General features: G+C 44.4%; 2 protein-coding genes across 9 annotated transcripts in view; one reads left to right on the top strand and one right to left on the bottom strand.

The window, feature by feature from the left end:
* Nucleotides 1–519: 519 nt before the first annotated feature.
* On the top strand, nucleotides 520–34,469 carry LOC110501450 (neurabin-1). Of its 6 annotated transcripts, none has more exons than XM_036958813.2 (20): nucleotides 520–775; nucleotides 1,345–3,315; nucleotides 23,141–23,273; nucleotides 23,454–23,574; nucleotides 24,007–24,111; nucleotides 24,636–24,768; nucleotides 25,449–25,607; nucleotides 25,717–25,770; nucleotides 25,996–26,225; nucleotides 26,842–26,938; nucleotides 27,296–27,413; nucleotides 28,108–28,253; nucleotides 28,452–28,782; nucleotides 28,966–29,017; nucleotides 29,093–29,164; nucleotides 29,302–29,503; nucleotides 30,536–30,580; nucleotides 31,060–31,176; nucleotides 32,411–32,599; nucleotides 33,024–34,469. In XM_036958813.2, exons 2-20 carry the CDS (start codon nucleotides 1,501–1,503, stop codon nucleotides 33,180–33,182), a joined length of 4,278 nt encoding a protein of 1,425 aa, XP_036814708.2. In that variant the 5' UTR covers nucleotides 520–775; nucleotides 1,345–1,500; the 3' UTR covers nucleotides 33,183–34,469. The 6 variants fall into 6 exon arrangements, with proteins under 6 accessions (XP_036814708.2, XP_036814709.2, XP_036814710.2 ...); XM_090215607.1 differs by having other exon boundaries at nucleotides 576–783; XM_036958814.2 differs by lacking the exon at nucleotides 30,536–30,580.
* An 18,564-nt stretch (nucleotides 34,470–53,033) lies between these two features.
* LOC110501452 (integrin alpha-6) overlaps nucleotides 53,034–71,194 on the bottom strand; it is a 29,779-nt gene continuing 11,618 nt past the window's right edge. The window contains exons 2-26 of one of the 3 annotated variants that reach the window (XM_036958818.2): nucleotides 67,718–67,845; nucleotides 67,502–67,581; nucleotides 67,086–67,347; nucleotides 66,192–66,323; nucleotides 65,474–65,687; nucleotides 63,599–63,792; nucleotides 63,419–63,513; nucleotides 63,185–63,312; nucleotides 62,986–63,075; nucleotides 62,803–62,864; nucleotides 62,509–62,678; nucleotides 62,272–62,415; nucleotides 62,019–62,134; nucleotides 61,741–61,900; nucleotides 61,568–61,654; nucleotides 61,383–61,462; nucleotides 57,161–57,238; nucleotides 56,334–56,436; nucleotides 56,066–56,242; nucleotides 55,842–55,934; nucleotides 55,644–55,760; nucleotides 55,438–55,536; nucleotides 55,176–55,301; nucleotides 54,881–55,015; nucleotides 53,034–54,343 (exon numbers count right to left, since the gene is read on the bottom strand). In XM_036958818.2, coding sequence (XP_036814713.1) covers nucleotides 54,908–55,015; nucleotides 55,176–55,301; nucleotides 55,438–55,536; nucleotides 55,644–55,760; nucleotides 55,842–55,934; nucleotides 56,066–56,242; nucleotides 56,334–56,436; nucleotides 57,161–57,238; nucleotides 61,383–61,462; nucleotides 61,568–61,654; nucleotides 61,741–61,900; nucleotides 62,019–62,134; nucleotides 62,272–62,415; nucleotides 62,509–62,678; nucleotides 62,803–62,864; nucleotides 62,986–63,075; nucleotides 63,185–63,312; nucleotides 63,419–63,513; nucleotides 63,599–63,792; nucleotides 65,474–65,687; nucleotides 66,192–66,323; nucleotides 67,086–67,347; nucleotides 67,502–67,581; nucleotides 67,718–67,845 — 3,043 coding nt within the window. In that variant the 3' untranslated portion in view covers nucleotides 53,034–54,343; nucleotides 54,881–54,907. Of the gene's footprint in view, nucleotides 54,344–54,880; nucleotides 55,016–55,175; nucleotides 55,302–55,437; nucleotides 55,537–55,643; nucleotides 55,761–55,841; nucleotides 55,935–56,065; nucleotides 56,243–56,333; nucleotides 56,437–57,160; nucleotides 57,239–59,709; nucleotides 60,113–61,382; nucleotides 61,463–61,567; nucleotides 61,655–61,740; nucleotides 61,901–62,018; nucleotides 62,135–62,271; nucleotides 62,416–62,508; nucleotides 62,679–62,802; nucleotides 62,865–62,985; nucleotides 63,076–63,184; nucleotides 63,313–63,418; nucleotides 63,514–63,598; nucleotides 63,793–65,473; nucleotides 65,688–66,191; nucleotides 66,324–67,085; nucleotides 67,348–67,501; nucleotides 67,582–67,717; nucleotides 67,846–71,194 lie in introns of those variants that run through there. The other 2 variants (XM_036958816.2, XM_090215611.1) reach the window with 2 other exon arrangements.

Below are 71,194 nucleotides of genomic sequence, written 5' to 3' on the forward strand. Positions count from 1 at the left end.
TGCAGCCAATGAAATATCAAATATACATATTGCTCTTGAGAGACATTTACCCTCCAAACAATACTATCACTCCCTAAACAATACTACCACTATCAGATAGAGTAGTTGAAGACACATAGCCACCTATAATAATAATAATTTTGGGGTAGGCTTATTTTTGCCTTGTTACACACAAGTGTGTGATTGAAATGTGTTTCTTACATATCCCAACTCCCCCTAAAACACCTGCTGGGAGTGGGGTCACAATTGTCCAGCACCACTGGAGCAATTGGGGTTAAGTGCCTTTGTCAGCTCCAGGATTCGAACCAGCAACCTTTCTGTTACTGGCCCAATGCTCTAACCATATATCGGTCAGATGTTGGTTTGAGGAATTTTTGTAATTGTTTTTCCAGAACCAAGTTCTTCTTTCATATGCACCAGTGCGGTAGGTGAGTTTCTCCATGAAGAATACCGTACTTCTCTTTCCACGACATTCCCCAAAGCTCTCATGTGTCTGCGCAACCTGCATGCACTCAAGAAGAGGGTGGGGGTTTCTAGTCCTGGAATGTGTCCGTGTGCGCGCCCCCGATCTTGTCTGATCGTGTGGCGCGCTCGAGGGCGAGGGTTTGCGCGGTAGCGCGACAGGTCTGTGTCTGGAGTACAAGGAGGGAGGGAAACTATGGAACGGGGAACGATGGCGGTGAAGAAATGACAAGTTTGGGAGTATACATTTCACAAGAGTTGTCTACCGAGGAGTCTTCCGCGCATAGGACGATGAAACAAGTGGCCATCGGAGGTAAAAATGTAAAGTTAGTTCATCTGTGTGCGGGAAAGCTCCGATGTTTTGCTCTCGATTTACTTTGAATTGTTACAATGAAACTGATCACCGCTAGAGACACTTTGTATCGAACGTGTTCCTCACAGGCGCAGTGGAAACTCTTCAACTGACTTTATTATACATTTGACCGGTTAAGAATTGGATACTTGAAAGCCCATTCAGTTTAAAGAATAAAATCGACTGTAGCCTGTTGTAATTTATAGCATATCTTTACGCAATAGCCTACAATAAGCTAGTAAACTCATAACGTTGCAGCATGGTGTGTTTTAAATGGTTACTAGTGTTAGATAAAAAGAGAAATGTTTTTAAATTCAGTGTGGCTAAATTGATTGATATCCTTTTATTAAATTAAAGAAGTTGGTCTACAACGATGTACAGTAGTGGTGGGGGGGGGATCCTTTACTATGAAGTTGCCCGAAGTATACGAGGGCTACATAAAGTTAATATGACACTGGTCCTGGCTGGATAGGCTCGGATTATTCTAACCGCTTGGTTTTGAACGTGTTTTTTTGCTATTTTCTTTGTAGATGGCCACCACATTACGCATGATTTGAGGTAAGGGCGCCGGAGAATCTCAGCGGGGCCCTTGGCACTGGTCGAGAGAGAACAACAATAGTGGAACAAGAAACAAGGAAATACTTAGTTATATCTCTTCCCAAGACACTCCCTGTAAATCTTTGAAAATGATAAAAGCCGAGAGCAAAGGAGAAAGGACTCTGAGGAGTGCGTCGCCGCATAGAAATGCATACAAGTCGGACTTCCATGCTATCAAGTGCTCATTTGATGGGACGAAATCCGAAGGCGCTGCAAAGACGTATGCAAATGGCTCTGGTGACACCCGGGAGGACACAAGGGGGAGGCCTTTTGGCAATCGGGTGAACAAGATAAAGAATATTTTCCTGCAAATGGATGGTCAGCAGCAAGAGAGTCAAGAGGTGAAATCTGATGTGTTGCTGGTCTCCCCACCAAAGGTACCATTTGCAGTCATCGCACACAAAACAAGCTTGAGCAGTGCCACTAGCCCAGAATCTCAAAGTTTAGACAAAAACCCCAAGGGAGAAGATGTCGAAATTGACAAAGCAGCTTTGGCAGAGAAGTTTTGCTCGACCAGAAAACTCTTTGAGAGGAGCATCAAAGAACAACCCGCAGCGGAGAAGTCTCCCAACAGAGTTGTAAGCCGGGTGTCCCTGGGCAGTGTGTCTGATGGGGGAAAAAGTACCAGGAGATTGTCAGGATCCACTGAGACGAGCAACATCAAAACAGAGCCTGTTCCTACACCATTGGTGAAAAACCGTCTGGATGAGAGGAGCGATACAGAGGAGACAAAACACGTGTCCAGGTTGTCGCTGAATGCCGGACCCATGTCCAAGCGGCTAGACAACTTCATTGTGGACAGTGACGACGCGGCAAAAGCCACAGAGATGTCATCTAAAGTATGCGGTCCCACTGATCGCTCACTGCCTACGTCTCTGACAAGGGAAGGCTTGTATAAATCCACCACTCCAACTAGTGACGCCACTAACAAACCCACCTCCATCGTTACCGGTGTAATTCTCAAACCAACCTCCCCAGTCACCAACGCCACCCGAAAACATATTTCCCCAACAGCCAATGCCACCCAAAAACCCATCTCCCCAGAGCCCATATCCCCAGGTGGCCAAAGCTCTTACAAGCGCTCCCCCTCAACCAGTGACGGTTTTAGTAGGCCATCTGTGAGTAGCGATGGAGTAAAACTCTCCAGCCCATCCCCCGGGAATCAAAAACAGACTACCATGATTGCCAGTAGTGTTTACAGTAGCAACAGGGCCAAAACCTCAGACAGTGCCAAGAGTGATGGGCATGTGGCACAGAGTCTCACCATGGAAAACTCACCTGCCCAGGCCTCATCTCTGCCTGGTATGGTCCGGGCTGAGCTCGTAGTGGTCCAAAATGAGTCATCCGAGAGCGACGAGAATGAAAATGAGAATGTCGAAGACAATGTTTTTGAGGAGACGAACGTGCACCCCCCAAAAGAGCTCAAAGTTGAGCGAAAAGAATCACCACCCAAGGTGATCTGTCAGAATGACGACCCCCATCGGCAGATCTTAGAGAAAGATGAGGGCAAGGAGACTGCGAGGACACTGGAGAAGGAAGGAGGAAGTCGAGTTGAGGAGTTGCAGCAGTATGAACTGAAAGAGGAGAGGAGGGACGACACAAGTCCTGCAAATCAAACTGGGGGTTGCAATGAGGAAGAGGTGGATGAGGAGGTTGCTGAGGAGGAGAGTGAACAGGTGGAACAAAGAATCAGGGGCAAGGTTCCCCCAGTGGTGTACGGCATAGAGAACGCAGCATTTGTGGACGATAGGGATACTGACCAGATCCTCAAGGAGGAGGACGAGGAGGAGGAGCAGCCCGGAGAGGAGAAGTATGAAGAGGACTTTGAGGATGCCCCTGGACTCTCGGATGAGGAGGAACCAGAACCACGGAGGAAGATCAAGTTCTCAACATCTCCAATACGGGTAAGAATGTATTATTTAATAAAAATAAGTGAAATGTCACCTTGTTAATCTAAACTGAAGTTCATGATAATTGCTTTGATTATTCAACCCTTCCAGAATGCAAAACCTTACAATAGGGTTTCATAGCTGGCTAACTCTTGTCTGACCTTTTTAACGGTCTGAGAGAGGTCGGTTGTATATGTGGTAATATACTGGACAATGTCACCGCTGGTGCCCTTTTGGATCTAACTTATTAAGCATTAACTTCGCTCGGTGTTGAAATATTTGTGGAGGGCATTCTTTGTTGCGTTGACTGACAGATCGCACACAAAATGAGTATCTTTGTCCCACATGCTGATGTTGTTATGGCTGCTGTAGTAGTATAGTATCAGGCAAACCGTGTAATGGATGAAAACCCAAACTATGGCGCGTTTTAAGCTTCTGTAAATACTGAGACATTGCCTAAAGCTGATGTGTCTGAGAGTCACACATTTCTCCTATTAAAACTGCATAAGATCTAGGCTAGTAATGGTGGAGACATATTTGCGGATGTCAGTCCGGAATGCTCCTAGGGGTATTTTTGGAAACATTGTTGACATTACATAAGGGCTATGAATGAGGACAGCCGGGAGGGAACTGGAGTGACGTGTGGCGGAACCTGACTTTTACTGTACAGTGTAAACAACCTCGTCGTGGCTCCTCCAGTGACTTGTAGGGTGGTTGGTTATAGGCCTCCTCCTTGAGAAGGATTCTTTCCATTCATCAGCCATGCATACTTGTGAACATGTTTTTTTTTTTTTTGCCAACGTGTAGATGTTCATTCACTCGTACGATCTGATTTACAGACCGGTGCCAAGTCATTTCATGACAGTGGTATGTATGTATGTATGGAATTATTGGTTTTACTATTTAATCTCTACCTTTTACGAGCAGAACGTAAATCCCTTTTGGGAACAAACGACACACTCCAGAAATCCCACCCATCTATTGTGTTAATGATCCGCCAGGTCTATATGCTCAGTTGGATGCCGGTGAGTGATTTAAAGATGGTAAGCTAGAGGGTATTATTATCTGGGCCTGTGCCTGGCATTACCAAACAAATGATGTCATTTATTTGATTTTTTCCCCCCCATTACCTCTGGCAATCATGTAAACAGCATTAACATGGAGTGGGCTGGGTTGGGTGCTATCTCCTATTATCACCACATCTAATCAACATTTTGGTAGAACAGGGGAAAACAAATCACTTCAGGGCTTTCCACAGCCTGTGATCTGGTCAATGTTTATCCAGAGCCTCAAATGTGTTATCTGAGGGTGTGTATGCCCCCAATTGGCCTGGTAGGGGTTCTGAGGGAGGAGGTCCTGGAAAAGGGGGCCAGTAGCTGACCTGGAGGATGACACGAACAACAGTGCGCTGCATCTGTCCCAGGGATGACATGGCAGAGATTGGCCTAGCTTTATACTTTACAACAATGTGTTGCATTGTCTTCCTCCTGCTCAGTAACAGTTCACATATTGACAGAGCTCAATAACCAGTCCCTCCAGGGTTTTGCAATTCTGCGAGAGCTTGCAATTTTAACCAATCACTGCATAAAATGGTTAAATCAAGCAAAACGTCCCCTCGTCAGTGCATTTTCATGATAAATTTGACAAAATCGTTGCAAAAAGCTAAATCAAACTCTTTTTTTTTTTTTTTTTTAAATGGCAGAAAATCCTGGAAGAACTGAGTTAAAGCTCATTTATGCTTTATCCGGCATACGATCAAGAGGCTCCATACAGAGAGTGTGACACAATTGTGAAGCCTCCGGAGGCTTGCGGATGCCAAACCAAGCTCCGGAGCACATCGCTGTGCACCTCCCAAATGTTATAACAATGTGGAGAGCTCCGTATGGCTCCACATTGACATGATTGGTTGACGGTAGGTGGGGGCGGTACGTCCTGTACTAACTTCTGCAGAGGCTGCATCGCAGTAAATGCTGTACTCCCAATACGGACGCGGAATGACCATAAATCGGCTTTAGTACTGACGGGGGAAAAATATTGGTATAGTAGTATCACAGTATTATTTTGGATTATATATCGATACTTTGACTCCAATATCAATTAGTAAAAATAAATTAAATACAAAATACATGCATGCATACAGTACCAGTCAAATGTTTGGACACATCTACTCATTCAAGGGTTTTTCTTAATGTTTTACTTTTTTTAAATAAGCCTGGAGGTGTGTTGGGTCATTGTCCTGTTGAAAAACAACAAATAGTTCCCACTAAGCGCAAACCAGATGGGATGGCATATCGCTGCAGAATGCTGTGGTAGCCATGCTGGTTAAGTGTTCCTTGGATTCTAAATAAATCACTGACAGTGTCACCAGCGAAGCACCATCACACCTCCTCCATGCTTCACGGTGGGAACCACACCTACTCTACGTCTCACAAAGACACGGCGGTTGGGACCAAAAATCTCAAATTTGGACTCATCAGACCGCCCCTTAAACCGGATTTCCACCGGTTTAAGGGGCGGCAGGGTAGCCTAGTGGTTCGAGCGTTGGACTAGTAACCGGAAGGTTGCAAGTTCAAACCCCCGAGCTGACAAGGTATAAATATGTCGTTCTGCAGATTTCCCAAGCTTTAAACATGCCAAGGAGCACTGTGCAAGCGATAATATTGAAATGGAAGGAGTATCAGACCACTGCAAATCTAACAAGACCTGGCCGTCCCTCTAAACTTTCAGCTCATACAAGGAGAAGACTGATCAGAGATGTAGCCAAGAGGCCCATGATCACTCTGGATGAACTGCAGAGATCTACAGCTGAGGTGGGAGACTCTGTCCATAGGACAACAATCAGTCATATATTGCACAAATCTGTCCTTTATGGAAGAAGAAAGCCATTTCTTAAAGATATCCATAAAAAGTGTTGTTTAAAGTTTGCCACAAGCCACCTGGGAGACACACCAAACATGTGGAAGAAGGTGCTCTGGTCAGATGAAACCAAAATTGAACTTTTTGGCAACAATGCAAAACGTTATGTTTGGCGTAAAAGCAACACAGCTCATCACACTGAACACACCATCCCCACTGTCAAACATGGTGGTGGCAGCATCATGGTTTGGGCCTGCTTTTCTTCAGCAGGGACAGGGAAGATGGTTAAAATTGATGGGAAGATGGATGGAGCCAAATACAGGACCATTCTGGAAGAAAACCTGATGGAGTCTGCAAAAGACCTGAGACTGGGATGGAGATTTGTCTTCCAACAAGACAATGATCCAAAACATAAAGCAAAATCTACAATGGAATGGATCAAAAATAAACATATCCAGGTGTTAGAATGGCCAAGTCAAAGTCCAGACCTGAATCCAATCGAGAATCTGTGGAAAGAACTGAAAACTGCTGTTCACAAATGCTCTCCATCCAACCTCACTGAGCTCGAGCTGTTTTGCAAGGAGGAATGGGAAAAAATGTCAGTCTCGATGTGCAAAACTGATAGAGACATACCCCAAGCAACTTACAGCTGTAATCGCAGCAAAAGGTGGCGCTACAAAGTATTAACTTAAGGGGGCTGAATAATTTTGCACGCCCAATTTTTCAGTTTTTGATTTGTTAAAAAAGTTTGAAATATCCAATAAATGTCGTTCCACTTCATGATTGTGTCCCACTTGCTGTTGATTCTTCACAAAAAAATACAGTTTTATATCTTTATGTTTGAAGCCTGAAATGTGGCAAAAGGACGCAAAGTTCAAGGGGGCCGAATACTGTCGCAAGGCACTGTATGTGTTGACTCCGAAAGGGAACGCACCAAATGGAAAAACACCTTCAACGATTAGATTGCAAGCAGGAATGGGTTTCTCTTACAATACTTACCATTTTGTTTCCAAAGTGTAGCTTTACAAGGTTTGAAAGTCAAGTTATGTGTGCTGTATTCGTTCCCTCTCAAATTGAGTACCACAGCATGAGTCATAATACCCATAAGACCTGGCGGCCAAACAAGGAAATGGTCCCAATCGTTTTTCCACCATTCATTTGTTTCCCCATAGGGGATTTTTTAGAAACACTTAAAATAAAGGGCTGTGTTTCGTGTGAGCATACCCTGTTGTGGTGTTTTGGTAACCATGTAAATCTCTCTAGGACAAGGTGATGGGCAACCCTCCTGTAGGATTGCACATTCAGCAAATCAGCGGGAGTAATTCCCTTTGAGTCCGTTTACCATTCACTGTGTTGGTTGTGCTCATAAAGTGAATCAAAACTGCAGAGAGGCCACTCTGGAAATGTCACGTACTTGTAGACTATATTCCAAACAATCTTGTCTTTTAAAATGGAACAAAATCTAAAAGAATAGTTGAGATATGAAATAATGTATAAAGTCGGTGAAAATGTGTCTTTCTGAATCTAGACATGCTCCCTATGTTAGAGCACACTGTGTGGAGTATAATGACACCAAGATGTTGTCTGCATTATGTACGGTTAATTTAAAAACACATTTATTTCACCTTTATTTAACAAGGTAGGTCAGTTGAGAACAAGTTTTTACAACTGCGACCTGGCAAAGATCAAGCAAAGCAGTGCGACACAAACAACACAGAGTTCTCACACGGGATAAACAAACGTACAGTCAAAAACCCAGTAGAAAAATCTATATACAGTGTGTGCAAATGTAGTAAGATTAGGGAGGTAAGGCAATAAATAGGCCATAGTGGCAAAATAATTACAATTTACTATTAACACTGGAGTGATAGATGTGCAGAAGATGAATGTGCAAGTAGAGATACTGGGGTGCAAAGGAGCAAAAATAATAATAATAACATGTGGATGAGGTAGTTGGGTGAGCTATTTACAGATGGGCTATGTACTGGTGCAATGATTGGTAAGCTGCACTGACAGCTGATGCTTAAAGTTAGTGACGGAGGTATAAGACTCCAGCTTCAGTGATTTTTGCAATTCGTTCCAGTCATTGGCAGCAGAGAACTGGAAGGAAAGGCGGCCAAAGGAGGAGTTGGCTTTGGGGATGACCAGTGAAATATACCTGCTGGAGCATAGGGTCTTACAGGAGGCATGTAGAAGAATAAAGTGGCCACTTTCATCATGAAAAAAAAACTATTGTTTGTGATAGATGTAAAAGGCATGTTAAATATTTTACCTCCCAGTTAAATTCCTAAGTGAGAATTGCCTGAACAATCGGGAGATACCTGTGGAATTGCCCATTTGACAGTTTGATCTTCATCTTTAGCCTAACTGAAGCATCTTTCCTTTGCATCTCCAACACAAGTCTGTCCTCGCCTCCAGCGGCACATTACGAATGACGTCCTAGTTCCCTTTTACTAGTAGTGCTTGACTGGGGGGCTTCCATTGACAATGGCTCTCTCCCCCACCAGTCGTGCCCATCCTTTTCCCTCCAACAGTGTGCAGGTCTGAGCTGGCCCTGTCATGGCGGACCACTCTGGAGCCCTGGCCGGCTATCAGAGGAGAGACAAAGTGCTTTGTGCTCCAGCCTGCAGCAGGATTAGGTCTCTGTGTGTAACCTGAGCCTGTACAGAGAGGTTGTCATCTGAAGAAGAAAGGTCATCTTTGTCAAGCTGCTGCTGCAGGAGACTTCCATTCGGAACATGTCCCCTAACCAAATTCAAAAGGCACTTTGCAGTTACACATGTGGATAGACTGTTTGTTTCCCCCTGTTTTTTTAATAGATTGTAATTCATTCAGGTGAATTGTTTGAGAGATGCATGTATTTATCATCATATTCCATTAACTCTATAGTTCATCTGTTTGTTCTGTTTGATACCGTCTTAGAGGTAGAGGTAGTCGGGTGTTTTTACTTAGGGAATCCCAACTTTACATGACGCTCCTGACCCGCGCTCGTCAGAAGCTGAGTATTCCAAGCAGAAGAGCCATATTGATTTAAAGGTTAGGCTTATCTATCTTACTAGGTGACACTAAGGACCCTTTTTTTAATTTGTATTCTCAGTCTGCTGTACTACCCACTGGCTTGTTGACACGTGCACACTCATTCATATTCCGACAGTATACGCCAGGAAGCGGGGCGGACTGCTGCTCCTCGATTTACTGCAGTCTAAATCGCTGTATTGCTGAAGGTTCCTCAGTCTGTCCGTGCGTTAGTACAGTGGTGGGGAAATATCTTGGTAGTGTTTGTCTAGCGGACCACTTTAATGGGCCGTTGGATATACTGCATTCCCATTGCAGCTGTGTCAGTAGTAATGTACTGCAGCAGCATCCCCATGACCGACGGTACAGGCCTCATGGTAAATATTCATAAAACACGGGGCTTGCGCCTTAACATAGTCTTTCCCGCACAGTTGCTTTCGTTCTGAGATGCCTCTTGCACAATCTATCGTTTTGTGTTACTGTTCAAAAAATATAAACGCAACATGCAACAATTTCAAAGATTTTACTGAGTTACCGTTCATATAAGGAAATCGGTCATTTGAAATAAATTCATTAGGTCCAAATCTATGGATTTCACATGACTGGGAATACAGATATGGGATCTGTTTGTCACAGATACTTAAAAAAAAAAGTAGGGGCGTGGATCAGAAAACCAGTCAATAACTGGTGGGACCACCATTTGCCTCATGTAGTACAACAACTCCTTTGCATAGAGTTGATCGGGCTGCTGATTGTGGAATGTTGTCCCACTCCTTGAATGGCTGTGTGAAGTTGCTGGATAATGGCGGGTACTGCAACATGTTGTTGACCCAGAGCATCCCAAACATGCTCAATGGGTGACATGTCTGAGTATGCAGGCTATGGAAGAACTGGGATATTTGTGTACAGATCCTTGCGACATGGGGCCGTGCATTATGCTGAAACATGAGGTGATGGTGGTGGATGAATGGCACAACAATGGGCCTCAGGATCTCGTCACTGTATCTCTTTGCAATAAATTTGCCATCAATTAAAATGCAATTGTGTTCGTTGTCCGTAGCTTATGCCTGCCCACATAATAACCCCACCGCCACCATTTGGCACACTGTTTACAGCGTTGACATCAGCAAACCGCTCACCCACACGACGCCATACGGTCTGCGGTTGTGAGGCTGGTTGGACTTATTGTCAAATTCTCTAAAATTACATTGGAGGTGGCTTATGATACATACATGAACATTAAATTCTCTGGCAACACTTTGGGTGGACATTCCTGAGGTCAGTAAGCCAATTGCGCACTCTCTCGACTTGAGACATCTGTGGCATTGTGTAGTGACAAAACTGCACATTTTACAGTGGCCTTTTTATTGTCCCCAGCACAAGGTGTACCTGTGTAATGATCTTGCTGTTTAATTAGCTTCTTGATATACCACACCTGTCAGGTGGATGGATTATCTTGGCAAGGGAGAAATGCTCACTAACAGGGATGTAAACAAATGTGTACACAAAATTTGAGAGAAATAAGCTTTTTGTGTTCACGGAAAATGTCCAGGATCTTTTATTTGAGCTATTTTTGCCCAGTGTAATATAGTTTTGCTTTTAGTGGCACTGCCAAGCGCTTTTGAAACATTTGGTTGCACCCGTCAGTAGAGGTAAGGAAAGGGTTAACCCCTCTGCACATTCGGAATAGTTTTTCTAGGTGTGTCCTAATCGGAGGAAAATCATGGAGTGGTGTGACAGAGCTATGTTCAAACTGAACCACAGGGCTTACATACAGCACACCCGGCTATGTGTGTCTGCTGGAATTCAGGTTCACCTTGACACCAATGCTATGACCACAGGTTGGAGAATTATAGTAGAGCGGTAACACTCCCAAGTGCCAGGTGTGTTATTATCCTGTTGTAGATACAGTGTAGTACAGAGGTATTATGTACACTGTAGTTAAGCACTTAATTCACTGTCCAAAGGGGGTAACTATTGTTCTGCACTGCACATTGTGGTTTCAGCCCGGGTGGAGTAGACGTTGGACGATTAAGTTAATCATCAGAGAAAAGTAAATGGTAGCAGGAACCAGGATGTGCACCTGCTGCTCTCACACTCTGCCCCACCCCCACCACGCTGTCACAGGAAGTACCATGCACTGACTCGGTCAAGTAAACACAGACATTGCCCCTTCCCTCACACACAGGGTGTGGTGGATAAGACTTTTGATAGGGCATTGTAAATAAGAATATGTTAGTCGTTTGCTGGCTAACTTTTGTGTGTACTGCGAACTGCACTCAACATGGATTGGTTGCAGAGCATTTTATGTTTTTTTCCTTACTGGTTTAACTATAGTCTCATCTTTCTATACTGTTAGACACTGTACTTTCAGGAGTGTACTGTTCGGTGTATGTAAAGTTGAAGTCGGAAGTTTACATACACCTTAGCCAAATACATTTAAACTCAGTTTTTCATCATTTCTGACATTTAATCCTAGTAACAATTCCCTGTCTTAGGTCAGTTAGGGTCACCACTTTATTTTAAGAATGTGAAATGTCAGAATAATAGTAGAGAAAATGATTTCTTTCAGCTTTTATTTCTTTCATCACATTCCCAGTGGGTCAGAAGTTTACATACACTCAATTCATATTTGGTAGTATTGCCTGTAAATTGTTTAACTTAGGTCAAACATTTCGGGTAGCCTTCCACAAGCTTCCCACAATAAGTTGGGTGAATTTTGGCCCATTCCTCCTGACAGAGCTGGTGTAACTGAGTCAGGTTTGTAGGCCTCCTTGCTGGCACACGCTTTTTCAGTTCTGCCCACACATTTTCTAAGGGATTGAGGTCAGTGCTTTGTGAAGGCCACTCCAACACCTTGACTTTGTTGTCCTGAAGCCATTTTGCCACAACTTTGGAAGTATGCTTGGGATCATTGTCCATTGATCCCATTTGCGACCAAGACATCCTGACTGATGTCTAAAGATGTTGCTTCAATATATCCACATAATTTTCCTCCTCATGATGCCATCTATTTTGTGATGTGCACCAGTCCCTCCTGCAGCAAAGCACCTCCACAACATGATGCTGCTAGCCCCGTGCTTCACGGTTGTGATGGTGTTCTTCGGCTTGCAAGCCTCCCCATTTTTCCTCCAAATATAATGATGGGCATTATGGCCAAAAAGTACCATCTTTGTCCCCATGTGAAGTTGCAAACCGTAGTCTGGCTTTTTTTATGGTGGTTTTGGAGCAGTGGCTTCTTCCTTGCTGAGCCGCCCTGAGTTTGAAGGTAGGCCTTGAAATACATCCACAGGTACACCTACAATTGAATCGAATGATGTCAATTAGCCTATCAGAAGCTTCTAAAGCTATGACATAATTTTCTGGAATTTTCCAAGCTGTTTAAAGGCACAGTCAACTTAATGTATGTAAACTTCTGATCCACTGGAATTGTGATACATTGAATTTTAAGTGAAATAATCTGTCTGAAAACAATTATTGGAAAAATGACTTGTGTCATACACAAAGTAGATGCCAAAACTATAGTTTGTTAACAAGACATTTGTGGAGTGGTTGAAAAACAAGTTTTAATGACTCCAACCTAAGTTTTAATGACTCCAACCTAAGTGTATGTAAACTTCCGACTTCAACTGTATCGGGAAGGCATCAGCCGTCTCTGTCATGTTGTAGGCTGTAACAGCGTTCCTTCGTGCTGACTGTGTAAGGGACAAACGTCTGCCAGTGGTGACGGTATGTTCCCCTCTTTCCCCCTGCTTCTCTCCGTTTGCTTCAACCCACAAGCCCTGAAAAGGAATTCCTCGTACCAGAGGCTGTGTGATTACTCATGTATGTTGTAAAAATCTGAAACGGATCCTTTGTTCACAGCAGTGGGCTGTGCCACTCCTCTCCTTCCCACTTTATTTTCTGTGTGGGAACCCTGGAAAGTGAGTGAGGCTAGATATAGTCCGGGCCCTCCACTGTGGCCAGGGGAACTCCAAGAGGGGCTACTCCATACAGCATGATAGAGGCCTCTAGTGGCCAAAAGGGTATATTAGCATGGGCAGCGCCATTGAGGGTTTCCATAATTTTAATGTAGTCAACTGGGTGGGACTTCCAACTTCATTGCCTGACCCCCTCCTGGTGACCCTGTTAGAGTCATATCCAACCAGGTCATCGGCAGGGATAAGCCGATCTTGAAGAAGAAAGCCTCAATGGCGCTGCCCATGCTGTCACAGATGCTATAATGGCACAGATACAAAGTTGAGTCCTCTTTCGCTATGGGCTACTCCCTTCCGTCCCATCCACAAAGTGTTATGCTTTCCATTTCCTATCTCTGTTTGGTGGCAAAAGGAATGTGTCTGACACACTCCACCTCTCATCTAGCCAGCAGAGAAAGGGAAAGGGGGATACCCAGTCAGTTGTACAACTGAATGCATTCAACTGAAATTTGTCTTCCGCATTTAAGCCAAACCAGCATAGCCTGAGAAGAGAGTGAGGCCCGGCCAGGATCTGGGCTCTCTCCAGCCACCTGGGCTGGAGACTGGAGGGATGGGCCTGAATACCAATACAGCTGCCTCAATGCTGCCTTTTAAGCTCTTTGGCACAGTGAGAGACTGGCTGGTCTGGGGCTGATTGTGATTGCCTCATACTGTGTTTTCATTATGCGATTACAAATAAGTACATCAATAACTTGTGTTTTCAGCGCTGCAGAAGACGAAGTGGTATCAGATACTTTTTAGCCGCACGGCAGGACACAACGAGGTTAATCTGAGTCTGCGGGCCATGTGTAAACAAACCTGCTCAACTCGTCTCTACTCCATGCTCCTTTGATTTTATGTGACCGATCGGCTCCATTCAGTCTTATGTTTAAATTGTGTTTTTTTATATACATGGGATAAAAGTAGGTGATAACTACAGCAATAATAAATAAATATTTAGATAAAGTGCACAAGCGCTTATTCATACACTCACTCGATAGTGGGACAAACAAATACAATCACAAGAAAATGGTATGTCATACACTACAGTTGAGGAACAGTGGGGAAAATAATTCTGCTTTGAACGTTGATGAACTTGTAACCTCACTTTTGAGAAAATGCCCTTTGAATGTTTTGGTACACCTACTGGAGAGCTTGTCTTTTGTCTTCACCCATTCAGCATCGTTTACAGCATGTTAAGCTTTAGCCCCAACCATCTCTTTAACGATTCACATGTGAGGCTACTGCATGTACTAAACAACCAAAGATTTCAAGACTAAAGGCTGATTTATACTACTGGTGTGTTCGTCAATTTAAGTGCGTGTGCCAGAGTGTGCTCTGGGCGTTCATAAACTTAAGTGTGTTGTCAGATTTGCCGTTCGTAAATTCAGAGCGTTCAGCTCTCGGAGCGTTCAGAGCGCACACTGGACGCTCTGGCTGAGGAGTAGGGTTGATCTGAGCGTACTGACCTAACAGTAGTCAAGCACCCAAGCTAACTGACTAACGTTGGCTAGCTTGCTAGCTACTTCCAGACACAAATGAGAGAACAGCTCACTCTGACCATTTTACTTGCCCTAGCAGAGCTGGTTAGGCTGTTTTAATGTTATCCAGAGCGTTGGTGACTGCAACTGTGCTGCTGGCAACAATTGAATGACGCTTTTTTGCCAACATTTACTGACACCGGCCGTATTCAACGGCTGTTGAGTGTTCGTAAATTGGTCAGTTATTCTGCGCTCTGGCACATTCAGACGAAAGTGCTCTGAAATCAGAGTAGATAGCCAGAGCAAATTTACCAGCTACGTCTATCAACTGCTGTTGCAGTGACATCCATAAACATTCTGTTGAAGTAGTTACTTGCATAATGTATTTTTAGACATGTAGCTAGCTTGCTAAACAATTAACAAATAATCCGAACTCATAACGTTACTACCCTGCATGAATCTGCAGGTAGCTAACCAACCAGGTTCAATATTAGCTAGCTAACGTTAGGCTATAACTAGCAAAGCAAATGGCTCTGAGATACAAATAATATTACTACACAGATCATACACGTAATGTTAGTTAGCTGACAGTACACTTTAACTTGAAATGAAAACAACTTTCTGACAAAATTAGAAACGTGAGATATCAGAAAATGTAGCTAGCTAGACTCTCTTACGCCTATGTATGGATGGATATTTCTCCTTCTCCGTCATGGTTGCCCCTTAGCTTGAAGATGTAATCCGTAAACAAGTGTGTGTTCTCTTTTCGACCCTGTCTGCACATTTCTAATCAATCTCCTTAGCCATCATACTCTAATTCCACTGATTTCAAAACTCGGTCCTCCAGAAAGTGGAGACCAGCACTTATGCAGTTCTACGACGTGATATAATTCTAAAAAAGCTGCGTTAAAAATGATTACCTACACATACTGACCAGCTCATGTTATAGACAGACGCGGGCGGGTCAGATGGTAGACCAATCCAAACTCATCTCTCGGCATTATCTCAGCCAATCATGTCTAGCGGGAAGGTTGCTGTCCTTTTTAGCTAGTAATTTTAAAAATGTTATTCTTATTTACAGATGGTGTACAAATTTGTTATTAAGGCACATGAAAGTTCACATGTTCCAGAAGGCATTTCTGACAAAAAAAAAATGCAGTTTGATAAAATAAAATAAAAATGGTGCTCCTGTGAAGTAGTGACGTACGATTCACATATCTGAATCAAAACTGGAATTACTCTGCTTTCTATTTTTCTCAGACTCCACATCACCAAACACAGGGTTAGGGTATGGCCTCTTTGTCCCAATTAAACAGACAGTCAGTATCTTTCTTTTCCAGACTGATTCATTCATTGTTTATTTCTTCAAAGGTCGAGTTCAAAAGTAGGCCTACCCTGACATAGTTTTTGTTATCCAACCAATGTATATGTTTATCTGGTCCTATGGTTTTTTGTAGAGCATGCTAGCAGGAAATATTGGGCCTATTCTGTGTTCGGTTTATTCAGGACTGAATAACTTGGTGGCATGCTTTCTTTCCTAATTACTGTATGATCCGCACCAGACCCCTTTCCCGTTCCCACAGCATGTTTTCATTTGTAGCTGCTTATGTAATGTGCTCCTCCCGATCCAGTGCTCTGTGCTCGCTTTGGTACCCTGGTGGGGTGCTGCATTCTCTGGTTAGTTTCTCTCTCAGCTGCTGACTCATTTCCCACAGTGGTATTTTCTTTTGGGGGGGGGGGGGATAACGGGAGAGGGGAAAGTTTTGTGTGTGTGTGTCTACAGCAGCCCTCTATGTTGGTTGAAGGTGGATGACGTGCATTAATCAAGCCAGGCGTGCTGAGAGACGGGCTTTCACACAACGTGGAGAAAGAGAACATATGAAGCAGATGGCACTATGGCTTACCAAGCCACTTCACAGCTTCTGCCACCCCATTAAAGATTTAGAGGCACAACAACAAAAAACTAATGCTACATTAATTGCCAAGCTTTCAGCCAAGTAGTCAAAGGAAATGCAGTGAGCTTGACCAATTGATTTTGAATCTGCTTGTCCTGGTCGGTGTAGGCTAAGTGATGTTCACTGAAAGTTGGGCCTCCAGAATTGGAACCAATGGTGACCCGTACCTGCCCAACCACCAGGCCTGCACACAGAGATAAAGGTAACTGGGGGTTTCACATGGTAACTGGAGATCGGTGATAACAACAGCAAGCTGTGTGTTTTTCTTTTCGGGGCTAATAAATAGATTTGATTTCTGAGTCTTTTTCTTGTGTCTACCACACAAGACAGTGCTTGAGTGATTAGGTTTCAGCCGCAAGAGAAAGGAACGTTGTTCCGAATAGCTGGAAGTACTCCATGGCAACAGGAAAGTCGGTACAGAAAAAGTGCCAGGGAAGAAGCCAAGCAAAACCACTTCAGTGCTGCAGAGTCCAACTGGAGCCTGGGAATCATCAGTGTGTTCCCTCCGTTCCACAGTTACATTTTCTATTACGTTTTCTCCACCTAATTACTGTAAACCCCCAAAACCAAGCCTTTTTCATCTTTTAATGACATTTTCTGTCTGCTTTCGTTTTTATTGATTTGTTTGGATTTGAACTGGCTATTAAATCCCCAAACTGATCTGCCTGGTTGTTCATGTAAATACGGACGTTTGTAGAGCACATTGTTCTCAACCTTTTTTTAAATGTGTGTGTGTGTGTGTGTGTGTGTGTGTGTGTGTGTGTGTGTGTCAGATAAACCAAGGACTGATGTGCTTTGACTGAACTGTTTTCATTTGAAATACCAGAGAACATTTGTACGCCCTTTATTATTTGGCAGATCCACTCTAATGCGAATCCTTCATGACATGGCCTTGCCTTTGAGGAGGAGAGGATAGTGTTCAGCTAAAACTAAATTATACCCAGAGACACGGTCGAAAGCTAGCTCTACCTCTGATAAGATGACGAGGAGAGTAGAGCTGGGCTTCTAGGAGAGGGATGAGGCTTCCTAAATGGCATTCTTCCATTCACCACAAAATTGCAGTAGTGTGTACACACCCTTTTTGGTTTCCAATCTGTTTACACTAGGAATGTTCATGTGAGAAACCCATAGTAGTCTACACAGAGACGGCGGGTGTCGGAGACGACCGACCGCCTGGCCTGCCTGGATCCTCAAGTCCAGACACGCTCCTGGGATCCAGACCTCGGGGCTGTGGAAATGTGTACTGGATTACACCGTGCAGCCTTCTCACTACGACTCCAGCCAAGCTTCCAAACGAAACCCGGTTCTAATCCTATAGCCTTGCTCTCAGTCCCACTCTGCCAGCCCCGAGCAGACGGCAACCTCCTGTTTCTCTCTGAGGACGGCGTGCTTTAATCTCCCGGACCATACGTCCGCACCGCTCGCGACATCTGGGGAGCACTCGGGAGATCACAACGGCCATGAACCGCCATGGAGAGAGAGAGAGAGAGGATAAGTCTTTCCCAGTTAGACGTCTAACTTCCCAAACCATGGACGGTCAGTTGATGCCAGGCTTTACGTCTTTCCTCTGGAGAATAACTGAGCCCGTTTTTGTTTGTCTCTGGTATTCTCTACTCGATTTAAAGTGCTCTGACTGGAACAGTGGGCCCCTCTTTTCTGAGCCCTTCATTGAGTTGTAATAACATGGTGAGGGCATTGGGTAGGGTCCAGACACTGTGGATGCATGAGGTAACAACTGCTCTGTCCATGTATGGAGAGCACTGTTTCAGTGAGGTCACACTTGAAGCTGACCCCATGCCTTAGAAATGAGGGAGAACAGAATCCACACTAGACTGAGTTCATTCCTTTGGCTTTGACAGTTGTAGACTCGTCAGCATTCCTTTTTCTTTTTAAACCCAAACAAATCTGCAGTTTCCCGGAGTTCTTGACACAGAGGATGTCTGAAAAAAAATCAACGCCCGAAGAGCTCTATCCATGTGATCAGTAGAGCTTACTGTGTTACTGGTGATGTCCCAGAGCAGACCTGTGCTCATCTGTAAAAAGCAGCTTTGAATTCCCATCTGGCTGCACTGCTTGCTCTGGCTCTGTCTCTCTGGCTGGATATCACATTGTGACTGAGGAAGAGACGACATGCCATAAAGGCCTTGGAGCCCACAGCCCAGGCTGCTTTAGATAGGTCGGATACATACACTACATGACCAAATGTATGTGGACACCTGCTAATCAAACATCTCATTACAAAATCATGGGCATTAATATGGAGTTGGTCCCCCCCCCCTTTTTGCTGCTATAACAGCCACCATACGTCTGGGAAGGCTTTTCACTAGATGTTGGAACAATGCTGTGGGGACTTGCTTCCATTCAGCCACGAGCATTAGTGAGGTCACGCACTGATTTTGGGCGATTTTGGCCTGGCTCGCAGTCGGCGTTCCAATTCATCCCAAAGGTGTTTGATGGGGTTGAGGTCAGGACTCTGTGCAGGCCAGTCAAGTTCTTCCACACTGATCTCACAAACCATTTCTGTATGGACCTCGCTTTGTGCACGGGGGCATTGTCATGCTGAAACAGGAAAAGACCTTCCCCAAACTGTTGCCACAATGTTGGAAGTACAGAATCGTCTGAAAGGTAATTGTATGCTGTACCATTAAATATCCCTTCACTGGAACTAAGGGGCCTAGCCCGAACCATGAAAGATCCTCCTCCACCAAACTTTACAGCTGGCACTATGCATTCGGGCAGGTAGGGGTTTCCTGACATCCGCCAAACCCAGATTCCCAAAATACTTACATTTTAATATAGAATATTCCAGTACATACTATATACTATAATTCTGGAGTAAACTGTAGTATACTGTAGAATACTATACTACACACTCTAATATCCATCGATCATGTGTAGTACTTACTATAGAATGTTGTAGTATATTGTAGAATACTATAGCATATACTACAGTATTATCCGGCGGGAAAAAACACTAGCAAATACTACAGGAAGGTCTGCAAAACATGACACTTTTTTAAAACTGTAGTAAATACTAGAGTATTTAATTTGCATATACCCTGCCCATTTCCCTTCCCATATCCCATTTGTGCCATAAGTAAGAAACCTACATGCCAAGAATAGACCATATTTTGTTCAGTACAGGTTATAGAACAGAATCTCTGAACTATCTGTTCAGACCCCAGTCCTACCTACCTACCGACCGACCTACAGTTTATGGAAACTTTGCTATTTTAGTGTTTCTCCGGGAGGTTTCACTTCTATGTCAAAGATAATGCAACAAAAACACTATAGTAAATACTACAGTAATATCTGCAGAAACACTGCAGTATACTACAATCTGCAAAAACACTACACTGATTACTATAGTGTGTATATATACTACATTTTTTATTTTACTACACTATTTATACTATGGTTAACTGTAAATACTAATAGTAAAGTCTACAAAAACTCTACAGTAAATACTTTAGTATTTATACCATAGTATGCAATGTTTGATTTAATCATAGAAATGGCCAACCTGCAATGAAACCTGGCAGAGAGCAGAAGATTGGGGACTGAATACAGGCTTTCTGTCCGCTGTTCATGTTATCTCTTCATTTTAGTACTGAGGATTACCACCTGTTTCCACAGAGCATTGCTCTTTGCCACATCTATTTCTCTTTTCCTCCCAGCTGTGGCCTACTTTCTCGCGGGGCGTTCTTTGCCTGCCATACTGTGTGTGCAACTAAGGTCCTTAACAAGAAATCGGCCACATCGTCGGTGAACTGAGACTGAACCAGCCTGCTATGTTATGTCTGCTCAAATCATAGGTTCTTTAAACCTTAATGAAATCCCTGGAACAGTGCGTCTTTGTGCATACGGGCATTTGTATGCCTCAGCGCGTCTGTTTGCTGTAAACTGGTGAGACACTGAGCTACCTCACTGTCTGAAAAATAACAGAGACAGAGGCTTCTTTCACTGGCAATACAAAGGGTGAACAACTGTTGATGGTACTGGGAGCACTGTTTTGTTTTTATTGATAACTAATGAAGAAGGGTTAGAGTTTCAGACCTCAAGGCCTAGTCTGCTTCATATTTATTGAAACTCATAACCACGGTAGAGACTGATAAATACAATAGTTTTAAGCAGAACAGGCCTATTTTAATAACACTCGTTTTATGAGTACAGACAGACAGAAAATGTGTCTGGCCCTTTATTACAGAGAAACTTTCATGAAGTAAATAAAAAATAATTGAAAACCAAATGTTTTTGGCTTATTTAGAATGAAACGCCAATTCTGGTCTTCATTTTAAGTTTGTTGCAGAAGTCATACACTTTTAGTAGTAAATCTAGCCTATTTTGCCCCTAGCGGTTCAATTCTACCATTGAAATTGTGATGTAGAGGCACCTACGTCATCTCAAGGGAGGGGTTCGACATGAAATACACTCTCTTCTAGATGTGCTGGGTTGGTACCACCTCAAAGCTTACTATAAAAGCTGGTGACAGCACGACTTTCTTGGTAAGTGAAGTGTGCCAATATATTTAGCATGACGCTTCCTTGACTAGACAACTGACGTTACACACAATTCAAAAGGCAGTAGGGCACATTGCCGCATATGACCACATTGAAATGTTTTTGCTTACCGTTTCTTACAGTGCATTCAGGAAAGTATTCAGACCTTTACCCTTTTTCCACATTTTGTTACGTTACAGCCGTATTCTAAAATGGACTAAATGTAACTTTTTTCCCCCTCGTCAATCTACACACAATAGCCCATAATGACAAAGCGAAAATGTATTAAAAATCAAATACAGACGTACCTTATTTACATAAGTATTCAGACCCTTTGCTATGAGAATCGTCACTGAGATCCGGTGCATCCTGTTTCCATTGATCATCCTTGAGATGTTTTTATAACTTGATTGGAGTCCAGCTCTGGTAAATTCAGTTGATTGGACATGATTTGGAAAGGCACACACCTGTCTATATAACATCCCACAGTTGATAGTGCATGTCAGAGCAAAAAAAACAAACAATGAGGTTGAAGGAATTGACCTCCATCATTCTTAAATGGAAGAAGTTTGGAACCACCAAGACTCTTCCTAGAGCTGGCCACCCGGCCAAACTGAGCAATCAGGGAGAAAGGCCTTTGTCAGGGAGGTGACCAAGAACCCGGTGGTCACTCTGACACAGCTCCAGAGTTCCTCTGTGGAAATGGGAGAACCATCCAGAAGGACAACCATCTCTGCAGCACTCCACCAATCAGGACTTATGGTAGAGTGGCCAGATGGAAGCCACTCCACAGTAAAATGACAGCCCGCTTGGAGTTTGCCAAAAGTCACCTAAAGACTCTCTCAGACCATGAGAAACAATATTCTCTGGTCTGATGAAACCAAGATTGAACTATTTTCTGTGGGGATGTTTTTAAGCGACAGGAACTGGGAGACTAGTCAGGATCGAGGCAAAGATGAACGGTGCAAAGTAGAGAGATCCTTGATGAAAACCTTCTCCAGAGTGCTCAGGACCTCCGACTGGGGCGAAGGTTCACCTTCCAGCAGGACAACGACCCTAAGCACACAGCCAAGACAACGCAGGAGTGGGACAAGTCTCTGAATGTCCTTGAGTAGCCTAGCCAGAGCTCGGGCTTGAACCCGATCGAACATCTTCAGAGAGACCTGAAAATTGCTGTGCAGCGACGCTCCCCATCCAACCTGACAGAGCTTGAGAGAGCAGAGATGAATGGGAGGAACTCCCCAAATACAGGTGTGCCAAGCTTGTAGTGTCATGCCCAAGAAGACTCGAGGCTGTAACCTCTGCCAAAGGTGCTTCAACAAAGTACTGAGTAAAGGGTCTGAATACTTATGTAAATGTGATATTTCAGTTAATATATATATATATATGATTTTCTTTGCAAAATAGTTCAATGGTTGTAAGTTCTAATCCCACATGGGGCAGATGTTTTTTTTAATAATTGTTTTTATCCTTTATATACAATATTCATCCCGTGCCCACACACTTCTAATTCTGAAAAGCGAAAGCATACCTGTGAGAGGGGTCGCCCTGGTAGTAGTTCTAGGGTTTTATACAGTACCCAAGACCATTCTGTGCGTGTATTTGACCATTGGGGGAAAAGAGCTACTGCGTAAATACTGCAATGAGGGCTGGATCGAATTGAGCCACTAATCTTAATATTCAAGGTGACGATTGCACTTTTCTTCCCACCACAATACCGCAATAAATATGAGTCCACATTTCAGATTTATTTGGCATCCAATGGAGGATTCAAACTTACACCGCAAGTGGCAATAGATGTCAGGAACTCTGCGCTTTACCGCTGTGAGCTAACTAGCAGTCCAGAGCCGTATTTGCTCGTGATGTGTTGGGATCAGGTACCACTATGTTCACCCACCGCCAAAATTAATATTTAAGACCAATTCTTACCTGAATGCATTTTTTTTTTTTTTTAAAGGGGTCGGGCAAAGGCTGAAATTTGGGTTGAGAGTCAACCTTTTTAAGTCCATTGCTTGTTGTTTGTGGACACTGTGGTGAGCCTAGTTGTAAGACCTCTTGTGCTTGCTTCCACACTGCAGGTGTTCAGCACCTACTCTAACGAGGAATACGACCGGCGCAACGATGAGGTGGACCCCGTGGCGGCGTCGGCTGAGTACGAGCTGGAGAAGAGGGTGGAGAAGATGGACGTGTTCCCCGTGGAAATTGAAAAGGGTCCGTGTTCTCGTCTGCATTTCGTCTTTCCTTTTATTAACCCAAGTGTCTCTGAGTACCATTTGAGGTTTTCTTTTTTACAAGGCCGCCCTGGCAACGAGCAGCATCCTCATCACAGTTGTCCAGAGAATGGATTCCCATCCATCCATTCTAACTCCCCATCCTTGTTTTGTCCCACAGGAGATAACGGCCTGGGCATCAGTATCATAGGGATGGGAGTGGGAGCTGACCAGGGCCTGGAGAAACTGGGAATCTTTGTGAAGACCATAACAGAGCGGGGAGCGGCTGAACGGGATGGCAGGTGATGCCCCACTCTACCGTGCTTAACAGAAGCATTCACATTTGAACCGTGTTTTAACCTTGGCAGTTCAAATGCGTGGTACCGTAGACACCTGGAACTGTCTCTGGATGCATTACAGAGCCATCTCGATAGTCCACAACACTGTGGGGATGTGAAAGGGTACAAATGCTGCATTTCCCCATTGGTCTTCAGACACCATTTCTAAGCAACTGGCTGTATTTATAACCCTGTGAGGCAGCGAAAGAAAATAGCTCCTTCCGCTTCCCAGGGAATCTGGCCTTATGTTGCGCTGCCAGCTGGAAGAATTTGTTCGCTGAAAAAAGGAAAGGAGTTATTACTACGACGTGGTTCCAGGGCGCCCCTTGTCGATTACACGCCCTCTTTCCGACATCTACGCGATGCCTTACGATGACGTGTTGTCCTTTCCCCTAGGATCCAGGTGAATGACCAGATAGTGGAGGTGGACGGGATCAGTCTGGTGGGAGTGACTCAGCTGTTTGCTGCTACAGTCCTGAAGAACACGAAAGGAACGGTCAGGTGAGCTCAGTCCAGCTTCAGTAGTACATTTTGAAATAAGTCCTTATGATCCTAGGTGTGAGCAGCCTCGCCCCCCCCCCCCCCTTGTGTTCTGAGATTAAACATGTGGCCGTCCGGTAGCCTACCAGTAAATGACCTCATAGCTATCGTTTTAAAGTTGTTCGGGTATGACTGGAGGAAAATAAATATCCTTGAGAGATGTTGAAAAAGTAAATGGGTTTGTTTTTATTATTGTATACTGAGTGTGCCTCAAGCCTACACAAAGAGAGCAGGCCCACATAGGGCGCAGGTGAATGATTCACCGCAGGCAAACGACACGCTCACACTCTAGGAAAAGTTCAATAAACAGCTTTAATCCGTTTTGCCTGACATTTACACTGACTCTTATCAGCATGAGTCAGCTATTATGATTGGAACTAAACTGGTATGCCAAGGCTTAGAGCAAAGGGAATGTCATCGACCAGCCAGGCATCTGCTGGTACTACCCCTCTTCACGCTGACCCACCACGCTCTCACACAAACAGCTTTCTGATTGGCCGGGAGAAGCCGGGGACACAGAGCGAGGTGGCGCGTCTGATCAGCGAGACTCTGGAGCAGGAGAAGAGCCAGCAGGAGCAGCAGCACCGGGACGACCCCTACGAACAGTCCACCGAGGAGGTGAGTCACCTGGGCGGCCTCACCCAAACCTGGCCCTTTGGTTAGTCCAGTCGCCACTCCAGCAGGGAAGGTAGCAGTGAATAAGCATGGTGTGTTGTCACCCTGGGGCTGTGTGGGGTGGGGGGGGGGGGGGGGGGGTCTGGAATTGTGCAATGTTTGCTTTTCAAAAGCACAAGCAACCACAAGCCTTTATTTATAGAGGAACTGAGCACAGAGAGGTAGGGCTCCTGGAAAAGCAAGAAAAAGCTTAAGCCTATTGAATCTCTTAAAAGGTGATAAAACATGTCCCGTTGTGGAACATATTTCATACGAGTGCATCTACTTCAATACTGGGCTACTCGTGTACAAGGAGCTGTGTGGTTGGTGGTGGGTGACAAAATGGGCAGATGTTGAATTATTTCTGTGTAGGTATGCAAGTCAATGAGCTGTGTGGGGATTTATGCAGTGTTTTTCCCTGTGTTGCCTCGTGTTCGGGGTTGGTTGTGTGATGGAACATGTTGACGCAGAGATGAGTTTCCTTCTGACACAGGGCTCCCGCTTGGCTCTCCTGCAGGCTGTCACGGTAACACCGGGATATGATGTAGTGATTACCCATACCTCCCCGCTGGGCGCCGAGCCGCAGGGCGCCACGTGGGCGTGGCTAGGTGACTGGCCGTGTGATGTGGTTGGTTATGTTTCAGGAGGAGCACTACGAGGAGGAAGACGGCGAGGAGGAAGATATGCTAAGGTCTAGTTTCCCTGGCGGAAGGACGGTGGAGGTGTTTGACCCGCCGGAGACAGAGGCCATGTTCATGCCCTTCAACATGGACTCCACGCAGATGGGCTTAAAATTCCAGGAGGTATTTCACCTGATAGAATTACCACCACTTTATATTATGGCGGATGTGTAAATGCTTGTGTGAAATGTGCTTGTTTTTGTTACTGAAATGGTTTCTCTCTTTACCCTAGCTCCAACTGAAACACAGCTTAGGAACAGCGGCAATAAACCAACTGAAGGAAAAGGTATGTACATCTGGAGGGCAAGCTACTGTTTCATAAACATGAGTACATATGGGTCAATGCATGGAGCGCAATCTGTCGCCCCGGCCGGTGACCAACCCATAATTGTCGTCTTGTCTGTCTCATCTGACTGACCGTAATGATTTTTGAATACGTTGATTGTACTAGTAGATGAGAAGCCTTTTAGATTTAGGTACTAAAAAAATACATTTCACTCTTCCTCTACAGTTAAGGGCGTCCGAGGAGGACAAAGCATCCAGGGAGACGAGAGTGGCTGAGTTGGAGCAGAAGATTGAGAGCAGCAATGAGAAAATGTTGAATCTGGAAGGGTACTGGCTAGAAGCCCAGGCTCTGTGTAAAACTGTCAACGAGCACCTGTCTGAGAGCCAGAGCCAGTACGAGACGCTGGACAAGAAATACAACAAGGCCAAGAAACTTCTCAAAGACTACCAGCAGAAGTGAGTTGAGTTCACTTGGGGTCAAGTTATTTAGAAGTGCGTTATTTCGAAGTCTCGACTTGTGTTGACCTGTGCTTCCCTCATTCTAAACAAGCTGAAGGCATTCTTCCACTTCCTCTATGCTGAGTCATGTTGTGTAAAAAGTACAGTACAGTGCATTTGGAAAGTATTCAGATCCCTTGACATTTTCCACATTTTATCACGTTACAGCCTTATTCTCAAATGGATTCAATCGTTTTCCCCCCCTCATCAATCTACACGCAATACCCCGTAATGACATTTTTGCAAAAAATTAAATAAGATATCACATGTACATAAATATTCAGACCCTTTACTCAGTACTTTGTTGAAGCACCTTTGGCAGTGATTACAGCCTCGAGTCTTCTTGGGTTTGACGCTACAAGCTTGGCGCACCTGTATTTGGGGAGTTTCTCCCATTCTTCTCTGCAGATCCTCTCAAGCTCTGTCAGGTTGGATGGAGAGCGTTGCTGCACAGCTATTTTCAGGTCTCTCCAGAGATGTTTCGATTGGGTTCAATCGCTGTATGTATGTATGCACTGTATGTCCACACGTCAGTGGAATGATTTTGAAGTCTAATGGTCTGATTCCTTTCCAGGGAGATTGACTTTGTGAAGAAGGAGGAGGAGCTGAAGAAAGTTCTAGATGAGAAGGATCGATGGTACAAGGAGCAGCTTGAAAGCCTGCAGGACCGGGTGAGAGGAACATATTAGTATTTATTTCACCTTTATTTAACCAGGTAGGCTAGTTGAGAACAAGTTCTCATTTACAAATTATGAGAAAGAGACTGGAATATTCTAACAGACGTAGTGGAGACTTAGAGGGTTCAGACCTAGTGGGGAAGGAGAGAGGGTTCCGACCTAGTGGAGAAGGAGAGAGGGTTCAGACCTCGTGGAGAAGGAGAGAGGGTTCCGACCTAGTGGAGAAGGAGAGAGGGTTCAGACCTCGTGGAGAAGGAGAGAGGGTTCAGACCTCGTGGAGAAGGAGAGAGGGTTCAGACCTCGTGGAGAAGAAGAGAGGGTTGATGGTCCGTTCTGTGGTTCTCTCCTCAGATAGCGGTCCTGGAGGGCAGCGGTCCATCTGCTGACTTTGCAGAGGAAAGACGATGGAGCAGCCAGGGGAGTGAAGGCCCGGTCACCAACACACAGTCTGTGGACTCTCTACTGTTAGGTAAGTAGGAGTCTAGTAGCCATCCTCCATTTACCACTAAAAGAGGGCAAGAGTGTGGATACATCTCAAATGACACCCTTGTTAACTATACACTGAGTGCACAAAACATTAGGAACATGACAGGATGACCAGGTGAAAGCTACGATCCCTTATTGATGTCAGCAACTTGACACCAACTGTGGGAAGCATTGGCGTCAACATGGGTCAGCATCCCTGTGGAACGCTTTCGACACCTCGTGGAGTCCATGCAACGACTATTGAGGCAGTTCTGAGGGCAAAAGGAGGTACAACTCAATATTAGATGTTTTCCTAATGTTTTGTGCACTCAGTGAACAAGTGGGCCCTGACCAGAAGTAGTTCACTAAATAGGGAATAGGGAGGCAGCGTGTGTACCTCGTGTAGTAGTGATCGAGAAAAAAAGTGATAGTCACTTATGGCAGTATTATTTTGGGATCGTGAGCCGACATGTTTTCACCACTTTTATTTCCCCGACTGATCGAAACTCGTCTTCTCCTGTTCTCGTCTCTCTGCAGCAGACTCATAGTCAGCAATATGGTTGGCACATCAAATCGCAATTAAAATCTGAGTACTGAATCGTATCAGCAGGAAGGCGACATCGTATCATGAGGTCCCTGACAATTCCCAGGCCTTACTGTCTACTGTACCGAGCTGTGTTTTTGTCCCTCCCCCACAGATACAGACTGGAGCGAGCTGGTCCCTGAGACTGACCGCTTGGACACCAGTGCACACAAGGCCAAGGGATTACTGGCCCCAAGGAGGAATCGTCCGTCTCGCAACAAACTGAAGGAGAACCTTGGCGCGTCCCCTTGCCAGTCGCAGGTCAGCTCAGAATGTTCTCTCGTTCATTTTGGGAAGTAATATCAGGGTGAATAGTACCAGCTAATTCAAAGACACATCCTTCCTCATCTCCTTCTGTTGACTGCGTGTTCAATACCAATGCTCACGTGGGTCAGTCCCGTCACGGAGACACTGTTTTGTCTCTTTAGTCAACACTGCTGACGGTGTCTTTCCCTCCAGGAGAACAAGGAAGAGGAGGAGGATGCAGAGGAGGACTATGCCAGGAAGAGGAGGTCCATCCAGGAGAGCCTGTCCCTGCCGGTGCCCATCTGTTACCCTGGGAACGGCCAGAAGGACGAGATCCCCGAGGCTGGGGAGAGACCCAGGAGCAAGCTGGAGCTCTCCAGCAGCTCCTCCCTGCCCCCGTCCCAGAGAAACAGCACCGAGAGTGGGAGCAGTCCTTCTCTGTCGCCGCCTAAAGATACCGCTTTGCTCTCGCCACACTCCCCCTCAGGGCTCCAGCGCAATGTGAAGAAACGGGAGTCCAGGGGGAAGGGCAAGGAGCTCAAAGGTACTGTCCCATATCCAGAGATCAGTCTGCTGACCACAGCATTCTCCTCACGCAGTACATTTCCAAAACAAGATGTTGCTACTATCGCCACTGACTGTCACCATATTGATGTGTCTCTTACTGGCTCTCTGCTTGCAGCAGTTGATGTAAATATGTTATTTTGAAAATGTGACTCTGTTACAGATGAGACAAATGAGAGTTCTTCAGCAGGAAAACCCAAAAAGACGATTTTTGGGTAAGTGCCTGAGAGAATGATTTTGTTTTCAATTTTGTCAGTCCTGTGTTATCTAAAGCTTTTGAAAACCAACAGTGGCCTTCGGAAGTCTGGTGGCAAAGGGAAGAAACATGACAAGGAGGCGATGCGAGCATCTCTGGACAGCAGGTATGTCTTGTCACTATGCCTACCGTGTCACCACATCCTGGCTATGTCATCACCGTACACTCACAGCTCTGCTATTGAAGAGACAATATGTCATTTGGAGACTTAAGCTTATTTTTCTTAATTTTCCTAATGCCCAGGGGTTCTGCCGAGCTCCTGGAGGAACCTGGAGGGAACCTGTCCCCCTCTGAGTCCATGACCTCTATACCCACCTGTATGCCCTTCTCCTGGTTTGGGGACAGAGACCGAGACAGGGACAAGGAGCCTTCGTCCTCCAGCAGCAGCCTACCATACGCAGCCACTGAGACCAGCAGCGAGCAGAGCCAGGACCGCAAAAACAAGGTAAGCACGCGCACGCGCCCCTCAGCTGACCCCGGGCAAAAGACGGGAAGAAAAAGCCCTCGTAATCTAGACACAGATGTTCAGTAAATTCAGGATCGCCGGTAACAAACAAGAAGCAGAAGACATTTGCATTGAGGAGAGGATTGTATGAAGCCATTTGAATTAGTATGCCAAATCCAGCCGGGACTCAAAATGACATTTCATTAGCTACTACTAAAGCCATGTATTTAAAGGGTTGGGCCAGTAAGGGTTTCTGCGTTTACGAGGCATTTGCATGACACCTCAACATTCTATGGCAGCCATGTTAGCCAGCCATTAACATTACATGGGGGATGATTTAAACAATGCTATGCAACTGAGTATTCAAAATTCTAAAAGTTGGCCTAACTCTCGAAATAAATGGCTCTGGCTACTACAAAGTGAAATGGAATGCCTTCACTGTGTCACTGAACTGACCCCTATTTCTGGACCAATTCATGCCAGTAATAAGTCAGTGATTCTTTGATCAGTAGTCCACAGTTCAAGGTTTCTGCTCTGCATGGAAATAAATAGAGAATCCAGTCAAGAGATGTGCAGCGGCCGGCCGGCCGGCCGGCGTCGTGTTTCCCAGCGAGGGATGATGACATTGCAGTTCAAAAGTAGTGCCCTATATAGGGTGCTTTTTGAGACGCTGATTGGTTATTAATCAGAGAGAGAGAGGAGGAGGATTCACTGGCATTTCAATGGCTTAGCAACCACAGAATTATCCCCATTTTGAAATGCATCTACTCAAAACAGGCCTGACTAATTCACAACCAGGCTGCCTGGGGTGTAGATGGAGGCCAACAGCACCAGGGCTATGGGGAGATAGTGGGCAGTGTGTGGGGAGTGTTGGCCACAAACAGGGTCTCCCCTGGTTCTGCTGGCTGGGATTCTACTTCTCGGAGTCTGTGCCCCATGGTCCTGTGCCAGCCAGAGCAGTGTGATCCACAGTGTAAAGTAGGGAGAACGACCTGACAAGCTCGCTCACTAACAGTCCTTCTTTCAAAACAGACAAATCTCTCCTGGTCCTCTTTGTTCAGTCGCTCGTTAGATTTGGTACAGTATGATTTCCTTTTTATCCCCCCCCCCCCAATCTTAGAGGAGCTTGTAGACTAGAACTAACCCTTCATCTAGTGTTGTGATTGTTCATTTCGCATCTAGATCATACTAATTATACCCCCAAATTGATTTGTGTCGTCGTAGTGGACTTGGGTTTGTGGTAGTGTGTCGAGCATTCTAAATCTAACCTTTCACACTCATATCATACGCGACTTGATGATTAGAATTAAGTGTCGTAGTAGAAGTAGTTTGTTTGTCTTAGGAATCAATCGATCCTTCACAAGCTTGCAAGCGCGCCACTTTCTCTTCAGAAAATGCACTGTTCTAGTTCTCAACCTAAGGTTCCATGTTTTACCGGTACTACTGTGGATCCCCTTCCTCCCTAGAGCTTTTACTCCCCAGAGTAAAGACCTGTTGTTTACCCACCCATGTGTTTGTCTAGTTAATGCGTTCCTCCTTGTTTCCGCTTGTTCCAGAGTTTGTCAGTCATAGACGATTCAAACCCTGGCAGCCCCAGTTCAGACATCGCAGGCTTAGTTGCAGAGCCCAATCTGCCTGGGCGTTCACATACTTTAGTCTTCTCGTCCAGTGAGGTGAGTGCTCTCTCTCTCTCTCTCTCTTTGTTCCACGTCCACAAAAGCCCGTGTGGGATGGTGCTGCTCAGATGTCTCTGCATGCTCTTTGCCCCCCCCGTGCGGCTGTGATGATGGAATTGTGAATGGCCGCCGGAGAGTGAAGTTGCATGTGTGTGATGAAGTTGTCTGTGTGGTGTTAAAAGACGTTTCTGTCTTTAGCTTCGGGTCCTTGATGTGCAAGTCAGCTTGCCGAACTAGCAGAAGAGGCTCCTTGGTTAGACCGTAGAATGATCTGTGCTGCTCCTGTGTCTGTTTAGTGGAAAGGAACATCCCTTTGTATATGGTGTTCGGATTGTGTGTATGGCTGTGTTTTGTGTATATGGTGTTCGCATTGTGTGTATGGCTGTGTTTTGTGTATATGGTGTTCGCATTGTGTGTATGGCTGTGTTTTGTGTATATGGTGTTCGGATTGTGTGTATGGCTGTGTTTTGTGTATATGGTGTTCGCATTGTGTGTATGGCTGTGTTTTGTGTATATGGTGTTCGCATTGTGTGTATGGCTGTGTTTTGTGTATATGGTGTTCGCATTGTGTGTATGGCTGTGTTTTGTGTATATGGTGTTCGCATTGTGTGTATGGCTGTGTTTTGTGTATATGGTGTTCGCATTGTGTGTATGGCTGTGTTTTGTGTATATGGTGTTCGCATTGTGTGTATGGCTGTGTTTTGTGTATATGGTGTTCGCATTGTGTGTATGGCTGTGTTTTGTGTATATGGTGTTCGCATTGTGTGTATGGCTGTGTTTTGTGTATATGGTGTTCGCATTGTGTGTATGGCTGTGTTTTGTGTATATGGTGTTCGCATTGTGTGTATGGCTGTGTTTTGTGGCTGTACGGCTTATCTTGTAGGTGTTTCAGTCGATAAGTGATTTTTATTTATACTCAGATAAACGTTAAGACCAAAGCCCTGCCTACTACACTCAAACAAGCCAGGTAGAACAAAACAAACATGCTCCGTCTACATGTCGTGGCCTCTTCCACTTAACAGCACTGTGACAAACTGAATTGACCAGTGCGCACACAGCTTCTTTAAAAAAAAAAAAAATGGGATTTGTCACTTTGCACCGTGCCATGATATTTTGATATTGTGCTTACGTATTGTCATGTAACTGACATTGATTCGCTCTTTAATACATTATTGCTACTGTTTTTTTGTTCGTTTTCTTGGGATGGCATGTGTTTCTTGGTGTTCCGTAGACCCTGGATGACGAGCCAGTGCCCACAGGGAAGGAGTACCAATGGCAGAACCGCCCCGTCTCCGAGTGGACCAATCAGCAAATCTGTCACTGGTTGATGGGCATGAACATGGACCAATACACGCCTGAGTTCACTGCCAAGGGTGTGGATGGACATCAGCTCATGCACCTGGACAGTGACAAGTTGAAGGTGAGAGGGCATCACAAGCAACAAGGCCAAATGAAAATGTAAAGGTAGACACAGCGATAGGACATAGATGTACAAAGCATAGTGGGTCAATTTCTGTGACAACTAAGAGCGTTGAAGCGCGAGGCTTCACTTCTCCAGTGTTTTAGTGCCCTGGCTACCACGCTGTGGACGGCGTGGGAACCGTTGCACATGGGCAGATACTGTGCGAGAGCGAAGTCTTGCATCATCTCGATATCAGTCAGGTTTCTAATCTTTGACTGCCACCTAATGGCCAAACATAAACAGGGTGAATTGCACAATGATTTACACGAACACGGTGCATAAGGACAATTACACATAAGAAACAAGAGGAAATTGTCCGATGTTTATATGCATTTCAGAAAGTAGTGTTCTAGAATGTGACCCGTGATGTTTGTCCCCTCAGGCCCTGGGTGTGTCCAGCCAGAGTGACCGGGCCACCATCAAGAAGAAGCTGAAGGACATGAGGAAGGCCCAGGAGAAGCTGGAGAAACAGAGGGAGAAAAGGGAGAAGGAGGCACGACGCAGTGGGAGGCTGCCTCTCAACACTGACTCTGTCTGCTGAGCTGCCCTACAGGTGACCCCCACTCTCTGTCGTAACATAACCCAATGTCCCTCGGGCGAGGCTGGACATTCAACGACCCCCTGTATCTGTTCTGTTTCGCCTATAGGCCTACGTAAGTGCCATCCACTTCACAGTAGTTACTAAGAGAGCACAAGCACAGTCACACACAGTACTGAGACTATAATGGCCAGTAATGATTAATGCTAGCATAACAGTGTTGATTTAATGTGCCAATTGGAAGAATCATCTGAAAATAGCCCTATTTGTCACTGGGTTATTCACAAGAACACACAAAGCCGGCTTTGCTTTTTTAATCAAATCAAACACACTGACGGTCCTGTTTCCAGCCGTATCTGTATCACGTCATCATTGTGATAGATTGGGGGAAACGATGAATTCTGAAAGTGATACTGTAATATTGACAAGTGTTGGTGGGGATATGACCAAGAACAAAACCCAACATGTTTTTTTTTACCACTATAAAGCTATAAAGTACTTTTATCCATTTGAAAAGTTTCCAGATATGTAGTTGCAGCATTTGTGCACATTTACAACAATTGGAATGAATTCAGTACGGCTTTGTGTTTTTTTTTTTAGATTGTATTTTTGCTAGCATAACTTTCCTGTAACCATGTACAGATCTTTTCTTGCAGGAACTTTGTACAGTTATTGAGATAAAAGCACTATATTGTCTTTTAAGCTTCAAAGCGTGAGAAAGTGTATACGTTGTTTTATTAACTGCATAACTTTTTTTTTTAAATAATTACGGTTCATAATTTTATATATACTTTTTCTACTAAGTAGAATAGCCACTAGGATGAGAGAATTTTTTTTGCTAAATGAAAGGAATCAAGTAATGACAACGAACAATGCTGCTGATCCCCTCCCCAACTGTGCCTGTTTCGAGAATGGAGGATGTACTACTATGTGGTCTTATTGTACCGAATAGGTTTACGTGTTGCTGAGATGGTACCAAGACATGCAATATTATTGTACACTGCATGCACTGCTTGCTGACAGGGTGTGGGGTCCATGGAAGTGTGTGCGCCTGTGACAATAAATCCATTGAATGGTTGGCTGTGTCTGTTGGGTGCATGTTGAGCTTGTCCATACCCAAGCATTTCTTTCAATGTACATTCTAAATTCAAGAATGATTCGTTTATATTTTGGATGTAAAAACACTAGTTTAATTCCCTCCACTTGTTCTAATACAAAGAGCTAGATCTTATTATTCTATTCTTGGTACATATTGTAAAAGCAACATAAAATAAACAAATTCTCACACCAGATTCTGTTGTGGGTGTATGTTGTGCTTTACTAGGAGGTCTAATGGTTTTTGCATTCAAGAGATGGCAGATTGCTAAGTTCAACAAATGGACACTTTAATAGTCAACACAATACAAACACTATATATACAAAAGTATGTGGACATCCCTTCAAAAAATGTGTGGATTCGGCTATATCAGCCACACCCGTTGCTGACAAGTGTATAAAATTGAGCACACAGCCATACAATCTCCATAGTCACATTGGCAGTAGAATGGCTTTACTGAAGAGCTCAGGGTCTTACAACGTGGCACCGTCATAGGATGCCACCTTTCCAACAAGTCAGTTTGTCAAATTCCTGCCCTGGTCAACTGTAAGTGCTGCTTTTGTGAAGTGGATATGTCTAGGAGCAACAACGGCTCAGCCGCGAAGTGGTAGATGATGCAAGCTCACAGAACGGGACTGTGGATGTCCATCACCCATTTAGTTTGATATGTTACGAATTATCAAAATGTATGAATGTTTTAAGAATTCTAGCTAGCTGGCTAACATTAGCTGGGTTAGGGAAAGGGTTAGCTAACATGCTAAGTAGCGAAAAAGTAGCAAGTAGTTAAAGAATTGCTAAAGTCATCTGTGATGAGATTGGAACATGCAACCTTTGGGTTGCTAGACATTCGCGTTATATGTCCACCCTACTTTCGTTTTGGCCTTAAGCAACCATCTATCTTATGTACCTGTACCAAACGTAACATATCTTACTAATTTGAGTGTCCAGAATTTACATTTACTATGTTAAGTGTAGTGTGTGAGACCACCAGAGCTGCCGGAAACAGGTTCCACTTACACCGAACAAAAATATAAACGCCACATGTAAAGTGTTGGTCACGTTTCATGAGCTGAAATAAAATATCCCAGAAATGTTTCATACGCTCAAAAAGCTTATCTCAAAAATGTTGTGCTCAAATTTGTTTACATCCCTGTTAGTGAGCGTTTCTCCTTCGCCAAAATAATCCTTCCACCTGACAGTTGTGGTATATCAAGAAGCTGATTAAACAGCGTGATCGGCCACTTTAAAATGTGCAGTTTTGTCACGCAACACAATGCCACAGATGTCTCATATTGAGAGAGCGTGCAATTGCAAAACCGATTGCAGAAATGTCCACCAGAGCTGTTGCCAGAGGATTTGATGTTCATTCCTCTACCAAAAGCTGCCTCCAATGCCGTTTTAGAGACTTTGGCAGTATGTCCAACCGGACACACCTTCAAATTAGTGTATTTGGCTATTTCAGCCACACCCATTGCTGACAGGTGTATCAAAATCGAGCACACAGCCATGCAATCTCCATAGACAAACACCAGTAGAATGGCCTTACTGAAGAGCTCAGTGACTTTCTATGTGGCACAGTCATAGGATGCCTTTCCAACATGTCAGTTTGTCAAATGTATGCCCTGCTAGAGCTACCCCGATGAACTGTAAGTGCTGTTATTGTGAAGTGGAAAAGTCTAGGACCAACAACAGCTAAGCAAACGAAGTGGTAGGCCACACAAGATCACTGAACGGGACCGCCAAGTGCTGAAACAAATGGCGCGTAAAAATTGTCTGTCCTTGGTTGTAACACTCACTACCGAGTTCCAAATTGCCTCTGGAAGCAACATCAGCACAAAAACTGTTTATTTGGGAGCATCATGAAATTAGTTTCCATAGCAGGGAAGCCGCACACAAGCCTGAGATCACTATGCGCAATGCCAAGCGTGGGCTGGAATGGTATAAAGCTCGCCGCCATTGGACCCAGGAGCAGTGGAAAACACGTTCTCTGGAGTGATGAATTATGCTTCACCATCTAGCAGTCTGACAGACTAATTTTGGTTTGGCGGATGCCAGCAGAATGCTACATACCTGTATGCATAGTGCCAATTGTAAAGTTTGTTTGAGAAGGAATAATGGTCTGGGGCTGTTTTTCATGGTTCGGGCTAGGCCCCTTAGTTCCAGTGAAGGGAAATCTTAACGCTACAGCATACATTCTAGATGATTCTGTGCCTCCAACTCTGTGGCAACAGTTTGGTGAAGGCCCTTTCCTGTTTCAGCATGACAGTGCCCCTGTACACAAAGCGAGGTCCATACAGAAATGGTTTGTCAAGATCGGTGTGGGAGAACTTGACTGATCTGCACAGTGTCCTGACCTCAACTCTATTGAACACCTTTGGCATGAATTGGAACCCTGACTGCAAGCCAGGCCTAATAGCCCAACATCAGTGCCCAACCTAACTAATGCTCTTGTGGCTGAATGGAAGCAAGTTCCCGCAGCAATGTTGCAACATCTAGTGGAAAGCCTTCCCAGAAGAATGGAGGCTATTATAGCAACAAGAGGGGGACCAACTCCATATTAATGCCCATGATTTTGGAATGAGATGTTCGACGAGCAGGTGTCTAAATACTTTTGGTCATGTAGTGTAAATACAACCATGCAAAAGTCATAACTGGCAATTCTGTACTGACGATATGTATTAGTTAAACAGGTAAACAATGATACCAACTGGCAACAGACAAGTTCCTTACTTCTTCCACTTCCCTACTCCATTTTTGTGGTAATGCTGCAACCCGTTGGTTATCATTTTGGATAGAGCAGACATTTCCATATATTTTTGTTAATTGAATGTGTGACTTAAATCCACCAGTCCTATTTATGATATAATTTACAAAGATCTTTATCTCTAATTATATCATCAATTAGTATATTTGAGTTTAACCATAATATTTGTTCTGTCTTTTCTGGTGGATTAAATTGAAATTGCAACCAGCTTTATATGGCTTGTTATAAAAAATAGTGATATTTTGGAGACAATTTCATTTTCCAATAATCTAAAGTGAGCGGTTGTAATCTGAGTAAAGGGGAAAAGGACATTCTTGAACACGGGATGAGCCATTGTTACTAATCTGCTTTAAGTACAGCTTTTCTATGACTGAAGATTTTAGAGGTCCTATGCTTTAATATTTAATCATTTCTGCCCTCCAAATTCATATTCATTATATAAATAGGCCCATTTCAATTTATTCTGGCTTGCCATTCCAAATAAAGACATTTGGGGGTTGTATATCATTTGATTTACACAACATGCCTACCACTTTGAAGATGCAAAATATTTTTTATTGTGAAACAAACAAGAAATAAGACAAAAAACAGAACTTGAGCATGCATAACTATTCACCCCCATAAATAATCAATACTTTGTAGAGACACCTTTTACAGCAATTACAGCTACAAGTCTCTTGGGGTATGTCTCTGTAAGCGTGGCACATCTAGCCACTGGGATTTTTGCCCATTCTTCAAGGCAAAACTGCTCCTGCTCCTTCAAGTTGGATGGGTTCTGCTGGTGTACAGCAGATTGAGGTCTGGGCTTTGACTAGTCCATTCCAAGACATGTAGATGTTTCCCCTTAAACCACTCAAGTGTTGCTTTAGCAGTATGCTTAGGGTTATTGTCCTGCTGGAAGGTGAACCTCCGTCCCAGTCTCAAATCTCTTGAAGACTGAAACAGGTCTTCCCTCAAGAATTTCCCTGTATTTAGCACCATCCATCACTCCTTCTATTCTGACCAGTTTCCCAGTCCCTGCCGATGAAAAACATACCCACAGCATGATGCTGCCACCACCATGCTTTACTGTGGGGATGGTGTTCTCGGGGTGATGAGCGGTGTTGGGTTTGCGCCAGACATAGCGTTTTCCTTGATGGCCAAATAGCTCAATTTTAGTCTCCCACATGCCTTTTGGCGAATACCAAATGTGTTTGTCTATTTTTTTCTTTAAGCAATGGCTTTTTTCTGGCTCCTCTTCTGTAAAGCCCAGCTCTGTGGAGTGTACGGCTTAAAGTGGTCCTATGGACAGATACTCCAATCTCCGCTGTGGAGCTTTGCAGCTCCTTCAGGGTTATCTTTGGTCTCTTTGTTGCCTCTCTGATTAATGCCCTCCTTGCCTGGTCTGTGAGTTTTGGTGGGTGGCCCTCTCTTGGCAGGTTTGTTGTGGTGCCATATTCTTTCAATTTTTTAATAATGGATTTAATGGTGCTCTGTGGGATGTTCAAAGTCTCAAATATTTTTTTAGAACCCAACCCTGATCTGTACTTCTCCACAACTTTGTCCCTGACCTGTTTGGAGAGCTCCTTGGTCTTCATGGTGCCACTTGCTTAGTGGTGTTGCAGACTCTGGGGCCTTTCAGAACATGTGCCTATATGCACTGGGAACATGTGACACTTAAATAGTGTCCACCTGTGTGCAATCTAACTAATTATGTGACTTCTGAAGGTAATTGGTTGCACCAGATCTTATTTAAAGGCTTCGTAGCAAAGGGGGTGAATACATATGCACGCACCCCTTTTCCGTTGATTATTTTTTTGATTTCACTTCAACAATTGACTATTTTGTGCATGTCCATTACATGAAATCCAAATAAAAATCCATTTAAATTACATGTTGTAATGCAACAAAATAGGAAAAATGCCAAGGGGGTGAATACTTTTGCAAGGCACTGTATGCAAATATTAGAAAATTACATTTGATTTATTTATTTTTTTATCTATAAATTATAAAATAGTTTGTAAGCTTTTAAATGATATCAAACACAACCTTTTGTATTTTCCAGTGATGAAGACATGCATGTCTCACGTGATGGTGAAGCATGCAAAAGGGGTCAACTTAAAGCGACTTTTATCTCCTGAATGTTTTGGCATTCATGTCCTCGAAGTCCCTTTCCGACCACTTCTTCCAGAGGTAAACATGTCTGGGAAGTTTTGTTTAAATCAAAAGAAATGCTCTCAAAAAAGTTATTGAATTCAAATAGATGTATTCCGCTATAACAAGTGACATGCTCACTGTGCTGGTTAAGCAGCATCCTGATGGATATTCTACTCATGTAGAAGCGATCCAGGAAATACTGAACGTTCTTGGCTGACGATGGGATCTGTGCCATAGGTCTCCTTGTACTCCACAGCCCCCTGGGCCATAGGTCTCCTTGTATTCCACAGCCCCCTGGGCCATAGGTCTCCTTGTACTCCACAGCCCCCTGGGCCATAGGTCTCCTTGTACTCCACAGCCCCCTGGGCCATAGGTCTCCTTGTACTCCACAGCCCCCTGGGCCATAGGTCTCCTTGTACTCCACAGCCCCCTGGGCCATAGGTCTCCTTGTACTCCACAGCCCCCTGGGCCATAGGTCTCCTTGTACTCCACAGCCCCCTGGGCCATAGGTCTCCTTGTACTCCACAGCCCCCTGGGCCATAGGTCTCCTTGTACTCCACAGCCCCCTGGGCCATAGGTCTCCTTGTACTCCACAGCCCCCTGGGCCATAGGTCTCCTTGTACTCCACAGCCCCCTGGGCCATAGGTCTCCTTGTACTCCACAGCCCCCTGGGCCATAGGTCTCCTTGTACTCCACAGCCCCCTGGGCCATAGGTCTCCTTGTATTCCACAGCCCCCTGGGCCATAGGTCTCCTTGTACTCCACAGCCCCCTGGGCCATAGGTCTCCTTGTACTCCACAGCCCCCTGGGCCATAGGTCTCCTTGTATTCCACAGCCCCCTGGGCCATAGTCGGGATGACGTCATTGTGACGGTTTCGGATCTTTATAACAGCATCAGTGAAACTGTGTGAAGACCGAGACCAAGGAATTATGATCCACAGTAGGAATGGGCCTACAATTACAGTGATGTGTTCATATACCACTTTACTTATTTCATATGTATATACTGTATTCTCGTCAATGCCACTTTGACATTGCTCGTCCTAATATTTACATATTTCTTAATTCCATTCTTTTACTTTTAGATTTGCGTATTGTTGTGAATTGTTAGATATTACTGCACTGTTGGAACTAGGAACACAAGCATTTCGCTACATCCGCAATAACATCTGCTAAATATGTGTATGTGACCAATAACATTTGATTTTGATTTTAATAACGCAACTAGATAATCATCTTACTCATGTGACTTTCTCATCATCAGCATCCTTCTCCTTGAACTCCATAATGTCTTGAAGACTTTGCATGTACCTAAAATAAAAAAAATGATCTCATACATTGGTGATGTTATTGATAGGCCTGTTGGAACATGCGTAACAAAAGATGGGGGTTTAGCTTAGTGGAATTAGCCTGAATGCTGCGTTCACCATTCTGTTTTACTGAAGTGAAATAGAACGGTAAACGCAGCGATCGGGCTGGTTCCCCCCAGGCTAGATGGGAGTGAGCTAGGCCTAAAATAAGAGTACTCACCAACTGTACCAACCGGACTGATGGAGTCTTTAGCAGATGATCTGGTAACAACTTGATCTCCTTCGTTATGTTTGCCAACCTCACAGGTAGCTCCTGTCTCAGGAATGTAAACAATGTTCTCTCGCATGCATTTTCACCAGACCCTGAATGTGAAACAGAACAAACATGACTGAGAGGTTAGTTAGATGAAAGATATGAAACAGGTAAAGGAGCTATATAAAACAGTACCAGTCAAAAGTTTGGACACACCTACTCATTCAAGGGTTTTTTGTTATTTTTACTATTTTCTACATTGTAGAATAATAGTGAAGACATCAAAACTATGAAATAACACAAATGGAATCAAAGTGTTATTTTATATTCTTCAAAGTAGCCAAAGCTGATGACAGCTTTGCACATTCTTTGCATTATCTCTACCGGCTTTTTTAATCATTTATTTTATTTCATCTTTATTTACAGTGAGGGAAAAAAGTATTTCATCCCCTGCTAATTTTGTACGATTGCCCACTGACGAAGAAATGATCTGTCTATAATTTTAATGGTAGGTTTATTTGAACAGTGAGATACAGAATAACAACAACAAAAAACAGAAAAATGCATGGCAAAAAATTGATTTGCATTTTAATGAGGGAAGTCAGTATTTGACCCCCTCTCAATCAGAAATATTTCTGGCTCCCAGGTGTCTTTTATACAGGTAACAAGCTGAGATTGACAACAGTTGGTGCAATTATTCACAAATGGAAGAAACACAAAAGAACTGTCAATCTCCCTCGGCCTGGGGCTCCATGCAAGATCTCCCCCCGTGGAGTTGCAATGATCATGAGAACGGTGAGGAATCAGCCCAGAACTACACGGGAGGATCTTGTCAATGATCTCAAGGCAGCTGGGACCATAGTCACCAAGAAAACAATTGGTAAAATACTACGCCGTGAAGGACTGAAATCCTGCAGCGCCCGCAAGGTCCCCCTGCTCAAGAAAGCACATATACATGAATGAACATCTGAATGATTCAGAGGGCAACTGGGTGAAAGTGTTGTGGTCAGATGAGACCAAAATGGAGCTCTTTGGCATCAACTCAACTCACTGTGTTTGGAGGAGGTGGAATGCTGCCTATGACCCCAAGAACACCATCCCCACCGTCAAACATGGAGGTGGAAACATTATGCTTTGGGAGTGTTTTTCTGCTAAGGGGACAGGGCAATTTCACCACATCAAAGGGACGATGGACTGGGCCATGTACCGTCAAATCTTGGGTGAGAACCTCCTTCCCTCAGCCTGGGCATTGAAAATGGGTCGTGGATGGGTATTCCAGCATGACAATGACCAAAAACACACAGCTAAGGCTACAAAGGAGTGGCTCAAGAAGAAGCACATTAAGGTCTCCAGACTTAATCCCGTAGAAAATCTGTGGAGGGAGCTGAAGGTTCGAGTTGCCAAACATCAGCCTCGAAACCTTAATGACTTGGAGAAGATCTGCAAAGAGGAGTGGGACAAAATCCCTCCTGAGATGTGTGCAAACCTGGTGACCAACTACAAGAAACGTCTGACCTCTGTGATTGTCAACAAGGGTTTTGCCACCAAGTACTAAGTCATGTTTTGCAGAGCGGTCAAATACTTATTTCCCTCATTAAAATGCAAATCAATTTATAACATTTTTGCCATGTGTTTTTCTGGATTTTTTTGTTGTTATTCTGTCTCTCACTGTTCAAATAAACCTACCATTACAATTATAGACTGATCATTTCTTTGTCAGTGGGAAAACGTACGAAATCAGCAGGGGATCAAATACTTTTTTCCCTCACTGTAACTAGGCAAGTCGGTTAAGAACAAAATCTTATTCACAATGACGGCTTACCCCGGCCAAACCCTAACCAGGATGACGCTGGGCCAATTGTGCACCGCCCTATGGGACTCCCAATCACGGACGGTTTTGATACAGCCTGGAATCAAACCAGGGTGTGTAGTGATGCCTCTAGCACTGAGATGCAGTGCCTTAGACTGCTGCGCCACTTGGGAGCTGGAATGTTTTTTCCAACAGTCTTGAAGGAGTTCCCACATACGCTTTGCATTTTTTGGCTGCTATTCCTTCACATCTGATACAGCACTCCATTACTCTCCTTCTTGGTCAAATGGCCCTTACACAGCATGGAGGTGTGTTGGCTCATTGTCCTGTTGAAAAACAAATGATAGTCCCACTAAGATAGGATGGCATATCGCTGCAGAATGCTGTGGTAGCCATGCTGGTTAAGTGTGCCTTGAATTCTAAATAAATCACTGACAGTGTCACCAGCGAAGCACCCCTCACACCATCACACCTCCTCCATGCTTCACTGTGGGAACCACACATGTGGAGATCATCCGTTCACCTACTCTGCATCTCACGAAGACACGGCAGTTGGAACCAAAAATCTCAAATTTGGACTCATTAGACCAAAGGACAGATTTCCACCGGTCTAAAATCCATTGCTTGTGTTTCTTGGCACAAGCAAATCTCTTCCTATTATTAGTGGTTTCTTTAAAGCAATTCAACCATGAAGGCCTGATTCACACAGTCTCCTCTGAACAGTTGATGTTGAGATGTGTCTGTTACTTGAACTCTGTAGCATTTATTTGGGCTGCAATTTCTAGGGCTGGTAACTCTAATGAACTTATCCTCTGCAGCAGAGATAAATCTGGCTCTTCCTTTCCTGTGGCGGTCCTAATGAGTGTCCTTTATGGTTTTTGCGACTGCACTTGAAGAAACTTTCAAAGTTCTTGAAACGTTCCGCATTGACTGACCTTCATGTCTTAAGTATTGATGGATTGTTGTTTTCTCTTTGCTTATTTGAGCTGTTCTTGTCATAATTTAGACTTGGTCTTTTACCAAATAGGGCTATCTTCTGTATACCAATCCTACCTTGTCACAACGACTGATTGGCTCAAACGCATTAAGGAAAGACATTCCACAAATTAACTTTAAAACAAGGCACATCTTTTAATTGAAATGCATTCCAGGTGACTACCTCATGAAGCTGGTTGAGAGAATGCCAAGAGTGTGCAAAGCTATCATCAAGGCAAAGGGTGGCTTCTTTGAAGAATCTCAAATATAAAATATGTGTGGAAACACCTTCAAATGAGTAGATACTGCCATTTCGGCCACAACCGTTGCTGACAGGTGGATAAAATCGAGCACACAGCCATGCAATCTCCATAGAAAACATTGGCAGTAGAATGGCCGTCATAGGATGCCACCTTTCCAAAAAGTCAGTTGGTCAAATCTTTACTCTGGTAAACTGGAAGTGCTGTTATTGTGAAGTGGAAACGTCTAGGAGCAACAAGGGCCAATATTGTTGACAGTGCGGAATGTAGCTACAGTATAGCCTTCATTACCTACTGTTAGCTAGTTTACCTAGCTTTCATGAATTTCGTTTTTAAACCATAAAGGTCCACAAAGTAAATTACATTAGTTTACAATATATTTACACAAACTAGCCAGCTGGCTTGTATGAAGATTCTGTGTTATGCACTATAGCCCGTTACCATATATGTGATTTAATATTATCTGCTGTTGGCTTGTGTGGATGCATGTATTTGTTATGCAACATAGCTGACTTGAAACATTGTTAACAGTTTCAGGGCCATGGGCCTTTCTCATTATGGAAAAATACAGAATAACATGAAGACAGGAACTGTGCAATGAGTTGGGGGGGACACATTCAGAACGTAGTGTTGCGAGAACAAACAGTCTTTTGTTAGATAACAGGACGCAGGTGCGAGATAACGGTATCGAGCATGATCACATAGATATTCTTCACAGCAACAGTTACATCTATCAACTGGAGCGCCTGGGGGTCGGGACCAGCTCTACGCCAACAATCAACGATAGGCTGGGTGAGTCTAAACCCCGCCCAGTCTCTCCTCTGACAGGCCGGCTCGGAAGCAGGAACTACCTCTGTCAGAGTATATTTATAATATCTTTGTCAAGAACAAGTCAGTTCTCTGTTTGCCCTGAGAGCCCGTATATACGATAATTGCATTTACCACTTATTACTTAGCTAATAAAAAATACATAGTAAACAAACGGTGGTGACTCATTGTCATATTTATCCTGATGCCAGATTCAAATTGACGCAACTCAATTTGTAGGATTATTTATCTAGCGTGCTGGAGCACGTGTTCATTCAAGTCGACTGGAACTAGTTTGAAGCAGTTCCAAGCTAAACTAGCATAAGCATTCCTAGAAACAAAGTTACTTTGCTTCAAACATATATTTGTAATTTTGACTTATCATACTGTCTAAATGAAACCATATAACTTTAAGAATCATAGTTAGTTTTCTTGTGCTAACTTGCACGCTGCATGCTAGCAGTCAAAACAAACACAAACTTTCTTGTTGGTCCAGGGTCCTTGATTTCACATGTACGTCACTTTAGTAGGCACGTAGAAGTGCTTGTTTTCTTTGAGCCTTAGATGTTTAGAGACATGTTATGTCCACACTATTCACAAAAGGATGTGGAAACTGAGCTGCGCTTACTAACCTCCTGCCAAATGTAAGACCGTATTAGAGACACATATTTCTCTCAGATTACACAGATCCAAAACAAATCCAATTTTGATCAACTCCCTTATCTATTGGGTGAAATACCACAGTGTGCAATTATAGCAGCAATATTTGTGACCTGTTGACACAATAAAATGGCAACCAGTGAAAGGGGAAAGGAAAGGGGGTTATGTTTCACTATATGGATCACTCCAATATATTGGTATCACTCCGTGGTGGAGAAACACACCCAAGGTGAGGATTTACAGATTTACTCCAGGTGTTCACCTGTGTCACGGCTGGGGTCCGCCCCAATATATAAACCCCATGGCCGCGACACATGTTCCCTTTCATTTTCTCGGCGGACGTCCGTATGGTTTGAGGTACAAACTTTCTGAAGTTCGCTTAGTAAGTGTAATATCTTGAGTGGAAGTATACTTACCGGACATGCTATCTTGTCCCAGGCCTGCTGCTTTCAACTCTAGAGACAGCAAGAGCAGTAGAGATTCTCTGAAGGATCGGCTATGAAAAGCCAACTGACATTTTCTCCTGAGGTGCTGACCTGTTGCACCCTCTACAACCCCTGTGATTATTATTATTTGACCCTGCTGGTCATCTATGAACATTTGAACATTTTGGTCATGTTCTGTTATAATCTCCACCCGACATAGCCAGAAGAGGACTGGCCACCCCTCATAGCCTGGTTCCTCCTAGGTTCCGGCTTTTCTAGGGAGTATTTCCTAGCCACAGGTGCTTCTACACCTGCATTGCTTGCTGTTTGGGGTTTTGGGCTGGGTTTCCTTGTTGGCTTGGCTGGTGCTTATGGCTTCCCTTTGTGACAGGTGTGATGGTGGCAACCCCCCTCGTGTATGCATTGCCTGGGTTTGAGCCATGTGGAGAGGGTGGTGGACCACCCTACTGGATGCCTGTTTTGTGTGGTTTTCTCAGAACGCCTGGCGCGATTGGAGGCCTTGCGAGTGGGTCTGCCAGGCTTGGGACGAGCTCCCTCCCTCGGGAGGGGTGCGGCAATGAGCTGTTAGTCCCTCTACTGGACTCGGTAACCCCTCCCAGGAAGCGTGGCCAGAGCCACTGCATGCAGAGCCCATCTGCTGCCAGTCCTGGACAGGGGCATGAGTCGGATCGCTTGGAGGGCGCATGCCCTGCGTCAGGAGGTTGATAGCTTCGATGGCGATAACAGCTGTTCCCTGTTGGCCAGTGATAGGTTGTTCCTGGGGGACGATGCTGGCACCACCGTGAGCAGGGCTACCAGGCTGACAGGCCATCAGAAGCCGCCAGCAGGCTTCATTGCCCCCAGCGGCTCGAGAGGCTATGAGGAGCCTACTCACTTGGGTAGCCACTGCACTGGGCATCAACTGGTGAAAGCCAAGAACCAGCAAGTTTGGGTCCCTCTGATCTCTTGCCTGCCTTACCAACGCAGCCATGCTGCTGCAGGCCTACCTGGCTGCATGAGGCCACATAGGAGCTCCTCTGGGAAGTGATGGAGGTGTCTCGTCTGCTTTCCCTGCTCCAGACGGATGTGGCCCGCGCCAACGGACAGGCCATGGTCCAGGTGGTTACCGCCGGGCGCCATCTCTGGCTGGCCCAATCCCATCGGCCACCTGCTCTCCAGAGCACATTTGCCATTCACCCCATCACCCCAGGGCTGACGTGTGACCCAGGGGTTGATAACATTCTAGAGCAGACTGATAAGGTTCGTAGGGACCTGGAGACCCTGAGACGGTTCATGTCGCCTCCTTAGGCCCTGGGTCCAAGGCAGACGGACCATCGTCACCCACCTGCACCAGAACGATGGTGGGGTCCCTCTCCTGCCCCATCGCCTCGTGCTAAGGGACGACAGCGGGGAGGGGTACAGCGTGCGGTGAAGCAACAGCCTGTTTTTACCACACGGGTCTTCCCCGGTTTTTGCAGAGGTACTGGGTAATTTATCCCTCACTGGGTTCCTATTCTTCCAAGGGGGTCACGACATAAGATCTCCCAGGGTGTCGAACCCCTGCTCCATGGCCTTGTTGGCTTGGTTGAGCTTATGGCTTCCCTTTGTGACAGGTGTGATGGTGTCAACCCAGGTGCTCGGTTACATGGACCTGAGGAATGCATACTTCCATGTTCCTGTTCGCCCAGCTCATTGGCAGTACCTCTGATTCTCTTTCGAAGGGACAGCTTACGAATTCATGGTTCTTCCCTTCGGCCTCTCCTTGGCACCTCGCACTTTCACAAAGTGCATGGATGCTGTCCTGGCACCTCTCACGTCCTGAGGATTGTTGATCCTCAATTACCTGGACAATTGGCTGATTTGTGCCCCGAACAGGACCCAGGTTCTGTCAGACAGAGACTTGCTCCTGACCCACATCGACAGGCTGGGCATTAAGGTAAATGACAAGAAGAGACATCCGATGCACACCCAGAGAGTGGCCTTCACTGGCATGGAACTGGACTCAGTCCTCATGAGAGCACGCCTGCCCACCAGAAGGGTTCAGGCGATCTTATCTTGCCTCGACCACTTTCGTCAGGGGTGGGTGGTATCCGCCCTGACCTGCCAAAGCCTGTTTGGCTTGCTGATGGCGGCCTCGTTGCTGATTCCTCTAGGCCTGCTCCATCTCCGGCCTCTTCATAGGTGGTTCAACTCCCACCGGCTGCACCTGAAGCGCCACTGTCACCGCCAGCTGCGGGTGACCACACAGGACCTCAGGGCATTGTTGAGGTGGTGCTGTCGCTCCTTTCTCTCAGGTTGTGTGGAGATGCTGAGGATGTGCCGCCGGGAGCTGGTCAGCACAGATGCCTCCCATCGGCTGGGGGGGGGGGGGGGGGGGGGGGGGGGGGGTGACCAAGGGCAGGTCGGCCAGCGGCTGTTGGCTACCCCCTTGGAGAGTCAGGCACATCAATTCACTAGAGCTCTGAGCTGTACTGCTGGCCATGCGGTCTTTCCTTCCACATCTGAAAGGTTGACATGTCCTGGTGAGAACAGACAACACCCCAGTGGTGGCTTACATCAACCATCAGGGTGGACTGAGGTCCCACTGCCTCAATCTTATAGCACGGGAGCTCCTTCTCCAGCATCTCTATGTGCAGCGCACATACCTGACATCCTGAGTGTGGCAGCGAATATGCTCTTGAGGGAGGACCCGCCACCTTGGGACTGGAGCCTACATCCCCAGGTGGTGCAGCATCTGTGGGAGAAGTTTGGGAGGGCACAGGTGGATCTGTTGCCTCCCTGGACAATGCATACTGCCCCCTGTGGTACTCCATATCGGAGCCACCAGGGCCTCTGGGCTTGGATGCTCTGGCTCATGATTGGCCAGGGCTGGAGCTTTATGCACTTCCCTCCTTTTCCCCTGATCCAGGCTGTGCTGGACAGGAACATGATGGCAGAGTACCGTGTGCTTCTAGTGGCCCCATACTGGCCCAGACGACCCTGGTTCAGCCTTCTCCTGTCCATGATGTGTGGGACACCTTGGCAACTTCCCCTGACACCGGACTTGCAGTCTCAAGCCGGGGGAACTCTGTGTCATCTGAGGCCGTACCGCCTCAGTCTGTGGGCTTGGCCACTGACCGGCACCAATGGTCCATGTTAGGACTACAGGAGGGTGTAATGAACACCATGCAGAGCGCAAGGGTGCCGTCTACAACCGCTGCATACCCATTGCGCTGGCGGTTGTTCTGCTCTTGGTGCACTGGTATTGAGGTTGTGCCCGAGTTATGCGGGATGCAGTATGTCATCCAATACCTGCAGTCTCGCTTGGATGAGGGCTTGGCAGCCTCTACACTGAGAGCGTATTTGGCAGCAATATCTGCCTGCCATGTGGGGTGGATGGACAGGCCAGTGGGGAGCCATCCCTTGGTCTCCAAGTTTATGAAGAGGGTTTGTTACCTACATCCAGCTAGGACCCGCTCAATGGCGAGCTGGGATCTGAATGTGGTCTTGGCAGCTTTGGCAAAGCCGTTATTTGAACCGTTGGAGTGTGCCACCCCGAAACACTCTCTATAAAGGAGGTTTTCTTGGTCGCAATTACTTCCATGAAGAGGGTGGATGAACTCCATGCTCTTTCAGTAAGTTCTGAGTGCTACCGGATGGACCCCGGGGGGAGGAGTATGTCTCTCCGCCCCAACCCTTCATTCCTCCCGAAGGTTCTGTCAGACAGGCATGTGAACATCCCTTTTATCCTGTCTGCTTACAACCCCTCCAGCAGTGGTGGGGGAGTCTGGGCCACTGGATCGTGGAAACGATTACGACAGCATACCACCTGGCTGGCAGGCCAGTCCTGGGATCTGTGGTGGCGCATTCAACACGAGGTGTGGCTGCGTACTGGGCTCTAATGAGAGGAGTGCCCCTCGCTGATATCTGTGCTGCGGCCAACTGGGCTTCCTCTTGCAACTTTGCTAGGTACTATCGGATAAATGTGGCACCTCCATCTGTGGTTGGTCAGAGGTCCTGGGCGTCGCCTCACCTTCCGTGGACTGTGCCGGTACCCCCCTTCCACATTGACAGCCCCTGCGTCTTGGTCCCACGCTGGGACTTCGCCACTGGCTGGCCAGGTCCCTCTAGCACCAACTAATCTGGTATGGGTATACCAATATATTGGAGTGATCCAATATAGTGAAACATAATGAAGGTTATGTATGTAACCATGGTTATGTGAGCTATATGGATCACTCCAATCCTCTATGGCGCTAAAGGCACCTCAAAAATGATGTAGATGCCTCCCGGGTGGCGCAGTGGTCTAGGGCACTGCATCGCAGTGCTAGCTGTGCCACCAGAGACTCTGGGTTCGCACCCAGGCTCTGTCGCAGCCGGCCGTGACCGGGAGGTCCATGGGGTGACGCACAATTGGCCTAGCGTCGTCCGGGTTAGGGAGGGTTTGGCCGGTAGGGATATCCTTGTCTCATTGCGCACTAGCGACTCCTGTGGCGGGCCAGGCGCAGTGCACGCTAACCAGGTCGCCAGGTGCACAGTGTTTTCACCGACACATTGGTGCGGCTGGCTTCCGGGTTGGATGCGCGCTGTGTTAAGAAGCAGTGCGGCTTGGTTGGGTTGTGTTTCGGAGGACGCATGGCTTTCGACCTTCATCTCTCCCGAGCCCGTACGGGAGTTGTAGCGATGAGACAAGATAGTAACTACTATCAAGATAGTAACAAGATAGTAACTACTTGGATACCATGAAATTGGAGAGAAAAGGGGGTAAAATTAAAATAAATAAATAAATGATGTAGATAACATGTGTTGCGGCCAAGGGGTCTATATATAGTGGCGGACCCCAGCCGTGACACAGGTGTACACGGGAGTAAATCTGTAAATCCTCACCTCTGATGTATCCCTCCACTGCGGAGTGATCCCAATATATTGGAGTGATCCATATACTGTAGCTCACATAACCATGGTTACATACGTAACCTTCAATACCTAGTCAGTTGTACAACTGAATGCCTTCAACTGATTTCAACTAAATTTGATTATTTATTTTCCCTTTTGAACTTTAACTATTTGCACATCTTTACAACACTGTATATGGAATGTTTTATTTTTCATTGTTTTACCTTTTATTTAACTAGGCAAGTCAGTTAAGAACAAATTCTTATTTACAATGACGCCTACTCCAGGCCAAACCCGGACGATGCTGGGCCAATTGTGCACCGCCCTATGGAACTCCCAATCAATGCTGGTTGTGATACAGCCTGGATTATTACCAATGTGTCTGTAGTGACGCCTCAAGCACTGAGATGCAGTGCCTTAGACCATAATGACGTTTGACATGTCTTTTACTGTTAATTTTTTTTCTTCTCACTTTTATCTCTTTCACTTGCTTTGGCAATGTTAACATATGTATCCCATGCCAATAAAGCCATTCAATTTAAGTGATAGGAATCCCATTGGACCACAAATGAGGAACGTTAGCGCTTCACCCAGAAGACTGTCGGCCAATCGCGTTCACGTTGTCATGTAGCGTCACGCGGTTGCTAAGCCTATAGTCAGGCAATCCCTTCTCAAAGTCAGGGTATGAGTTGAGAAAACTGCCTATACCTCCACAGTACCTAATGTCACGATTCCAAAGCTATACGATATTATAGAGAACAAGTTAATTATCTCATATCTCTGAAAATATTTGTAATGTCTTACTTCTTGACGAAATTCATGCTAATGTTGGGTTTTTTAAACTAGCGCCAAATTGACCCCCCATTCACTCCTTGAGAGCTGCGACGACGCATGGGCAAAGTGCAATGGACTTTAACACGATACCAATGGATTTTCCCATCTCCTCAAAAGTAAACTCAGCAAAAAATGAAACGTCCCTTTTTCCAGGACCCTGTCTTTCAAAGTGAATTCGTAAAAATCCAAATAACTTCATAGATTTTCATTGTAAAGGGTTTAAACACTGTTTCCCATGCTTGTTCAATGAACCACAAACAAGTAATGAACATACACCTCTGGAACGGTCGTTAAGACACGAACAGCTTACAGATGTAGGCAATTAAGGTCACAGTTATGAAAATGTATGGCACTAAAGAGGCCTTTCTACTGACTCTGAAAAACACCAATAGAAAGATGCCCAGGGTCCCTGCTCATCTGCGTGAACGTTCCTTAGGCATGCTGCAAAGGGGCATGAGGACTGAAGATGTGGCCAGAGCAATAAATTGCAATGTCGGTACTGTGAGATGCCTAAGACAGCTCTACAGGGAGACAGGACGGACAGCTGATCGTCCTCGTAGTGGCAGACCACGTGTAACAACACCTGCACAGGATCGGTACATCCAAACATCACACCTGCGGGGCAGGTACAGGATGGCAACAACAACTGCCCGAGTTACACCAGGAACTCACAATCCCTCCATCAGTGCTCAGACTGACCGCAATAGGCTGAGAGAGGCTGGACTGGGGGCTTGTAGGCCTGTTGTAAAGCAAGTCCTCACCAGACATCACCAGCAACAACGTTGCCTATGGGCACAAACCCATCGTTGCTGGACCAGACAAGACTGGCAAAAAGTGCCCTTCACTGACACATTTATCAACAGAATGAGCATTACACCGAGGCCTGTACTCTGGAGTGGGATCGATTTGGAGGTGAAGGGTCTGTCATGGTCTGGGGCGGTGTGTCACAGCATCATCGGACTGCGCTTGTTGTCATTGCAGGCAATCTCAACGCTGTGCGTTACAGGGAAGACATCCTCCTCCCTCATGTGGTACCCTTCCTGCAGACTCAACCTAACATGACCCTCCAGCATGACAATGCCACCACCCATACTGCTATTTCTGTGAGTGATTTCCTGCAAGACAGGAATGTCAGTGTTCTGCCATTGCCAGCGAAGAGCCCGGATCTCAATCGCATTGAGCACGTCTGGGACCTGTTGGATCGGGTGGTGAGGGCTAGGGCCATTCCCCACAGAAATGTCCCGGAACTTGCAGGTGCCTTGGTGGAAGAGTGGGGCAACATCTCACAGTAAGAACTGGCAAATCTGGTACAATCCATAAGGAGATGCAATGCAGTACTTAATTAACGCAGCTGGTGACCACACCAGATACTGACTGTTACTTTTGATTTTGAACCCACCCTTTGTTCAGGGACACATTATTCCATTTCTGTTCATCACGTCTGTGGAACTTGTTCACTTTGTCTCAGTTGTTGAATCTTATGTTCATACAAATATTTACACATGTTAAGTTTGCTGAAAATAAACGCAGTTGACAGTGAGAGGATGTTTCTTTTTTACTAAGTTTATATCTGGCCTAACCTAATATATTTTGGCCATAGATATGTAAAACAGAAGGAGGAAAAGGAGTGAAATACTGGTACAACTTTCATACATTTCTCAATTTATTGCAATTTGCACAGTATTAAAAACATCTGAATTGAGGAATGAATAGCCAGTGATTTACATAATTCCCCCCCCCCCTTTTTTTTAGGTAGGGCTACTAAATTTTTCAATCACATAAAACATACATTTAGATTTAAATGCGAACAATGATAGTTTAGTTGCACCTCTTATCACAGTGAACCTATTATGTGTGAACAACCAATTTGGAGTGTCCAAACTCCATTCCCTGGACCTGGCCATAACCACAAGTGAACAACGATGCCGGTTATTCATCAACAAGATCACAATGTTTCTCAAATCTGCATTTTGGTGCGTATTTTGTGTCATCTTCAAGACCCACACATCCTTCAAATACAATTAGCTAAACAATAATTAGCATTTTATTGCTTGTTGGCTCCAGTTGTCCCAGCTGCATTGCTGTTAACTGAAGCATATCCCAGTACAGGGGGATAAACAAAGGTATGGTGTGAATCATAGTTCTAACTCAAAACTCTTAACTGATTTATATCTAATAGCGTGTATTGAATTACCTTTTTTATAATCAAAGCAAGTGCAAAGAAATGAGTCCCAATGACAATATTATTTGCCTAATACCTGTAGCTACTTTTTAGTCTGTGTAGCACTCGAAAATCATCAGTAACATCTGCCCTTACTGAAAAGTAACGTTTAGATTTTTTTTTTTTAAGTATTTGGCCAATGCATTTTTTTTTATTTTTTAAATAATGACTAAAATAAATATACAGTGTGCTAAAGTATTTAAATATATACAAACATACAAAATGTTCCAGTCTCTACAGTTCATTAGATTGGACAAAAGTGACTGCAAAAAAAAAGATTATCTTCAGGTAAACATTGGATTGAAACTGTTTATGCTAAAAAAAAAAACTGTATCAATGGCAGATAATTTGTTTAAAAAGTCCCAATTCAGAGAAAATGAATTGTAAGATATGATGCTTCTCATTTCCTCAGGATAGGACACAGTTTATTTTTGGAGTTTGCTTCACAAATGCAGTCAATTGAGTTTAGACTGTACAAAAATAAATAACTAAGATCAATGGGTTCGTGACACTGGGATGTTTAGAAAAAAATGGGAGATTCTTGTCTCTGACAGCATCCCAACAGTCAAGTGTCTTATGAGTAGTTCTCATTCTCATTCCAGCTTGTCACCCACTGCTTTTTCTCAAAGGAATGCAGCTTGGCTTTCCTGTCTTTGAACTGACGAGCCTCTTTCCTTATCCGTACAGCATGGTATATTGGAACGCTGTCCTCGTGTTCAGAACGTTTGAAAAATCCACACTGGCAAGAGAAAAAGCAAAGATAATGATTCATTCTGCATTTTATAGACTTGAATCAAGCTGAACATACAAATAGAACACACATAATGCTCAAGCAAATCAGAGAGGCAATCCAAAGAGAGTTTTGTGTGAGAGCATGCTAAGAGTAGTATTCAAAATAGCATTTCCAAACAGCCAGCCTGACAAAGCAGAAACCTATAAAACATTAAGAAACTCCAAAGCACACAAGAAATAGTGGTTGATAGGTGTGAAATGTAGGAAAATGTAATAACTGCTCATTTGGGGGGGGGGGGGGGGGGGCATTGAATGCTGACCTAATTCAAACACACATACATGAACAAATGTCTGAACACCCTATCAAAGCTTGTTTTACATACTAATTGGCTAAATGATCAATTAGAGTACAAACCACTTTGGTCTATGTATGTGTCTCTGACTTTTTTGCACTCGAGATGTGCGGAAGTAAGCATTTCCTTTAAAGCAAAAGTGAGTTAGTGTTTAAGCCCACACGCCATGCTGACTGCAATGCCCACTTTACCCCAGGTCTGAGCGCAGAGAACGGGCACTATGCCTCAGTAGTGAGTTTCTCTTTATCAGAGGCCTGAACATGGATCTGAGCCTTGTGATACGCTGCATCGTACTGGTCTTGTGGGGCTCTCTTGAAGAAACCACACTAAAGGAGAGCGAGGGTGATGAATCATTGGGAACAATATGAGAACACAGATATACTATAACACTACCTGAATGAATAATGATTCAATGTTGCATGTGTCTACTAATAGCTCAGAGTACAATATGTTGGTAAGTGTGTTGCGGTTGTAGACCATTCCTACCTTCCAGAGTAGAAACACTAGCAATGCCAACATCAGAATACCAGCCAGGACAGCCACGAGGATGATCCACCAGGGAACTCCACCATACTGGGTTACTGCCTTCTCTGGAAACACCGTGACTCTCACCTGCATGGGTACAAGAAGAAACCGTCTGTTTATTTCGATTTGTTACATATACATTCTTAAAATTGTATTGATCAGTGAAGGTGTCATTGTGTGAGTGGATGATAACGGATGTCAAGAGTTCTTCTGTGCCACACACCTGAGTCTCAGCATTCCTGAGAACCATATTCTTTGCAGGAGCATCAAGGCTGATGGATGCTTTCACAATTATATCAAGATAGTTCAAATTGGCATAATTCTGTTTCAAAACAAAGGTTTTCAATGTTAGAGAATGACTGAATTATTCGTATCTGCTATTTAGGACTCTTTTGAAAAGCAAATAGCAACAGGCATGTTGTTTCTCACCTCAAGGAAGGTAGCGTTCCACAGACGGCATCGCAGCGCAATCACTGCACTACTGTCCAAGCCCTGTAGAGGGCACTTGATCACCACACATCTAGCGTCATAGCCATTGCCACACATCTGAGAGGAACATAACCTTTTGTCAGACAGACAACGTGTCATTATTGATCTATTTTTAAATGCAAGTGAAAGTGTGTTTACCAAAATCTTGTGCTTTTTTTGGTCCAATAAAGTAATTTTGCTTCCAGATTTTTTGCCTCCAACTTCACGCTTTTTCCTAGATGTGCTGGACTCCTAAAAAATAAATAAACTCATCACAAGTTAGTGATTCAAACTTGAATGTCTTAATAACGCTTAATCTCTGGCCCATTTTGCTTTTCCACAAATGCATCAGGTACAGTGAAACTTCAGTAGGAAAATCTTACCTGAATGTGTTTGAGAGAGTTGATCTCAGTCTCTGGGGAGCAGGGGATCTCTTCCAGGCCAGTACTGCTGATCTTAACCAGATATAACAGCCATTTCCCATCCACATTCTCTTTGGGCCACTGGATGTTCAACGAGGCTGTGCCAAAGGACTTCAACGGCTTACCCAAATTGATTATCTGGAGGTATAATATTTAAAAAATTGACATCACGGTCAAACTCAGACAAAGTGATATTGAGAAACTGAGATAAGCAGACAATGATAATTACCTTAAATTCATAATCAATCAAACCGCCGATCTCCTCTTCTGTGTTGATGGCACTCTCTCCTTTCACATCACCCCCAAAATACACCTGGGAGGGTCTCGCAACTCTGATTGATAAACAAACCACATATTAGTGGACTACATTTGTATTTATTAAGGATCTCCATTAGCTGCTGCCAAGGCAGCGGCTACTCTTCCTGGGGTCTGGCGGAATTAAGGCAGTTATACAATTTTAAACATTACAATACATTCATAACAGAATTCACAACACACTAAGTGTTTCCCCTCAGGCCCAGACTCCAACACCACATATCTACAACACAAAATATATTTGTTTGTGTGTGTATAGTGCGTATGTTATCCTGTGTGTGTGCATGTGTCTGTGTGTGTTACGTCACAGTCCCCGCTGTTCCATAAGGTGTATTTTTTACCTGCTTTTTAAGTCTGATTCTACTGCTTGCATTCAGTTACCTGATGTGGAATAGAGTTCTATGTAGTCATGGCATTATGTAGTGCTGAGCGCCTCCATAGTCTGTTCTGGACTGTGAAGAGACCTCTAGTGGCATGTCTTGTGGGGTATGCATGGGTGTCCGAGCTGTGTGCTAGTATTTTAAAAACAGACTGCTCGGTACCTTCAGCTTGTAAACACGTCTTACGAAAGCAAGTAATGATGATTGTCAATCTCTCTTCCACTTTGAGCCATGAGAGATTGACATGGATGCCATTAATGTTCGCTCTCCGTGTACTTTTAAATAAATCAGATCAAAAAAAGTATTTGAAATCGAGTTGATGCAGTAGTCAACAAGTGAACACGTTAGAAACACTACTTACCCTGCAACAGAAAGTAACAGCTCAATCACGACTTTCGCCTTTGCTTTCACTCTTCCCATTTTGTCCTGTGTACTGGTCCTGAAGGTAGAGAAGTGACACATAAGTGTTTGTTATCCTCTTAAAATGTAATGGCAAAAGATAAATTTCCGCCTGAAATAGACATACCCAAAAGTAACGTCTGTTCGTGTGTAATTACATGCTTCTGACATGCAGAAACTTTGTGTATTTGGAAAGAAGACATCTGAGAGATGAGGAAATGATCAGAAGATAGATAGTTTACACATGAACAAAGATAGTTTACACATGAACAAGAAAACACAAAATACGTTTTTATTGTTCTTCTGATGGTCATCTCTCATTAACCAGCTAGCTATGAGTGAATTATTGATGACTAGAGCTGGAAACACATCAGGTGGCTTCCACAACATGTGAACAATATCAGAAAAAAAAATAGGCTTGATAGAACTAACAATTAGAAATGGGCAGATGTTTTAGTAAGTGGTGTCAGGTGTGGTCACGGGACATTTCCAAGTGTCCCTAAACCTCTCCAAAGTGGCATATGTCTGCAAAATAGATAATTCCAGTGCTATTACATATTTGCAATCCCTAAATGCTATTTGTTCAGTATAAAAACTATTTTTACCATATCAACCTCACTTCAAACATTGTGGTGGTGTTATGGGTTAGCCAGGGTACATTTCAGTGTCCTTTCAACCTCTCCAAAGTGTCTGAATGTGGTAATTGCACTGTTTTTGCAAAATGGATGTGCCTAAAAGTTATTGTTAACTGTAAAAACAACATTTCTACAACACCAACCTCACTCAAACATTGTGGTGGTGTTGGGGGACATAGAAGTGTTTTTTTAACCTCTCCAAAGTGCCTGAACGTTTAGCGTAGGCATATCCACTGTATTGGTCCCACATTCAAATGAACTGTTTACAAAAACAATATTAAAGCAACATGTATACATAAAAAATTATATAAAATGTATTCTGAAACACAACTTGGTTTCGCATGTGTCCTTCACTAGAAAATGTGCAAAAATGGAATGAATAGAAACTATTTACAAATGGCATTCGTGTTCGTTTTACATCCCAGATGATTAGATTTCACCATAGCTTGTGCATGTCAATAGTCTTTGAAGCAGTCCCTCTCTGCCAGGAAACAAAAAGTGAGCTGGCATTTCACCCCCCCCCCCCCCCCCCCCCTAATTCGGCCCCTAATTCAGCCATTTCCAACACCAGCTGCTCTCAGAAGGCCAACTGGGAGAGAGGGGTTTGACCTTTTGCTTTGGCCATCTGCTTGTGGAGAATGAAAGCATTTACTGTAGCAATGTCCACAAAGTGGTAAACAAAAGTCTTATACCACTTCCTGGTCTTGTGGAGGACCTAGTAGCCTATCAGAGCATCAGTCCTTCAGAGAAACGGGGACATTCTTCCTCACCCATGCCCCATTGGCATTTTTCACCCTCCTTGAGACATGGTTGTTATTCAATGCCTTATGCTGTGTGGTGAGAGTGGTTACTTCCATAGTGTCCATCCATTTCACAAAAAGCAGCTTATTAGTACTGTTTACCTTGGTCTTAGGGAAACCCGATTCTGTTAGGACGAATGGTGCCACAAGCCAATATTTTATTTTTCCAGAGGTCTATGAAAAGCATGGGACTAGTATAAAAATGGTCCACAAAGAGCTTGTACTCACTGCCAAGTAAGGGGAAGTCCATCAGCTGCATAACAGAGTCATAACTGAGGACCTTCCCAGTGGGTGTGATCACCTTGCCTTCAAAGACAAAAAAGGTTCACGTGTAGGCAGGGGCTGAATCGGCACAAAGAGCTTGTAGCACCACTTGGTCGGCTTATTTTTCATATACTGCTTCAAGCCAATTCGAGCCTTTGAGGCAACCATACGCTCAACTATAGATAGATTTTGAGCAGGCTGGAAATAATGGCATTATAAAGGGGCTTGACTCTTACAAGACGATCAGACCCTGCAGTCCCTTTCTTCTGGTCATTCTCCTGATCCTTTTGTGGGTCACTCATGTGAAGAGCACGGTTGATGGCCAAGAATCGGTTTTCACCTACGATGGAGGTGGGGAACTCAAAACCGATAGAGTGGGGTCTTGCTCCAGTTGTCAACTAGTCTTGATAACTTTACCAGTCCCATGTAAATCCCCAAGGACATGTAGTTGAGCATGTCACCCCTGGTGACAGGTTTCCAAGACATCTTCCTTCCCCCCCTGCTGCTTCTTGTCGGTATTACTAATTAGTGTTCCCAGTACAGAGGTGGTAAAGTAAAGCTGAAACAGCTGTAAGGGGGGCCTTCAGGTCGTTTGGGAAGGTCCCCAGCTGTAAGGGAAGGCCCCCAGCTGTAAGGGTAGGCCCCCAGCTGTAAGGGAAGGTCCCCAGCTGTAAGGGAAGGCCCCCAGCTGTAAGGGAAGGCCACCAGCTGTAAGGGGGGCCTTCAGGTCGTTTGGGAAGGCCCCCAGCTGTAAGGGGGGCCTTTAGGTTATTTGGGAAGGCACCCAAGTGTAAGGGGGGCCTTCAGGTCGTTTGGGTTTAAACCTAAATTGTTCTGTCTCCTCATCATCTTGAAGGACCGTATAGCACCTGTCCTCCGTTGTGCTGCTTCCACTACCTCTCCCTCTTCTCTGTTGAGACCTAGATCTCCTCCCTGCCTCCCTCTCCCTCTTCCTCTTCTCTGTTGAGGCCTAGATCTCCTCCCTGCCTCCGCACCTCCAGATGAACTTGCAGACAGGGGAGTGGTGCCAGGGCCTGCAGTGGGGGTGGTTGAAGAGGAGTGGGGCCTTTGTCGAGTGGTGGATTTAGAACCATCAGACGGGGTGATTGACAGAGCAGTGGGGGGTGAAGACCTTGACCGGCAGGGGCGCTTGCTGGGAAGGGGGGCTCCCAAACGTCATCATCCAAATTCTATGCATCCTCCACTCTGTGGCGACTAAAATAAAGGGATATTTTGTTGTAAGACACAGAATAACAGTTGACTAAATTTACCAAACAACATTACTGTAAAGTAAAAACACGAGCCTAAATTTGATCTGGACAGTGACTCACATAGATGGTGAGAAGCACACACACAATCCAAACAGTAACACTTTGGAGACAAAGGTAGAGGTGACGACCACAAAGAAAGGGAAAGGAAAATGGGGATACCTAGTCAGTTGTACAACTGAAATGTGTCTTCAGCATTTAACCACTCTGAATAAACAATGGCCATAAGAGTATGGTGGCCTCTCCAGATTTATAAGGATGAAACTTAGACAATAACTACTTTGGAATTATATAACATTGAAATGACTTGTTACATAGGCCTATGTAAACTAAATCCAAAGCACAAAAAGCAGACAACTTAAAAACCGAAATACACATAGTAAATTAGCTATGTAAAGCCATGGAAATCATTTACTTACAGATCTAAAAGAGGATCGAATCCTTCTAGAAAGCAATCTTCGTCGGCCGAGTCGAATTCCTCCTTTTCCAAATCGCTCCCCTGATCCGAGTCCGACTCCAGAATTCTATTTAAAGTGTCTATGTCGATATACCTATTCATAGCGGCCTTCTTTTTAGGTTCCTGTTAGATGTATTTATTTAAGTTTACTTCACTTCGATATTCTTTTTTATTTTCTTGAGAAGCCATATTTGGTGAAAAAGCGTTTAAATGTGTTTACAATGTGATGTACGGTGCTCGGTACGTCTCGTCCTCTGAGTCAGGTAGCAATTGTTCGCATCACGCATAAATGTATCTAGGCCTTGCTTTGTCCCGCCCAAGTCAACTCTAGTGGTTAGAGCGTTGGACTAGTAACCGAAAGGTTGCAAGATCGAATCCCCGAGCTGACAAGCTACAAAAAAATAACCGTCGCTCTGCCCCTAAACAAGGAAGTTAAACCACTGTTCCTAGGCAGTCATTGAAAATAAGAATGTGTTCTTATTTGAATTGCCTTGTTAAATTATAATATATATTAAAATCCGCAATCTAGGTAGCGGTCATCGGCTCGGCCTGCCCTTATAAATATGTTTTCCCATATATGCTATTAAGTCACACCAAAGATTTGAAGGTACGATCAATGGCCAAGATACTCAGCTTTCCACAGACACCATACTTTTGCAGATAGGGGCTACCGTTATCATACCAGACTGAATTGAAGAAAAAAGGATTTATACAAGTCACTCATCAGTCGCCTTCGTGAAAAAAGAATAGTGCCACTTACGTTTGAAGCTCGAGGTCAATATTAATTTCTGCCGTATTGAGAGAGATACCAGCAGTGCTCAAGATTATGTAGAAAGTAACCTGGAAACACATTGCATTCAAATATGTCATAACATTCACCACAAGTGAGCCACACAATGACAGAATAATAAAAAATACTGTCATGAAAACAAGTGCATAGCCTACCTCTGAATCTCTTTTGAATGGATTCCCCAGTTCACACTCTGTTTGGGAGCCATTCTGGTTGGCTAAACAGAGAACCGGTTTATCCCTCTGGAGAACAGGAACTCATTACAATGTTATTACTTGACGGATAAAAGGTGAAAGGTGCTGAAATAAACCAGAGTCACTTCACTTACTGTCATTTTCTGAGAGCGGAAACCGGAGTATGAGAGAGCGTTGGGGAACATCCCCACCAGTTTAGCCTCATGGGCATCATCCCCATTTCTGTTCTTCACGGTCACCTCCAGAGCTATGTCCTTCTGATCACTGAGGGAGATCACTGGTAGCCCATTCTCCCTGGATAAAAACAAAACATTGCCTGATACCTCTTCCTCAGAGGCGTGGTTTTCTTTTCCAAATCTTATCATGAAAGTCCCTAAATGTATATGCACTAAGAATGTTTGTTCATACTCACATAGGTAATGGGGGAAATATATCTTGGTTGAGCTCTTTGGAGCAGAATCTGTACTCCAGTTGTAAGCTACTCTGGCAAATATTATCGTTTCCGCATCCCTCCTTTAAGAAGTTCACCTGTAATGAAGCAAGATCAAGCTTATTTTCAATGCATCTGACAGTAAGTCCATTCTAAAATGTACTGAATTCCAATCACTCTGAGACATTCAATGACATCATGAAACACGTGTAACAGTTGGGGAAAGGATGGTTACCTCAGTGACGACCTTGCTTGGCTGGGAGTTGTCAAGAATAGGTACAAGCTGGGGGAGAGCGTTCTGCCTCTTCTGCCGCTTGGTACCCTGGATTCCCAACGACACCTCAATGGGAATACCACGCAGCTTGTCCCTAATGTTATCCTACAGACAGAGAAAACAATTATGTACACCATCTCCCTTCTAGGTATCCTTCTAGAATCCCAAGAGGGTTAGAAGAATACCAAAAAGTATTACCTGCAGTTTGACTTTTGTCTTGGTGCAAGCTCTTTTGTTTTGTCCCCGGAGGTCCAGAGTTCCGGTCGATTGGAAGTCCTGGTCGGTGTGAGACTTGTTGAGGAAGAGGATCCTGGAGGGAAGCCCTTGCTTCCTGCGATCTGCCTCACCCTCAAATGCGTAGCGGATAGCTGTAAGGAAACATTCCAGATCAACAGTATGTATTATGTAAGGACAAAGGGATTCAGGACTTTCAGGACTATGACAAAGTATGCCAATTGGGCTGAGGTGAAAGAAGAGAGAGGCTTCGCTTACTTAGTTTTGGGCTGTAGGATACAGGGTTTGCTTTATAGGTGAAACATGCCTCCACGGTCAAGCTATAGACAACAAATGGATTATGAATTAAATTGTGTTAATAGGAAACAAATCTACAGAAGCGCAAAGATGTCAGACATATTTTCAAACATGAGCACTCATCAAATCCCATCAACACCTTACCAGATACTGTTGCCACAGGTTTTCTTTGTGAGGTCAATTTCCTTTGGAGTAATTTTGACATCCTTCTGAATGCTAATAATTGGCCTTGCCCTAAAAAAAAAGAAGAGTTGTTATGCGAGTTGTTACTGTATGTGTTATCGTAAAATGTATTTGTGAGGTCGTAACTGGATTGTTGTAGATAGCCGAACAAGATCGTTACCTGTAAACGAGAACTGTATCTGAGAGAGACCCAATAGCTATATCAGGATAGGAATTCTTATCTAAATCCATATTCCCAGCCAGAGAATATCCAAATAATCTGATGTTGTTGGGCATTCCCTCAAGGATCTGAAATGACAAATACATCAATAGGTGAAAATGGGATGCAGCAGTGATGTCATTCCACTATGTCAACAAGCATATCCTGTGACCAATAAAACACTACATAACCAACCTGTGCCGGCTTGGTGTTGATTCCAATAGCAGAACCGTGGTAAATGTACACTTTTCCTGCCCCGGCATCAGCGTAGGGCGCTCCAACAGCAATGTCTGTAAAAGAGAAGCCATTTAGCTATGGAATGTTATGACACAAGCACAGAAATGTCAGAAATAAGTACAGATGCCAGGTTCCCACCTTGATAGGAGTCCTGATTGATGTCACCGATGTTTTCCACTGCCAGCCCAAACATTGAGTCTTTGGTTCCATTGAGGCGGATTGGGGTGATCTTGTCCCACTTTCCTGCCTGGTTGATGTAGACATAAACAGCTCCTCCAAAGTCTCCCTCTTTCATGAAGAACTGAGGGGCTCCCACAACAATATCCTGCCACCTGTGATGCAAAAAAAATAAAGGCGATATTTGAAACATAAGTTACAATATCCATGTAGGTTTGATGACATAATGCGGGGCTCCCCAATAGGCGGGTGATTTTATACTGAACAAAAATATAAACGCAACAAGCAACAATTTCAAAGATTTTACTGAGTTACAGTTCATATAAGGAAATCAGTCAATTATGCATTTCACATGACTTGGCAGGGGTGCAGCCAGGCCCACCTACTGGGGAGCCAATCAGAATGAGTTTTCCCCACAAAAGGGCTTTATTACATACAGAAAAACTCCTCAGTTTCATCAGCTGTCCGGGTCGCTGTTCCCAGATGATCCCGCAGGTGAAGAAGCCGGATGTGGAGGTACTGGGCTGTCATGGTTACACGTGTGCGGCGGTAGTGAGGCTGATTGGACGTACTGCCAACAACGTTGGAGGCGGCTTATGGTAGAGGAATGAACATTAAATGCTCTGGCAACAGCTCTGGTGGAGAACCCTGCAGCTGGCCAGCCAATTTGCATGCTCCCTCAAAACTTGAGACATCTGTTGCATTGTGTTGTGTGACAAAACTGCACATTTTAGAGTGGCCTTGTATTGTCCCCAACACAGGGTGCACCTGAGCAATGATCATGCTGTTTTGTCAGCTTCATGATATGCCACACCTGACAGGTGGATGGATTATCTTGTCAAAAGAGAAATGCTCACTAACAGGGATGTACACAAATTTGTGCACAAAATATGAGATTTTTTTTTTTTTGCATAGATAAGAACATTTCTGGAATCTTTTTTTCCAGCTCATAAAACATGGCACCAACACTTTACATGTTGCGTTTTTGAGGGGATATAATTTTCCTAAAAATCACCAGGAAATCATCTCAAAGGGATTGTAAATCTGTTCCCAAGTATTCACACGGTGATCGTATCCCAATTAGAGCCCTGCACAAGCATGAATTTTAAACCCAAGCCCTACCCATGCCCACAATGTTCATGCCCTACCCTACCCAGGCCGATTGTTTCTGCCAAATTTTCGGCCCTGCCCGAAACCAGAAATAACTTCCTCCATTAGTAAATCCATTAGCTGCTCCTCTCTGTGTGTCACTCACTCCCTGCACGCTGCTCACTCTGCATGCACTCTGCTCATGGCGGCTCTGGATCTGTAAGTACCCATAGCAACGGCTCCGCTTGGGCTGCTCTGCTCAATGATGAGACATGAGAGCAGTTACTTTTCATCACTGCAAACTCCGACAAAACTCAAGGAACATTAGCATTTTTGGTGAAATCTCTCCCATCTTATATTTGACGAGGTTAGTCTGATCTTAGTAAGATATGACTGTACGATGCAGCAGGGCATGAGCAAATGGCTCAAGCCATGCCCATATCCTAGTTATTATGAAAAAGCTGGCCCTACGCGGCACTAACCCTATGTATAATGTCGGGGCCCGTCAGACTCAGCTTGGGTAGCAGAGCTCTAATCCCAATGTAATCAAGGTTTGAAATTATTCTGTGTATGCCAAATATTGTGTCTGTTTGGGATTCTTGAAGTGAATTTAATTTAACTAAGTTCCAGCCCCCAACCATCCGCTCAAGGAAAAATGAGCCCACAGCTGAATGTAATTGGGGACCCCTGACCTAATGTATGGATAAGCCAAAACTGGAAAAGCAGAAGTCAACTTGTGTCACATACCCATCTCCATTCAGGTCGACCACAGCTACATCATATCCAAAAGAAGATGCCAATCCAGGCCCTTCTAGAATGTACTCCGGGGAGAGTCTTGCGGACGCTTCATTCTCCTTTCTCAACAGGACCACAGCCCCACAGTGATTGGCTCGCGGTGCCCCAGACACAATGGTCAGGCCACGCCCCTTGGTGATGCTATGCCCAGAATCAATGGAAAACCCTGCAACATGAAATAAGAGGAATCTAGGTATTTATAGCTAATATCTTATACCATGCATAATTCAGAGCATTCATCTTTCATGAATAAATGAGTGAATTTGGGATGTAAAGAAAATCACAAGATGTGAACTATAGTAGTCATGTCATCTTGAAGCAGCCAAGACAACATATGTTGATATACATATAAGTAATTCCAGTAAAAACTGCAGTACATTCAAACATTACATTGAAATAATTACATGGTAAATATTCAGATTATAAACCATTCACAAGTTAACGACCATGTAGATGGAATGGTTAAGAGAGTATGTTTTAGCCACCTGGGAAGTCACAAACCTAAGAAACTATTGGATCGTCACATCCAGAGTTTTCTCAGGGCTGACCTGTAGAGAAGGAGACTTATACAGAAACAGCGTTGGCAGCAGGCAAACTGGCCACGAGCAGGATGCCTAAGCACAGAAAACACCTAGTTCCCGCAGTCAAGGTTCAGACCTACTGTACCCACCTAAGTAGCTGTTAGCAGGCACAGGCACCAGGTCAGGATCCAAGCGGTTCTCATCTCCAACTTCATAAGGTCCGTCGTCATAAAATCCCCTTTCCAACAAAGTGTTGTTCTTTTGCTCTACACGTACAATGCCTGGAGTGGTTGAGAGTGAAAATGGTGCTTGATTAAATATGATCCTCAACAAAACCATATGAAATCTTCAACAATAATGACACAAGCAAAACGTCACTGGGTGAATTTATTTTTTTACAGGTGAAAATAACATTGTATTATAGGGCCATCCATTGGTGGACTTCTGAAGGAATGAAATGTACCCATTCATTCTCGAAGAATTACTTATAAATGGCTCCTGAGTTTAGGTCAACTGTCGTACCCCATCAGAACCCAAAATATAAGCTTGTTCAATGTTTGTAAACAAAGTACATGTAAACACACACTCTATAGCCTAAAAACATGGTTAAAACTGTAATTATGAAATCATAGATGGTCAGTCCTTGCATCCATAGCTCTGTCTTTAAATATGAGGGTGGTTACATTTATCCAGCCCCATCCCCAGCTTTTTACAGAAACAGTGGTCGGAAGAATACTTGGTAATTGTTTCAACTGCTGATTGACACGTTAAAGCACAGTAAGGAAATGTCTGATGAAGTCTGTTGCAGAGCCTTTCCTTACCTCTAGAGGACATGTGAGTCACAATAAACTGCACAGCTCATTCTGCAGAGATTTAAATCTATATATTGTACATCCATTGATTTTGATCGATTGAAGTAAATAGGTTTTGATAACTTAGATTTACTTTTCACATTGTACATTTTTTTGTCATTTAGCAGACGTTCTTATCCAGAGCGACTTACAATGGCAACTTAATTGCATACCTTATGAACAGACACCTACCTTTCCAGTTGTAGGCGCCAGGCGCTCCAAACACCACGTAATGGTAGTCCTTGGTGAAAGTGGCAGCCAGACCCTGCTGACAGGAGCCAAACCTCTCATGGCCTCTGGCTCTCCCCTCACAGAACCTCCAGTTCCCTCCATCTTCATCAGAGGATTCATCAATAGTGAGGTCCTGACTCAGGATGTAGCAGCGACCTGTGATGTCACGGGACTCCTGAGCAGTGTCCACAAACAGACGTCTCTGATAGCGGTGAGCACAGGTCTGCAACGACGAGACAGCGGAATCAGCACGCAAGGCAGATCCTTAGCTAATGATACTGTAGGTCTGACGCAAAGTTCTGCATGACAGATATACAAAGCACTATGTACCTGGCTAGTAACACAGCAATGCACAGTATTCTCTGACACTGACTTACCACAATCTTCCCTCCGGGGCCCTGGCTGTTAACTGTCACCCCCATCCACTGGTTCTCCTTGTTCTCAACTCTCACATCCTCTGTGGGAATTGATGTTGATTCTCGCTTTAGAATGAATTTTACTTACAGTGTATTGTGGTTAATAAAACATAATGTTCAACCATATGTTGTGTAAGAAAGAGAAACAGAGGGAACCAGATTTGAGTAACACCTCACCTTCATTGTCAAAATCGATTCGGAGACAGTCATCGGATTCGGTGGTGATGTCACAACTGTACAGGCCACCGGTTATGTTGGCTCTCTGGTTAGCCAGTGCTTTGGCTCTTGGTGCTCCAATCAACAGTCTGCAAAAAATAAAATAATAATAAACTATTTTCCAATTACTGTCTCTTTAAGATATTGATGGTCTATAGATGAATGTACTGTGACAAAAGCAGATGTTAGAGATGTTTGGTAATCCTATACTGCAGCTGTCATATTCAATCATTCATATTGACCAAAGCGGTCAGTTTAGTAACCCAGAACTGGCCTGGATAACAGACACCATGTCAAACTGGCAAATATAGTACATGTCCACTACTTAATATTCAAACTGCCTGCAATCATAGTACTGTCTCATAGACTTCAAGAAATTGTGAACATGCCATTTGAGATGTACCACAATGAAATATGTTTTTTTTTTGTGTATTTATTCTGGCTGTCAGTTAATGTCCTCAGAATAATTATTTTTGTGAACTTCTCATGATCTGTCTCTGTAGCACAGTAATCTACTGTGCTTTACAATTAGCACTAGGCAGAGAAACAGTAAGATCTAATTTGGAGCATATTCAATCATACGATTGTCCTGTACAACATTAGTTCACTGACCACAACATATCCAAATCACCCCGAGTGCCGAAGAGAATCTTAACAACCGCAGGGGACAATAATCCTGCATGAATATGTTTTAGGGTTGAATAACTTGTAGAGACATTTATTTATGCCCTCTATTTATGCACAATACTTTATAATAGCTGTGACTGACTGATGTTGCAATTAAATGTAATAGCTTAGGAGGGCTTTGAAGAATTGCCTGTAGTTGGCACTTCGCTAAATCACAAAAGCATCCCTGTTAGGCTAACACTATAAAAGGGGACCAAACAGTGAGTGAGAGCCACAGCCACATACTAAGGAACACTGAAAACATGATCAGATGCATCAATGAGAATGGCTAACAATAACAGCCTCCCACCATTAGCTCGGACAAATTGAAAACCCTAGTCATTGGCGACTCCATTACCCTCAGTACTAGACTTAAAAGGAATCATCCAGCGATCACACACTGTTTACCAGGGAGCAGGGCTACCAACGTTAAGGCTACGCTGAATTTTGTTATCCACGTCGGCACCAACGATGTTCGGATGAAACAGTTAGAGGTCACCAAGCGCAACATACAGTGCCTTGCGAAAGTATTCGGCCCCCTTGAACTTTGCGACCTTTTGCCACATTTCAGGCTTCAAACATAAAGATATAAAACTGTATTTTTTTGTGAAGAATCAACAACAAGTGGGACACAATCATGAAGTGGAACGACATTTATTGGATATTTCAAACTTTTTTAACAAATCAAAAACTGAAAAATTGGGCGTGCAAAATTATTCAGCCCCCTTAAGTTAATACTTTGTAGCGCCACCTTTTGCTGCGATTACAGCTGTAAGTCGCTTGGGGTATGTCTCTATCAGTTTTGCACATCGAGAGACTGACATTTTTTCCCATTCCTCCTTGTAAAACAGCTCGAGCTCAGTGAGGTTGGATGGAGAGCATTTGTGAACAGCAGTTTTCAGTTCTTTCCACAGATTCTCGATTGGATTCAGGTCTGGACTTTGACTTGGCCATTCTAACACCTGGATATGTTTATTTTTGAACCATTCCATTGTAGATTTTGCTTTATGTTTAGGATCATTGTCTTGTTGGAAGACAAATCTCCGTCCCAGTCTCAGGTCTTTTGCAGACTCCATCAGGTTTTCTTCCAGAATGGTCCTGTATTTGGCTCCATCCATCTTCCCATCAATTTTAACCATCTTCCCTGTCCCTGCTGAAGAAAAGCAGGCCCAAACCATGATGCTGCCACCACCATGTTTGACAGTGGGGATGGTGTGTTCAAGGTGATGAGCTGTGTTGCTTTTACGCCATTGCATTGTTGCCAAAAAGTTCCATTTTGGTTTCATCTGACCAGAGCACCTTCTTCCACATGTTTGGTGTGTCTCCCAGGTGGCTTGTGGCAAACTTTAAACAACACTTTTTATGGATATCTTTAAGAAATGGCTTTCTTCTTGCAACTCTTCCATAAAGGCCAGATTTGTGCAATATACGACTGATTGTTGTCCTATGGACAGAGTCTCCCACCTCAGCTGTAGATCTCTGCAGTTCATCCAGAGTGATCATTGGCTGCATCTCTGATCAGTCTTCTCCTTGTATGAGCTGAAAGTTTAGAGGGACGGCCAGGTCTTGGTAGATTTGCAGTGGTCTGATACTCCTTCCATTTCAATATTATCGCTTGCACAGTGCTCCTTGGGATGTTTAAAGCTTGGGAAATCTTTTTGTATCCAAATCCGGCTTTAAACTTCTTCACAACAGTATCTCGGACCTGCCTGGTGTGTTCCTTGTTCTTCATGATGCTCTCTGCGCTTTACACACAGGTGGATTGTATTTCTCATCATTAGTCATTTTGGTCAACATTGGATCATTGAGAGATCCTCACTGAACTTCTGGAGAGAGTTTGCTGCACTGAAAGTAAAGGGGCTGAATAATTTTGCACGCCCAATTTTTCAGTTTTTGATTTGTTAAAAAAGTTTGAAATATCCAATAAATGTCGTTCCAATTCATGATTGTGTCCCACTTGTTGTTGATTCTTCACAAAAAAATACAGTTTTATATCTTTATGTTTGAAGCCTGAAATGTGGCAAAAGGTCGCAAAGTTCAAAGGGGCCGAATACTTTCGCAAGGCACTGTAGCTTCATCGTGTAAATCAACTAGAAAGATGTGTCGGCATCGAGTAATTGTCTCTGGCCCCCTCCCAGTTAGGGGGAGTGATGAGCTCTACAGCAGAGTCTCACAACTCAATCGCTGGTTGAAAACTGTTTTCTGCCCCTCCCAAAATATATAATTTGTAGATAATTGGCCCTCTTTCTGGGACTCACCCACAAACAGGACCAAGCTTGGCCTGATGAGGAGTGACGGACTCCATCCTAGCTGGAGGTGTGTTCTCATCTTATCTGTGAACATAGACAGGGCTCTAACTGCCCAAGCTCCACAATGAGATAGGGTGCAGGCCAAACAGCAGGCTGTTAGCCAGCCTGTCGGCTTAGCAGAGTCTGCCACTAGCACAGTCAGTGTAGTCAGCTCAGCTATCCCCATTGAGACGGGGGCTGTGCCTAGATTTTGGTTGGGCAAAACTAAACATGGCGGTGTTCGCCTTAGCAATCTCACTAGAATAAAGACCTCCTCCATTCCTGCCATTATTGAAAGAGAATGTGATATCTCACTTCTCAAAATAGGGCTACTTAATGTTAGATCCCTCACTTCCAAGGCAGTGAACTAATCACTGATCATAATCTTGATGCGATTGGACTAAAACATGGCTTAAGCCTGATGAATTTACTGTGTTTAATGAGGCCTCTCCTCCTGGTTACACTAGTGACCATATCCCCTGCA

Source organism: Oncorhynchus mykiss, chromosome 22 (genome assembly GCF_057628025.1).
Source record: "Oncorhynchus mykiss isolate SJ-2025 chromosome 22, ASM5762802v1, whole genome shotgun sequence".
NCBI classification, from domain to species: Eukaryota; Metazoa; Chordata; class Actinopteri; order Salmoniformes; family Salmonidae; genus Oncorhynchus; species Oncorhynchus mykiss.

Bases quoted from the DNA above. Each gene is read 5' to 3' on its own strand.
- LOC110501450 (XM_036958813.2), top strand. From the start codon at position 1,501: ATGATAAAAGCCGAGAGCAAAGGAGAAAGGACTCTGAGGAGTGCGTCG. The intron at 27,414-28,107 runs GTAAGTAGGAGT...CCTCCCCCACAG, and splicing joins TGTGGACTCTCTACTGTTAG to ATACAGACTGGAGCGAGCTG. The intron at 28,783-28,965 runs GTACTGTCCCAT...ACTCTGTTACAG, and splicing joins GAAGGGCAAGGAGCTCAAAG to ATGAGACAAATGAGAGTTCT.